Here is a 72,089-nt window from a genome sequence, read left to right as displayed (position 1 = left end):
GCATTACAAAAAGCCATCTTTCCATGACTCTTATTTGATGGTTCTGTCAGAGTCACACGGCCTCCTGGAGTCCCACCAAGGAGGTCTGACCTCTGACCTTTTACTGCCCAGAGGCGCTGCTTCAGCGCCCCTCCTCCTCCTGGCAGATTGTGTACAGTTATGAGATATTCTTAGTGCTAAGTGCCATTTATTTTATTTTTCTAGTGCTGAACAGTGACGCACAAGTTTCCTTTTACCTCCCTTTGCCAGAGTTTAGAGTGTCCACACAAAGAAATATCTAACCGAAATCAAAATAAAACATCCTTTTTTTTTTTTTTTCTTTCTTTCCTCTGCACCTTTCCTCCCCAAATCTTCCAAATCTTTCTGACTTTTCGTTTCTACCGGTTGAACTCCTCGTCGTGCACAAAGTGTGTGACAGCCCGGCATGCTCGGGCCTCCATCAGCTGACATTCTACTATAAGTGTACTTCATTGCACCTTCTTTGTCTGTACGGGTTGGAGGAAGTCGAGAACGAGGCGTTGGGGTGGTGTTATTGCATGACGTTAGTTGACATGTTCTCACATTTTCATGCAGTATTTTCAAGGCCACTCTTGTGTAATTTCGCGAGGGAAAGTTCTGACGTCTTACAGGCGCGGGACGGAGTCCCCCCGGTGGTTGAACACAGCGGCAGTGAGTTTGGTCTGGAAAGACTCGGCGGTGTTTCGCTCACGCTGTCACAGCGGGCTCCTCACAGCACAGACACGACTGTTATAGGACTACCTCCTCTCCCTCCGTCAACCTTGGTATCGATGGTGAAGCATCCAGAATGCCTTACCTGCTGACAGCTCATCTCAGCTGGGTTTTAGCTCTTTCTATTTGGACCGCGGGAGGGTTTGTAACTTCATCGTTCGAGGCAAAAAAAATAAATAAAACAAAACACAGCCAGGCTCTGTACATTGGGCACCCTGTATGTAAATCCTTTTTTTCCACTGCTGAAATGTAAGAATGTGACACTAAAGCCATATCCAGCTGTTCCCTAAACAGATGTTTTTAAAAGTACATTGAAATGAATTTTTAACATGCATCAATTTTTTTTTTTTTTTTGTCGTTTGTTTTTAAAGTGTTTTTCATGGCTTACCTGTGTCATTATTAAAAAAAAAATCAAAAGATTCATTCAGACCTTAAAAGGACAAAGTTGATTGCTGGTTTGTTCCCTGGACCGTCTGATCGTCACAGAGAATTGACAAACAATACATCGTTCAACCATTTTGTGCATAATTTTTTTTTTTATTATAACCCACTGTATAATAGCAAGGATTGTACATACAATTGAAGAGATGTAAATATTTATGTGGCTTGCTTCGAGGTTGGTATTATGAAAAGAAAAATATTCACATGGTTAAATTCTACATGCCCACCAGCAAGCTTTGTGGATAGCAGTGTAAAAATGAAAAACAAACAAAAAAAGACACTGCCTTAATGTTTAAATAAAAAGCTTATTGCCATTCATGGTCTCAGAGTCGCGTTATTTGGTTGGTTTTGAATCTTTGCTCCGATTCAAATCATCTTGCAGGTTCGGTGTAATGACGGTACCCTTCCAGCAGGGGGCGGTAAAAGCTTACGTTTAAGTTACAGATTAAATGAAAGAGAAAATCCAAAGCTTCACAACATTGAAATAAGTTTAAACAGCCTTACCAAAATTTGATAAATTGAGACAAAATCACAATTTGTTTTCTTGTAGCTATAGGTGGTAGTCTTGTGAGTTTTGCTTAAAGCTTGCCCTCCAATTGAAGGCAGTTTTTCCAGTAATAATCATCATCTTCTTCTCCACAGGTCACGATACAAAGAGTTCACCTATGGCCATTGAGTCATTCACAAAACGTTTATTTTGCAGATTAAGATCTGCATCAGGACACGTGTGTTTCCTGGAACGATTTTAAAGTGATTGTCGTTTGAAGTCTGTGGCCCAGTTTACCTAAGCTGGTGGCTTCAAAAACCAAATCAAAGCTTCCGATTGAAACGTTCAAGCTTTCGTTTCACTTTAAAGAGTTGTAGAGTTTCCGTTCAGTTGTAGCTGATTTGTTAAAACCTAACAATAATTCGCAATAACTTAAAATGCCACACTCAAAGCATGTGCTGTGAATGACTTTCAGCTACTACCACTCAGCTCGAGATTATCTGTAAAACTGACTGAGTTATAGCTGCTTTTGTGTAGGCAATCCTGGGCCTCGAGGGCCACTATCCTGCATGTTTCCCTGCTCCGACACACCTGATTCAGTGGTTAAATGACCTCTTCATGTTCTGCAGAAGCCTGTTAATCACACATTGATTCAAATCAGGTGTGTTGGAGCAGAGAAACAAGTAAAACATGCAGGATGGTGGCCCTCGAGGACCAGGGTTGCCTAACCCTGGTGTAGGCTAACTGATTAGCCGTGGCAGCCATCTTAGATTTGGTTATTCCATAAGTTGTAGATGTACATCCAATGATTCCTTTCTGAAGCTTTCATTTGAACACACTATAAAACCCAGTAGAATCTACTCTCTGTATGTATTCATGAGTTTGAGCAGCTTTAGTCGTTTTCACAGGAGACACCTCCGTCTGAGTGCCGCTCTGAGGAGAACCTGAGGCCCCCATCCAAAACTCGGCACCTACTTTGGCTGCAGGAGCTGCGCGTTCACAACTTACAGCGTGTCCTCATGGGTAGGTAAAGAGGCGGAAACAAAAGATTTACTCAACAAAGAACTTTTCTCTTTCTTGAGGGGCGTTTAGGTCCAGATTAAACAGGCTGATGTGATAACAGCTTATTTATATATTCAAAACAAAGCAACAGTTGCTCATAAATCAGCACAAGTACTTTGAATTTTTCTTAGGATTGTTTTTATTCATCAGGATATACATCTTCTTAAATAATTACCTTTAATCAGAACAGGAACAATGATCGATGTACAAAAATATAAAGAGAATTATGAAGTGCCTCGATGCCACATATACAACAGAGGAAATATCTTACAGTGACGACACATAAAACCACCAAAGTAAAGACTCGACATCCATCAACCTACTCTCCTGTCATCTTCTGACATTCCTCGGAACCGATCAAAAACTTCAACTCCAACATCCTCTCAGGAGCTTCACCTCACAACAGCCCCTTCTTCGTCCGTCGGTAACTTTATTTCTTTTTACCAAACAGCAGATCCTCTTTCTGAGCCCTTTCTAATTCCACTTCCTGTTTCCCCACATCCCCGTCATCATCAGCAGCCTCCTTGCTGTCCTGATGCGCCGTCTCAGCTCCAAAGTACAAAATAAAACAAGAGCGCTAAAAGAAAACAGGAATACACATCTGCAACCAAGTCTGCCCCCCCCCCCCAAAAAAAAAAAAAAAAAAAAACATCTGAGGTAAAGTCTGAAGTCTGAACATCACCTTTTTCAGCAATCCTAATGGATTTTCTTGTTATATAAGACAGATGTGAAGCACAGGAAAAGAGGAAATTCTTCAAAATGGAAATTTCATGTGGTTTCATGGCTTCACTTTGTACATATTTGGGATTACTGAGGGATTTGATCTGCGTTGGATCACAAACGGATCAAATCAGAATGAATGGGGCTGAACAGGAATCTGACGTTTTCTGATTCTTTTAGACTTTAATGTTGAATTAATGCCACTGTTGTTTCTGAGGTGTCTAACTCTGCGTGAGAGTTACTTTGTTTTTGTTTCTTTTTTTATTTGCAAGGTTAACATCTTCCGAAAGACTTGTTTCAGTCAACCCTGGAAAGCTGGATTCTAGCAGAGAATCAGGCCGCAGGGACTTCTGCACCGAGACTTTTATTAGAAAGGCATTGATTGCAGCCCTCCGATTGTCCCTTTCTGCTTTTTTTTTTTTTTTCTTGTGCGTGAAACTCCACCATCAGGTTTGAGGTGAATTCTGATTGGAAACAAACAAATCATCCTGCCCCCATTTCTGAGAGACTCTGTCGACGCTCGACAGGGTCTGCAACCCTTATTTTTTCTGTGTTTTAACTCACCAAACAAAATCTGAACGAAAACGCCAAACGTGCCTCACATGAAGATAACACGACTCATTAGAAGTTATAAAAATACGACAAATAAAAAGGGACGTTTGGTCTGAAATTAAGAAAAGACCAAACTCTTTTATAACATTTAAAAAACTGAACTGTGAGGGGCCCGATCCGACTTTAAAATAACAAAGTACTTACCGGCATCCTCATCATTTGTTTGAGTGAACACAACAATTAGGCCAGTTTGTTGGATATTAATTTGTGACTTACTGAGTTTCTTCTGCAGTGATAAAAACCAAAACCTTTCATTTATGTTATCAAAATGACTTGCCACGTTTTGATGTCTTGTAGTGTGTTAAAAACTGCCTTTTCTGTTTTCCCTCCAGCAGCTTGCCTCAAATTTGAATTTTGTAATATTAGTATAATTCTGTCATGTCATGGACGTATTATTCACATATTCGTATATAATTGGACGGGAAAACTGCTTAACTGGCCTTTTCTGGCTATGTATATATATATATATATATCAAAGCTGCAAAGAGCCACGTGTGGCCCCAAAGCCGCAGGTTGCAGACCCCTTTCCCAGAGCTACACAGTTCTGATGAGCACTTTTTTTTTAATTTAATAAATAAAAACCTGTTTATTAATCTCCTAAACATGAGCTTTGTGCTGAGCAGCCCAACCTTCCAGGACCTCTTGGAAACTGGTCACCCAAAAAATGAGTTCAGTTAAGTTTAATCCGACATAATTCTAAGAGTTTCACTGGCTTTTTTTTTTTTTTTTTTCAGGCAGCTGTAATCACTTCCTGATCCCTCTTCAGCCTCACTGGATCAGCTGAAACCTTCTCTCTCAGGGTGTGGAGTTGGGTGAAGGAACTAAACCGTTCAAAGGATTTTGTTTTTATTTTTGGTCCACTTTTTAAAGGCGGCACAGAGATTCCCCACTTCAGTGTCGAAGCCACCGAGAGAGCTGGGAGGTGGGAAGTAAAAAGCCCAAAGAACAAGTGCAATCAAATCAAGGCTATATTCAGATGGCTCGGCTTCGACCGACGCGCGTCGTCTTATGAACACAGAGCCCTCGGAGGTTCCGGTCCAACCTGAAGGAGAGCGGAGGGTCCAGATCCGTCAGTTCTTGTGTTAAATAAGACATTAAATCCCTCGCCATCAGTCACCAGCTTTAACTGGATCCAGGTATTTCTCCTTTTGGACATTTCTCCATCCTCTAAAGAAAATATTTTATTTTAAAGTAGAAGAAAAAAAAACCCCACACAAACCCCTCCCCCCCCATCTTTGCTGGTCAGGATGCGGGCCTCCTGCTGTCCGGGCTCTACAGGTCCTCGGTGTAGATGATGCAAGGGCTCGTGTCCTCGCTGGACTCCAGCTGCACCGTGGACACGAACCAGCGGCGGGAGCCCGCGGCGTTGTAGTTGAGCGTGGTGCGGTAAGTGTTCTTGGCGTGTTTCGGGTAGATGATGGTGGTGCTCTGGTAGCTGACGGGCTTCTGCCGGGGCTCCAGGTACACCTGCGTCTTGTAGCTCCTCCAGGTGCAGTCCTTCACCGCCACCACCGTCTCGCTGAAGGAGGTGGGCGTGGGAACGGGGGCGCAGAGCACCCGGTCTCTGTAGTGCTTGTCGGAGTCGTACCTCACCTCGGAGGAGCACCTGGGACAAAAACAATTAAAAAGGGAGTTAAAGGGACAGTCTAAGACCTTTAGCAGTCATGGAGCACAGAGTGTGGAGACAATGGCTGAAATCTTCACCCAGGCTAGGCTAATAGCTAGCCTTGAAGCCTGAAAAATGACATCTAATGGGTCTTTGTTTGGCAACTCGTTAGCCTACCCTGAACAAAGACTTCCGCCTTTTTCCTCACACTGATAAGGTACTGACTGTTGATAACTATCTGACAGAACATCACTTCACAAATCACCGGACTATCCCTTTAACGTTCAGGGTCTCTTACTTGATTTCCCGCTCTGGTTTGGGGTTGACTTCGATGCTCTCGCCGAAGAACACGGGGTGCATTCGAGTCTTCGGGTCCGCTCCGGCGCAGTTCAGCAGCAGGTAGGGCAGCTGCGTGGAGTGGGGGGGAGAGAAAAAACAGAGGCTGCTTTCAGTGCACCCTATCAAGAAAAACTAGTTTTTGAAAACAGACAGAAAGAAAAGAGAAAATGACAGCATTGTTCAGCTCCCCAAATAAAAACCCTCCCTGGTGAGAACCGGTCTTATCGACGGTCCGGCTCTCAGAGCAGCACTTCTGCCCTAATCCAAATAATTACACCCCATCGATGTTTTCAAAGTAAAAAGACCGAGCCTTTAGAGCTGCTACCTGCTACAGAGAGGTGATACAGTCACTGGTAAAGTTTAAAACGTCTCCACTCGCTGTCATTTTGCCTCACCATTTCAAGCCTCGTACTCAGAATTCTTCCATCTGCCTCACTGTTCGTGTGTTTGACCGTTTGTTAGCAAAATATCTCATCAACCACTGGGCGGATTTGGAAGACACTCAGAAAATAATCATTGGGTGAACGTCCCGATTCAAGCTTGGTGAATTGACTCCAGCAAAGACGAAAATAGCTTTAGTTCTGCTTTTTTTTGACAGATATAGAGCTAAAACTTGGTGTGGTGGTAGCTGAGTGTCATCCACATCACATACTCTGAGCCCTAACAGCTCTGCACGGCGGAGGGTGAAATGCATTACTGCGGGGATATTAAACCAGCTGTCGAACTGTCAACGAAGACAATATGCTCGTTTTAGCCGAATAAAAGCAAAAGGCCGAACGGTTGTTAGTTTACAGCAAGCTGACTTCCTCTGGGTGCCAGGTTTGTTCATTCACTGAACCCCATGTCAGGGCTGGCTCTTCTGAACCCAAACACACAAAGAAGTCTGACACTGAGCGGCCAGGTGTTTATCTCCCCACAGGTAAGAACATCGTTCCTCTCTCATCCCACGGACGGCTTTAATGTCAGTTAATCTGGGAACATTCGGGCAAAGCGCAAGTTCAACGCAGAACACGCCTGCCCCCGGTGCACTCCTGCTGAGACTGAAACACGGCTGTCAGATGGGATACTGTAACGACAACTGAAAAGATCAGCATGTTCCAAACTCACCGCAAGTCTTAGACTAAGATCACCTTGTTGAGAAATGCAAGAGCCGTAGCCGTTTTGGTCAAATCCTGAAAACGACGTTACGATAATGCACAGATCTCGTGTGATGTGTTGGTATGTGTTGGTGATGACTCCCAGCTACTCCCGCCTCTGTAAACCTGACACTTTTAGTGTCTGCTGAGATTGATCAGCTGTGGTGGCTGATCCATGTTTTGATTATTTAAAAAAAACATCTGTGAGTGTGACGTGTCTCCGCTCAGACATCCTGCTTGTCCCCGACTCTGACTGAGCACTTTCTGTCCCAGCCGTGTGAACCCAGCGGCACCTCGACCTCTCACCTTACACATGAGAGGGGGGGTGTCACATGCCCCGGCCTGGCTGCACATGCCAGCAGGAGGAGACGAGCGGATCCAAGCTCGTCTTACCCCAGCACACTTTCTGAATGGTGGCGCCGAACTCGCACAGCTGCTGGGCTTTTCATACCGCGCAGGACTGAGTGGAGTGTGTCTGCAGGCGTCTGCGGCGTGGGCCCGCTGTACGACTGCGTGGTCAACCTTTTTTTTTCTTTGTTTGTTTGGCGCCTCTGCTTCGGCTCGGAGAGCATTCCAGGTATGTCAGGGACGATTGGGAAACGCAGAAGAAGCCCACCTGGAAGCACATTTCTGCTTGGAAGAAAGCGTCTGCAGCTGATCAAAGCACACTAAGCACAGAGCACGACGCGAAACGCCAAGACAAACAGATTTCCAGCTGCTGGCTGCTCCTTGTGGCGGCGCCTCGGACTCTTTTTACATCCTGTGTTTACATGGATGTTGATGGGAGTGCATCCATGTCACACTGGGAGGCTGAATTAGACTATGCTCACCCACAATTAAAGGCCGAGCATTCCTTGAAGGACTGTGTATCATTCATCCCCTTTCGTGTCAATGTTCTACACACAGACTTTTTGCGGTCTGTTCGCGCTCAGAGTGTGTGTTGAGGGTGACTCTCAGCTACTTCCACACCAAATCCTAGCTCAATATCTGCAAAACTGACTAAGTTATTGGAATTTTTGTGTTTGCTGAGGTTGATAGGCAGACATTTTGAATCAGACTGTCTCGAAAAGTTAATCAGTTGTGCGTCCACTGATTACTTTCTGAAAGTTTCACTAAACTTCACCCAGCGGTGCATGAGGTATTTTGCTAACCGACACCCACCTTTCCGTGACTTTGCATAAACACGTGTAACGTAGACCTCTGTGCGTGTGAGAAACGCAAGTGGGAAGAGGGATTATGCTGCATTCGCACCAATCTGAACCGAGTTTGAAAACTGATCTGTTTGTCTGAGCGTTAATCCACGTTTAATTTAGAAGCTGGAGGTCATTAAACACTTATGCAACAGACTGCTGCCGCTCTAACAAGCTGCTGCTCCTCAAAATAGAGCCGGAGGATTGTTCTATGGTGGCGACAAAAACAAGTCGAAAATAGAACCAGGACAGAGCCCCGTCCACTGGAACAGCTCCTGTTAAAACTAACAGTAAACTGAAGGACTCAGGTGTGTGTGTGTGTGCGTGTGCACGTGTGTGTTCAGCAGCTGGCAGGGCACAGCTTCTCTGAGGCCTCCTTCATTCAGACACGTCCAAAGCCACGCCGTCCTGCGCAGACATGTTCTGAAGGCTTTGGAAACTGGGAGTGACCTGGATTTGGTTTTCACTCAAATCAAGCCCTGCAGTGTGTGTGTGTGTGTGCAAGACACAGGTCACAGCAGGATGTGTTATTAAAATGCATGCATCCATTTGAAAGACAAGAAAATCCACCAAATTATCATAAACCTCCCCCCCCCCCCCTGCTTTCCTTTGCAGTGGAAAATATTTAAATCCTGTTAGTTTCTCTTACAGTTCTAAGTAAAATAAATGTAGCTAACTGTTTGCATGTTTTCTTGTAAACATGCTGCAGATTTGTGCACATTCAGTAGCCTCCAGTTAGAGCTTTGCAAGATTTCAGGTAAAAAGTATATTTATTATGTTGCTTTGTGTGTGGGATGGTGAAGAACTAAATGAGTTGAACACAAACACAGTCAGGAGAATGTTTGTATTTCCTTGTTTTCCACATAATTTCCTTCATATTTCCACATATAGAGAAATATTGGATCTAGTCATATATGAGGGATATTTTGGCTATTTGAGGTGGGCACTTCCACCCATAGAATTCAATGTAAATAACTGTAATATAAACATAATGCAAAGGTCTATAAAAGTATTTACGCAAACAGCTATAATAATTTTTTTTTAAGATTAGAGGTATTTTAGGATGGCAGCATTCGGACTAGCCGTTAGCTCATCTGTCCTGTCAGCCGTCAACTCTGTTCCCCCAAACTGAGGCCGTTCAAAGATCTTTCTGCAACAGGCGAGATATTAAATGTTCAGACGTTTTCCGCAGAATCACACTTCAAAATGCTCGTAAGATCCCTTTAAGTCTTTGTGTAAAGACTTGAATTATCCCTTTAAGTCTCTAAGGTTTCACTTTGCTCATGTTTGCTGATAGAACAGGAGCCACAAAGCCCAGGACCTGGCAACTAGGAGCGCAGAGGGTGCCGCAGTACCCCCGACGGAGGCACGTCCAGCTGCATAATTAGACTGTTCACATGATTAAACTCGAATAATATGTTGATGTTATTGACGTTCGTAAAAGTGGGGTATAAGCTGTTGTTGTTTATAGGCTGAAAACGCACAAAAAAACAAGTGAGCAGATCAACTACAGGTCATATTATTTGCCTAAAATATAAAACGTGTTTTAATGTCTTTATTCACAGACTGACTGGGACTGAGTGACTTTTGTTTTGCAGCTTGGGGGGGAGAAAAAAAAATCTGCGGGCAGAAGAAAACAACAACAACAGACTTATCTGTCAGAAATTGATGGACGCGTTAAGAAGACCGTTTCACATGAACGGGTCCAACAGGTCAGGGAGGTTCAGGGATCTGATTTACAACCAATCAGATCAGCTCATCTGGGTTCAGCTTATAGCAACGTGTGTGTGCACACGTCTGTTAGCAGAATATCTTATATGCTACAGGACAAATGTTGATGAAATTTGCAGAAACTATTGATTGGATGTTCATCTACAGCTCTTTATGAGTCAACCTCATTCAAGATAGCTGCCACAGCCAGTGGACCTTGAAAACACAACAAATTGTTATGACTCAGTCAGTTTCACAGATATGGACCTAAAATTTGGCGTGGTATTAGCTGAGAGTCCTTCACAACACATACTGTAAGCATAACATGCCGAGATGTAACACAAGACTGCTCGTAATGTTGGTTTCACTGTTCCACCTTTTTGTCTTTATAAGCCGGTTGGCAGGAGACATACATTCCTGTATTTGAATCAGTGCTTCTGTCTCAGTGACAGAGGTGATGGTCTCAGACAGTTACAGAACAGGACCCGTCAGTCTACCCCACGGAGCCCTGGAAGGGACCCCTGGGAGTCCCCGGACCTCTGCTTGGAGGCCCAGCTGAGGACCCCCACCCCCCACCTCCACCCCCTTGGTACCGGCTCGCGGACCCTCCTGTGGTTCTGGAACAGCTGATGCACCGCAGTGAGAATGAAAACATGCCGTTTGAACCAGGAGCCACCCTCCTCATCCTCACCATGAGCGCAAACATCAGAGGTTTGCGTCTGAGGAATTCCGTCCAGAGAGAGAGAGAGAGACAGAAAGCTTCCAGATGTTGTGAGGAGGAGGGGGGGACTGATCCCAAATCTGGTTCTGCTCAAACACTGAAACGCTCTCAGATTTTCTCGATTTCCCATCATCTCTTACCCCCCAATCATTCACTGTGTGAGTGAAGAAAGAAAGTATGGAGAGTTGCTCACCAGTTTGCCCTCTTTGCCGTCCTTCTTGTGAAAGCAGCCGTGGTGGCTGTAGACAGGCGTGGAGCAGCTGCCGGAGCGCGGCTCCATCGGGGCCGGGGACAGGGAGCAGAAGGGCGGGCTGGGACTGGGGGGCAAGCCCGAGTCCGGACTGTCGAGCAGCCCTTCCCGGTTCTTTCCTTTCAGGCTGTCATCCATCGCTTGCAGATGAAGGTGCCCCACCATCTCTGGGATGGCTCGGGTAAAAAAAAAAAAAAAAAGAAGAAACAAAAAGGAAACAAAAAGGAGCCGCGCGCGAAGGAGACGGGGCTTCTTCTTTTCTTGAAAACCACTGAGACTTTTCCTCGAGAAGAAACGATCCCGGGAGGTTCTCAAGCTCTTATCTAGGATTTCAGCAAGCAGGAAAATAAATAAAATTCTTAGAAACTGGTGTCTAATCTGTGTCCATTTGCTGCGCACAAAAAAGTCACATGGACGGGTCTTAATGGCTCTCCAAACTGGACTGTACCTGCGCGGCTTTAATCCAGAACAATATTCCAAACTGGGCCGAGAAATCCGAACCGAACTGTGGTAATCCCTCAGACTCGGCTCCAATGTAAAGTTTTGATTTATTTTTTTTTTAAAGAAAGAAAAACGCAGGTAAAGTGCTGGAAAGCGCAGAGCGGACGGCGCGTCTGGCACCGCTGTGGATCAGGACTCCTCTCCTCTCCTCTTCTCTCCTCTCCTCCTCTCTGCCTCTGAACGTGGCTGCGCTCTGCTCTCAAACGGAGAGCTCCCTCCTGATGGGCCTGCCAGGTTTTTTTTTTTTTTTTTTTTTTTCCATATATATATATACCTGGCTCCAGTCCAGCCCCCTCATGATCTGGATCATTTCCACGCACGGCCGACAGGGGACAGCGCGTCCCCTCCTGTCCTGATGGAGATAGGAGCTCAGAGAGCCTCCAGCTTCTGATCAACCCAACTTTACCTGTGAGCTCTGAGGAGCAGGAAGATTAAACAAACAATTCAATTAACACTTAATAACCAGACAGGTACATTTTGTTTTAAATAATAAGTTGATCTCATCGGTGTGTTTGGATGAGTTGAACTAGATTTTGCAACATTACGGATGCAGTTCATTAGTTTTAGGAGGTAAAATATATGTACAAGAGTAAAAGAAGCCAAACACTAGCTAAACATAGCTAAACGCTAAAAAGGTACAATGCTAGCTAATAGCTAAAAGGTTACCAAAGCTATAAGTACCATAACTCTGGCTAAAAGTAGCCAGTAGTAGTGGCAAATAGCTCGCTAAAAGTAGCATAAGATGTCCAAAATAGAACAAATATTCAGAGTTCAATGGGAAATAAAGTTTTTAAGCAACTGAAGCAAGTATTCCTATAGAGGAAATCTTGTAAATAAAGTTGAGTTTTGAAAAGTGTAAACGTTTCAAAAACTAAAAGACTGATTACATTTTGGACTCAGCTCAGCTAATTGACCTTAGCCACCTCAAAAATGGCCACAGCTCGCACAGTGTCACAGATATTGAGCTAAAATTGGATGTGGTAGTAGCTGAGAGTCCTTCACATCTCACACTCTGAGCGTGACACCTCCTTATATCGCACATAACTTTGTTTTCAAGGTTTAATGAAACATCACTAGCTGTTGTTTTTCAACATGAGATGATCTTAGCCTAAAACGCTGACTTGAAAGGCAGCAGGAAATCTGAGTGCATTCAAGGAATGCTCGGCCTTTAATTCAATCCAGTTTTGGTCTCCATGAAACGCTGCCTCTTGAAAAGAGCAAAACACGGACAAAGTTTCCCCAGTCTGACAACAAAAGGGAGAAAATATCACAATAATCTTTGAACTAAGACTGGAACAGGTTCACACATTTTACCCACTACAGTACGGAATGGTTTACAGTTTAGTAAACAGGGTGATTTTATTGCACACAAGGTAAAGCCAAGTCTGAGTTGACCTCTGACCTTTCAGGATGCACCGCAACAAGAACTGTCCGTCCCTACAGAACCACCGGAGCACGAGATGACTCTGGGAAACCTTCATCAGTCGTTACAAACCAGAGCTACATAGAAAAGGTTGTATTTGTCCTGTTTTGGATGACCAATTCTGCAGTCTAGACAGAAATTCTAAACAAATTTATCAAAAACTGTGGTCCACTTGAGTCAAAGCCTTTCCATTATTACGCTGCAGTGTTTTCCTTTGAGGGAAAAGTAGAAACCACAGAACTTCTGATGATGAACAAGCATTAGTTTGCATTAATGTGGATGAATCTACTTTGGAGTTTTTTTTATCCATATTGATGCTCTGTTTGTAAATGCGAATGGAAACGTGAAAGTTTACAAAATACCTATTGACGTGGAATAAAAATCTTGACACTGGACTGGTTTTAAGACAGCAGCAATCCACTTTGGTCTTGGCCCTGCTCAGGCTCGCCATTAGCTAGTCAGTTCGCTTAAAATTAAACCTTTTTACCTAAAAGGGAGTTGTCTACAACAGGTCAGATATTAACATTTATGCAGAACACCACCTCAAAATGGCCAAAATATATTTTTAAAGTGTACACAGAATCCTGTCAGTCCCTGAGATTTCAGCTCCACATTTCTTTACGTCAAACTTGTGAAAATCACAAAGCAGGATCTTTCTGTCATCCTTGTTATTTCCGCAGCAACAGACATGTTAGGCAGCTGAAGGAGAACAGACAGTCATGCATAGTAGGAAAATTACTAAACAGTGACTTAAACACAAAACGGTATCATCTGCATAACACTGAACACTAATTTACACTTCAATAATTAACCTAAAGAATTCTGGATCTTATGTCCCTATTACATTGTTACAGTGTCCAAATGAAAACCAAGAACATCTTCCAGTGTGGAAACATCTCCTGGTTGGGTTCTTTGAACACACTTTGTAATGTTTTAGAAGCTTCTTTTGTGCACATTTTGTTTAATTTCAATATTAGGTCCATAAGAAGATGATTTAACGGTTGCTCTGAGTGTGCGTGTGTGTGTGTGTGTGTGTTTGTGTGCCTGTAAATATCCAGCCTGGTATATTTCAGGACTGGGTGGAGATGGGTGGGAACACTCCATCCACCAGTTCCCAGATGGGATGTGCTGCACGCTCATACACACACACACACACACACACACACACACACACACACACACACACACACACACACACACACACACACACAGATAGAGCATAGCTGAGTGAAGAAATGAGCAGACACAAGTCATAAAAGCTGGCACCGGATTCTTTGTTGCTGGTTCTGTTCACATTTTACCTGTTCTCGTTGTTTTCCCTGTGACTCACTGCTGCCCTGTCAGAAGGGAAATTAGGGAGTAAATAAAAACCAGCCAGAGCTGCAGAGAACTGGTTGATTAAACTTTTGATGGTCTACCAGCTTTCCACGGGGGATTACAACAAACTGCCTGTAAATCATGTTTTTTTTTAAAGCTCTTGTTCAAACTGAGATACATCTATGTTTCCATTCGCTGTCTGGAACGTGTGCTTTATGGCTCCCCTTCTGTTTAGTGATCATGTTTGCTAAAAATGGATTTTCCCCCCTCTCCGTGTTATTGTTCGGAGGTCGCAGCAGGAAACCGTGAAGCAACAGTTTTACAGCCATCGCCCCCACCCACCTACCCACCCCCACATCAGGTGTGTTTTTGTATCTTTGTGTCCGTCTCAAACAGCCCATCATGTTGATCCTCAGGCATTCGGTGGATTAGAGCAGAGATCTGGTACAGATTAGCTGCACCACACTGGGACGCAGATGACGAGCGCGCTCGCGGGAGTGGGCACGTTTGGGAGAGTGCCAGTGGGGCGAGTTGCTCGAACGCAGCCTCGACCAAGAACTTGTAGATCTCTGGAAGTGACCATGTTGGAGTCTTATTTTCTAATTTTACGTGTAAGTTAGTCTCTTTGTACCTTGGTTTTTTTGTTTTTACTTATGACTTTTACATCTAAACGCTTTGGATGTTTCCCTGTTGAGCGTCTCATTTTGTGAGTTTCAGATCAAGCTGGAGTCAGTTTACCTGGTCACAGAGGAGAAAATGGCGTTCCCGTGCCTGCTCAATGTTTTCTCCATTTGCTCTCATTCATCACTGGTTCGCAGAGATGGATTATTCTTTAGAAAGGCTCTGATCATTAATTTTTATGATGGCTCCCAGCATGTCTGTTTTATACTTCTCCTTCCTTCAGTAAAGTTACTCTGACACCGCATGTCAGACCTGTGACCTTTCCATTATGGATTCCAAACCCGGGGACTTCATAGGCTAGACACCTTCACCGTTTGCTGGAGTTGATTGAAGAGTTCTGCAATCAGGGTCTCTTTTGCTGAGAGCTTTCAGATCCCAGGAGACACTGAGACAGACCCAGAGGGGGGGAGCAGAGCCAAACTGTCTGCTGATGATTCATTTTTTTAGGCCTCCATCATCCTTCCCCCTCATAGAGCAGTCATTCCTCACATCCTGTCTCACACACACAAACAAAAGATGTTTATGTGCTTGGATGCAGAAATATCTGGTTTATCCTCTCTTCCCCAGGCCAGCTGTGTGAACATAGGAGCTAACACAGGTGTGATTGTGTGTGATTGTGTGTGTGTGTTTACACGCACCAGAACAAAAGACGTGCACTCCTTTAGTCCCCCAAGCCTCCAGGTTTGTGTTCGCATACTTTCTTGAGGTGTGTGCTCACCGTGCATGAAGGCGTGTGCACCTGCCGTCAAGAATAGCTCTCAGTGTAAACAAACCACAGAGAGGCCCAGTCCTGGCAGGACAGTTGTTTTTTGACCTGGCAGGAGCGGTTTCTACACACAACCTCTCTTCACGGTCTCAGTCTCCGGCCCACAGGTGGGTGACCGTTCTGCACTCAAACCTGCGCCTCTGCCTCGTGAACAACCTTTGACCAGATGATGGATGAGCCGAGCAGGGTTTTAATATGCCACCCAAACCTCAAAGTTCAGTCACGTCTCCGTAGCCTGGCAACATCTGGTTTTAATGTGTGGAGATACTGGCTGGACAGAGAAGACGATCTACAAATTGCAAATCCCTCTGTCACCACCAGAACCCCTCTCATTCTCTCATAATTAACTGCTCAGTCACTCCAGAGATAGATGCTGTCACTGTACACAGCCTCTTAAGTAACTGGCAAAGAAATATGGTTCTCAAAACATCTTGAAAATACTTATTGAAGTCAGAGTACAGTAGAAACATAATACAGCCTGGTACTTACATGGTACCTATGAGGTATATAAAAGGACCAGGCTGTGTTATTTAATGTGTCTTGTTACGGCTTCTTATATTTTTCTTTCACAGTATTAGTAAGATTGCAGTTTGGTTTTAGAAACTAACAATTATCTAAGAATTAGACCTTAAATTTACATATTTATGAATTCGGAGACAGGTTTTTGTTTCAAAGTTTCACATTAACACTTTTTTGTTTGTTTGTTTAGTTGCTTCAGTTTTATCCTTCCAAGGTAAAAGCACTGTGACTACCTATTTTATTATTTCTGCCTTAAAGAAAACTATTTTAAATCCCTATTTAGAAAAAACAAACATCTCTTATCTTAGCCTCTCATCAGAATGTGTAAAGGCTGTATTAGTTCCCTGTGGGAAAACATTTTACTGTGAAATGTGACTGTTCCATTAGTGTGTTTCCACATCACATAACCTAACTTTTTTTTGTTTTTGCAGATTGAAAAAAAAAAGACAAAGACAAAGACTCAGGAAACTTAAGTCTGTGTCCCAGTTTCTATTCAGACCTCAGTTTAATTTGCGATTAGTTTTAGGTCAGGTTTACAACCAACCACCATACAGGACAAGTTTTTGAAGGTTTCTGAAGGTATTAGAAATGAGCTAGCCTAAAAGATGTCATACCTTCCTGTTGTTCTTGTTGTTATTTGTCTTGTCAATAGGATCACTTGATTGAAATAAAAAAGGCTCACAATAGGTATGTGGGTCAAAAAGCCCTTTCACAAAACAGCTCTGATATGGCCACAAAAAAAGGCCCACTTAATGCTGCCTCTGGTCATTTGTAGATCACCAACTGAACCGGCCACATCCAACAATAATGTAAGTTTTATTTATTTATTTTATTTTTTATAAACAATGCCAATATTGTGGAACCAAAGAAGTGGAGCTCTGCTCATCATTTAAACCCCACAACCAGCTGGTTGCACTGACAGCCTGTCATCACTACATCAGACAATCAAGCCACGAAACAGGCTTACCCTTATGTGTATACTGACTGTTTCAACTCAGTGACTGCCTCGCTTTGTGGTTCAAAGGCGTAACAGCAGCAGGTTGACTTCAACCCCTTCATGCCTCCTCGGGCCTTTCAGAAATCAGACCAAGACAGGTAGAAGTTGTCTCAGGACAGGCTTGAAGTGTTTTTTTATGAAAGAGGACGAAATAAAGTCAAACAGGTTCAATAGATCCAAGTCATCAATGTCGGTTTATATGTCTTTGCTTTATTTAGGTGTTTATGGGTCAGACTTAAGAACTATTATTTACATTGATGAAGTGATGGATAAAAACTGTAGGCTTTTGTTGTCTGGACCAGACACCCTCTCCATTTATTGCTGCAGCTTTAAACAGAATGGGTGGCTTCAATTTTCACTTAAATCTCATTTACATGTGAAGGATCTCCTGGAAACATTTTCCATTTTTCCATGCAGATTGTGAAAACTTAACACATTCACACGGCGTCGCTGTGATCACAATCGTTGTTTAGACAAGACCACAAAAAAAACGTTAAATCGGCTGTAGTTTCCATGCAAGGTCACTTGCTAGGGCTGTGATTTTTTTCTGTATTTCAAATGCATGCAGGCAGACACTTCAGTCTTGAGCATGAAAACACTTACAGACCCGTTCAGTATTTGTAGAATGTGAAAAATGCGTCTCGGCCGATCCAAGAGGCGGTGTAGCACATGTATGTTACGTGTCAAAGGCTCTGATAGTGAAAAGAGTGAGCAGCTAAAACAGCGTTCTGCTATCTGCCATTTTTACTGTTGTTCATCTACTCACGCAAACACAGAAAAACTGTTGACTGCAGCCATCCACAGTGAGCATGTACGGTTTCATGCCAAACTTTTCTCTCTGAGACCTCCTGGATTCAGTGTCAGAGAAAACGTAAAAATGGCGGTGTGTAAACAGGGCTTTGTATTGACACTCACAGTGCAGCCTTGGCCCACCCCCCAGACTGTTTTACATACCATTTACATCTAAAAACACAGGACAGAAAAAACTAACTTACTCTATTAACTTGTTACCCAGAAGCTCCTGTTTCAGAACCAAAGAAGCCTTGGGATGAGATGGAATGTCTTCAAGAAACAACAAATGAAGTCCAATTACCTTCAATCCAAGCAGACTGGAACTGCTGCTCTGATAAACAACAATTTTATGAACTCCTACCTGTAGAAAAAATTCAGAAAAAACTGTGGTACTGCCTATAATCATCAGAAGAACTAAAGGTTCCTTCAGTTCAAAAGCACCTTGGATTTCAATCCACCTCATGTTTAATTTGATCTCACTTAGAAATCCCTCTCACTTCCTCTTCAGTGATTGTTAGGGTTTTTGTTGGCCTGGTCCACATTAGAGGGGTTTTAATGTCTGTTTAAAAAAAAAAGTTTTGTCACTTAAGAAACAAACCTTCTTAGGATTGCATTGAACTTTGCTCTTTATCTTTTTATAGCCAAAGACTTGCAGAAATGCATCCCATCAGTTTTTGGGCTGGGGGGATTGTTTGGTGTGCTGATGGCTGCAGTTTTTACACTCTGTGACCTCCTAACTGTGGCTCCCCTGAGGCTCTTCAGCTGTCGGCTTTGCATGCTAACAGCTCGTTCCCTCTCAGCTGTAATCAGAATGATTCACCTGCTTGCTGCTTCCTCTGAAATCTACTCTTCCGTGCGAGTTTGTGCGAACGGTCAATGGGCAAACACAACAACTGCCTTTGTTTAATGCGTGACACCGAGGTAGCTCTTTATCTGTTCATATATCGATCCGAGGGTAAACGAGGAACTGACTGATCATTTAAACACATTAAGTGCCATGAGAAATCACTTTAGCGCACAGACGGTCGATTGTCTGTCTCTGTTTTGAAGCTACGCCTGGTGCACATGAGTCATAACAGGGACTTGTGAAAATGCCAGACAAATAGGGAGCAGGTAAGCATCCGATTTAAAAAAAAAAAAAAAAAAAGGCTGTCAGTCTGTTGATCCTCTGTGTTATTTATTGACTAATGGAGGTGTGCAGTGGTCACAGACACATCCAGGCTCAACGGATGAGCAAACACAGCCAAGTGACAGGTCACAGCTGTGGTGGAGGACAGAGAGATAACAGCTGTTTGTGGTTCTTGTCCCATTTGTCGTCCATCAGAGGGATTCATCTCCACACGCCGCCTCTTCTTTGTGTTTTTGCAGCGTAAACAAGCCTCACACTGGATTCCTGACAGCAGCCCTGCCTGTTTGCTCAGTATGTTTGCACAGGCCTGAGCTCTGTGTTTGAGTGCTGAGCAGTGCACAGGTAGCTAAAGACAGTAAATCAGATGCAACCATTTGAGGCTGATGCAAACATGAGAGCGGCTCACTAATAAAAAGCATTATTTATCACCACAGTGATTTAGAGCATGTTACAGAAGTCTCAAACAGGTTGTTGCTTCCTCTTCGGCGACACAAAGTTTTAGTCTCTGCCTTATCTCTCCTCACCTCTGCTGCGTTGGAAAAAGTTCAAACTTCCACCTCAAAGTTGATTTGTGCTCCTGTCAGACTGACAGGAGTGTGCTCTGCCACCAGAGAGGGTTACATTTCCCATGGTGCTTTGTGTTTGCCTTCTTGCCTGTGGGGATGTAATGACAAGTGTGGACCACCCATGTCTGCTTTGGCCTGACTGGTGTCAAAAGAAATACCCCAGCTTCAATGTGTGTGCGCGTGTGTATGTGTGTGCACACTGGTTTATGTTTGCATGCTTGCACTTTAGCCAGCGTGATGAGCTTTTACTTTGAAAGACTGCTGTGAAAACCTTAAGCGATCACTTTATAATGACAGATAATTAGCTCTCTTTCTTTTCGGAGCACAAAACAAATATTTATTTAAAAGCCTGCGAGTTGGAGGAAGCCAAAGGGAAGCAGTCTTTCAGCGCTTTCTTTCGATTTCCTTTTAATCTTCGTGAAAGGTCTGGTTAAGCGAGCACAATTTGTTTATCAACCTGTTTGGATCCTTTTCTTTATAAGAAAGTCACTGGTTGGGAGAGGAATAACGAAAACCATATGAAGTGTGCATTTAGACAGAGTCGGGCCAAATTCTTTTCGCTTATTGGGTACAATGTTACATGCTGTGCCGAAGATCTGTAATCAGTCTCAGTGCCTCTGTCAAAAGCAATCAGGATTACCACAGCCCCCATTTTCTCTCTGAGCCCGAAGGGGAGAAAAACTTTTGCAACAAGCGCAAGAGGTTCTGTGAAAGCATGTAGCTGTGACATTCAGGTGGGGAATTACTCATCAACCAACCATTCCCCGAATGTCGGAGGACGACTTGTTACACTTTGGTCACAAACCTTCATCTTCACTGAGCTCTTCTTCTGTCTCGTTGTAGTTTTAACACTGTAAGAACATCCCATGTATCTGGAGAGGTGAGCTGTTTGTGTGGAGATGCTCTTCCTATTTACGTTCAAGCTGTAAAGGCCATTAAAGGTACAGGTTAAGTTCTATTTTCTATTCTATTCTATTTTAGTTTGATAAAAGCAACAAAAAATTATTTTTTTTTTTGTTTTGTTTTGTAAAAATATGAATTTCTGAAAAACTGTGAGGTCATTTTGCACTTTACACATTTACAGTATTTGTGGAAAACATTGCATAATTTTATCACATGCTGGTAAAGTTTATTTTCAGAGAGAAAGAAATTCAGACTCAAAACATTCGCTATCATTTGATTGCTAATTGAATTTCTTCACTATATCTTTTAAAATTTATTTGTATACACTTGCTGCTAAACAGAGCGGGATGGTTTGATAGGTTATCTTTTGTTTGTTCAGATGTCTTCCAACAACCTGAAAAAACTCCCCAAAGTTTGCGATGATCATCAGTGCAGGATAACAGTTTCTTACATCTATCATCACTTTTACGTGACGTGTTAGGTTTTGAAGCTGGGTTGAGGAGATTTTTCTGATTTCCAAGTGGGTCAGAAAGGTGTTCCCATTAAAATTTCCCACTGGGAGCTGGGAACATCTAACTTCCAGTTCCAAAAGGAATACAAGACATGTCGGAAAGTGGTGGCTGATCTGCTCCTTTACCGAAAACACGCTAAGTCGTCCCGGTTCTGGGGAACAGTATCATAATTACTGTGCGTGACAAATGAGTTGTTGAAAAGGATTTGGACGTCTTGTTTTGTAGAAAACATCTGCAAAGTCTGGTTTACCGGGACAAATTACTGGAGGGGTTAAAAGATAAGAAACACACACACACACACACACACACACACACACACACACACACACACACACACACACACACACACACACACACACACACACACACACACACGTTCATCAGGCTGTAACTTTTAGATCCTCTTTTGAAGTTTGTTTTACAGAAAGAGAAACTTTACGGTGAATACCGCAGACACAGACATGTATGTGTCACCTGTCTCCAACTTTACTGTCACTGTTTCACTCATTTACTCATAAACTGTCATTCTGTCTCACTCCAGACAGATTCTTCAACCTGACATCACATCTTTAACAAAGTTTTGCCCTTTTCACTCTCAGATGGGAAATGCTTTCTGCTTACGCTTTCCTCCACTTTCTTCCCTCCTGGTGAAGCGCGTGGCCATGCCAGGAGACGTCTGGGATGTCTGTCTGTCTGGGAGCTTCAGTACATCTTAAACATCATATATATCTGTGTAAACAAACAACGGGTGAAGAAAGAAACCGCTTACTGCTGCAGTTTACAGTCTAATGTTGCACTGTCAACATAAAAAGAGCAAATGACCAAACATTTTTAGCTCAACAATTAGGACTTTTAACCCAATCAACCCATCTGAAACCACTTCCATCTGGTCCTGGACATCTCCTGAAAAGTCAGACACAGGCTGTAAAATGATTAGTAAGTTTCAGAGCACTGCCAGAGTCTTGTTGATGGAGACCTGTGAGTCAGAGCCGTCTGCAGTGACACATACTGACAGAGGCTCTTGTTTTCTGTCTGGCCTTGGGCTCTAGAGGGGATACTTCTCTGAGCTGTTGCTCAACACAGCTGTGGGTAAACAGGCTGTGTTTAGATGCCCGTGTCTCAACCTGTACACGCACCCACGGAGAAGGAGAGAGTAAAAAACTATCCAGAGAAGCAACAAGCTAGGCTGCATGGAGTGGGTGTATCCGCAGTGCCACACCCAGAACTCCTGCCACAACTTGTTGGAGTGAACGAAGTGGCTCGCTTGCACACGTCTTCAGCCTAATAACATGCAGGCAGCTTGGCTCTCAGCTCGCACATGTATGGAAACTAACAAGTGCTTTGGCTGCTTTGCATAAAATCTTGTTACCAAAAACAAGTTTTAGTTGGAAAGAAAAGAAGACGATGGGTCCAGTTTGTACAAGAAAAAAGGTTTAAGTGGTGCTTAGGAGTTTAAAGAGGAGACAAAAAGCCTAACTCAGTTTTTTTTAATATGTATTAACATCATATTTTTCTTTTGCTTTTTTTTTTTACAGCTGCTAGACATGTTGGTGTCTCCTTTGGTCATTAAAAGTGCTGAACTTTGTCAGGAGAAAGAACAAAGATGAGGTGAAACCTCTGCAGCAGGTAATCAGTATACTAGGTTATTTCCTCCCAAAACAGGTCAACCCGTGCAGCCAGACACAAACTGATTTAATCAGAGTGCAGCACACACTCTGACTCACTGGAGCAATGATGCATTTATCTTTGATCTTTAATGGGTTGTAAACAGGTACCTGTTTCAGCAGAATGTTTGACACCTGCGCTGAATAAAACTATACCATTATATCGACACTTTAACATGCCATCCAGTGACAAAACACCAAACAGCTACCAAGACAGCTTTAACATCCAGCCTGCAGCAAAGGAGTTCTTTGCTCCTGCAAAGTTGGATTGTGAGTAAAAGTTACTAACAATTAATATCTTACCTGTTTTAGTTTTTTGTCTGAATGCACAGTGTCAAAGTGGATCACTGACATCCTGAAACAAAACCTTCAGTGGTTTATGCTAATGCTATTTTATAAACCTTTACACCATTGACAGTTTTGCATTGCACAGTTATTTTCATAAAAATGCACTGTATATTAGCAAACGCAGAGAGTGGTAGCAGCAGCTGGCTGTAGCACTTCCCGTCATGACCGTAGAAAGCTGAATAACAATTAGGAAACCCTAATCTGAGGAGTCCGAAGGCTGCAACGAGGAGCACAGAAAATCCAGTTGGTGATCACATGAGGAAAACACAAGAAAATGATACTTTAGATTAACTCGAGGAAATCTTGCAAAGAACACTGAGACCAAAGATCACCGGGTGACGTTCAATGGTCCAGTTAAGAATGACGTCTCAGCTCAGCCTTAAATTGTACAACATCGGCTGTGACTGATTGCAGCTGAGACCAATTGCTCATCCAGAATAAACCAACAGGAAGCACCAAGAGCTGCATGCTCACCCCTCTCAGTCTAACAGGTAAGAACGGGGAAAAGGAGAAAGGAACTCTCAGACAGCCTGGAACGCTGATCTGGTGCAGCCTGGGGCACTTGCTGCATCAATATCACAATATTTCTGTCTAAATGACTGTGTAATGTGAAATTGAAGATGGTTTAAAGGCTTCTAATATAGCGTTTGTATGAACTGCTCTGAATTGTTTGAGATTTGAGTTGTTTCAAGGAGGCAGCAGTCCACTTTTATCTTGCTCAGATTAGCTGTTAGCTCGTCAGTCTGGCCAGAATAAACTGTATTTCTCCAAACTGAGAATGTTGAAAGAGCTTACCTGCAACAGGGAAGACATTAAATTTGACACCCTTTCCATCAAACCATACTAAAAAAAAACAAAAACCTGAACTATTGTTTTAGCCGTAGCCATTGGCCTCTGAGCTTCCAAACAGGAAACTCATGGTAAGACTTTTGCCTCTGAGCTACAAAAATCCTTGCATGTTGTGGTAAGTGCAGTTCTGCTGCTCGATCAGGAGCCATGTTTGAGTTGGAGAGAAGTAACTTGGAGCTCCTGCTCCTCTGAGCCGTGAGCCAACTGCCCCATTTCCCTCCAATCCCCTTTCACAATCTGCTTTTATCCTTCACAAAGCCCAAATACCACAAAGAAAAAGGGAAGGGGCGGCGTTCAAAGGACAGCTCGAAAGCTTTATGTTCAGTCGAATTAGAAATGACTTTTTAAATACCACTCTGTACACGCTGCCCTACTGTAAGAGCTTGGCTAATGAATTTAACGTGCAGCTTTTGGCATGGGGCGTTCAGTTTTTCTCCACGGCTGATTAAAAAGTAGAAGAGACTTAAAGCTGCAGTGGGAGTCTGGCTTGTTTAGCCATGTGGGCATCTTATTATTATTTCACTTTCTGTCATCTGCGTCACATCTGCCTCTGAATGTGTTTAGCGTTTTGTCAATCGTGCGGCGCAGTCAGTGGAGCGTTGTATTTCAGCTGTAACTCGAAGCTGGCGCAACTCCTGCCCTCCAGGAGGCTGACTGACTGCTGACAGATTGAGAGTCATCATGGCAGAGCATGCGGTTTAAGATGAGAGATATATGCGCGCCTCGTGCTCCTTATTGCACTCACCTGTGAATATTCAGCATTTTTCCTTCACAGAAGTTGGTGGGAACCCACCATTTTACTTTAGCACTCTCTCTTTACGTTTGTTTCAAAACTGGGTGTTTTCCTAAGAAGTAAGCATAAAATACTCACTCCTAGTTTCACTAAAACCTGCTTTGAGCATTTGATGCCTGCTTTGCATCTTCTGTGTAATTTGAAGTCCTTATAAACATTTTTGTGGACAGGAGCAGAGGATGTGGTGCTACTTATCTCCAGCGGTGGTCCTACCTCAGGCCCAGGACCTCATTAGCTAGAAAAGCTTAAAAAGCTTGAACAAGTTGCTCCAGATTCTAAAAATATTTCTGCAGCTCAAAAGTCTAATGCTCCAATCAGCTTTTCCAGCAAATTTCAGCCTAGGCATTCAGCAATTAGTATATTCACAGAAAATACAATTTCTCTGGTTCTTTTTGATTTCAAACTTCCTATAAACTTGTATTTGTGTGAACAGGATGGACTGAGTGAGACTACAGCGTGTATCTGGTGAGTCAAGTGATATGAAAAGAGAAATTCTTGCTCCTGTACTCTTTCAGCACTGAGAGGCAATAAAACACGAGGATTTACAGCTGATGCTGCAGATATGTTTACAACCATCACCCTTCCATTTACAAGTCGCTGAAGTTGAGTCCTTGTGGGTGTGGCTGAGTGGGGTTAGGGTTGTGTTTTCTTCTGTGATTCATCGGAAACGGAGCTGAAGATGTGATGATTGACGAGTCCAGCAGAGTCCAGCAGAGCTGCTGTCGCAGGTTGTTGTCATCTTGGCCTTCTTTAGAGATACCACGCAGCACATACCAGCACTTGAATACATACAGTACATGAAGAATACTGGGCACAAAAGTCACCAACAAACTGTTACAAAAAACAATGATGATCCTTTCAACACCAGCTTTTCACACTTGTTGATAGTAAAGCAGCATCTATAAAGATAATAGAAGTTAGTCAGACCTTCATGAATGGTTTCTCTTATTGTTGTGTTTGTTTGTTTCATTTTTCAGAATCAAAACCTGTATGACTGAAACAGACCTTTACCGAAATGCTGTAGACTGTGGAGCAGCTTCAGCCTCCTCCACTGCCCCCCACACACGGTGGTGGATGGATCATGGTTTGGGATGGTGTTGCAGTGAAAGGTACGAGAAACATCTCACCAATCAAAATAAAAAAAAAATATAAATATATATTTTCAAATTTCACTTTCAAAAAGTGCTTACCATTTCCAGTCAAAAAGAAAATTGTGCAATGTTTCTTTCTTTATATGTTGGTTTATGGTGACAGTATTCGTATCTTTGCATCTTCCTTCTTATTTAATAGACTGGATTCAAACAACTGTAAAGAAAATGGATGAAAGAATTTATAAAACCCCATTTGTTTTGTTTCATTAGTTTTATATAAATCTGGGCCAGGACTGTATCTCAAAGGGACCTTCTATGTTAAATGAAGGTTGAACAAAACAAAATTAATGTTAGATATTTTTATCATTCCCATTCTCATATGCCAGCGTACTGGATACAAATGTTGTTGTTTATTTTTATTTTTCATCTGCTTCCTTCTGCAGGGGTTGCCACAGCAGATTTGGTAACCGTTTCACGTTGAATGCCCTTTCCTCATGCAACCTGGTCTCAGACCTGCAGCAGGATTACAAGACTGCACTTATCCCCGAGCTACCGCATCCCTCTCTGGATACAAACATTACACTTAGGAAATCTACATACAAAGGACAACGTCTTCCCATGGCCTTCTTGTTAAAACACATGTGAATATAAAAAATGAGCAGGACTGATTAAAAACCTCTCAAACAAAGGTAAGAATAAAAGCTCTTAGCTGGCACCAAATGTGTTTGTGTGAAGCAATACTTTGACCAAAGTGATGCTCCTTAACATTTATTCGATTCAAATGTCCTCAACCTTTTGTCTTAGGTGCATGTTTTAAACCATATTATTATTTTTATTATATTGTTTTAAGACCATAAAAAAGAAAAATGCACAATACAATAAAGACATGACATTTACAGGTTCTGCTCTTCAGATATCCGGTTGTTGATTTAATTTTTTTCTAGCTGATGCTTTAACCAGTGGAGCCCATTACCTATATTGTATGTCACTGAATCCTTTTTTAACCAAAAGCCTTGCTAACCAGACATTTCCACAAAATGTTTTACCTAATTTACGCATGATTTCACATTTATGTTGCAAAAACTTTTGACAGCAGTTGTTTAGAAAGGACTTGCTTGGCTTTGGAGCCAAAAATGTGTCAAGATAAAAGGTTTGAACGTGTCTCTTTTATGATTGTACTGTTGGAGGGTTTTCTCCCTGCAGAAATTTGTTGGTCGTTCAGTGCGCACGCTTCAACGTGCCAGCACAAGTACAGAGAGAGCGTGTGGTAGCTGAGCAGGCGTAATGCCTCTGATGGGTGCTAGTCACAAGACGAACACATCATCGAGCCGCTCGGTTGGTGTGTCTGCGTGGAAAATGATGCAGACTGTGACTCACACCACGGTCCTGACACCTGCACCGTCCAGTCCGCCACATGTCACCAAGGTACGCCCTGTTTGCGTGAAAAACTCTGCTCCTGACGTCAGAACAGCAAATGAGTCGCGCCTCTGAACCCCTGAAGGCCCTGACAGACCTTTTAGGCTAACAAGGTTTGCAGGATCTGATGGCTGCAGTGGCGCGGCCCACGTTTCCATTGATTCACTTATCGATTCGCCTGGCCCTGAGCCGATCTAATTGGGCCCAGCCTTTCCTAGGTTGAATATTTTCTTCACATGCGTACAAGTCTATTGATAGCATGTGGCTCTGTTTAATGCAGACACATAAAACAACAAGCAGGAAGCATTAAAACCATGTGAGGCAGCTTTTGGTGCTCTGCAAGGGACTCAGTTCTCAATTCAGCCTGTGTACTCACAGGTACACACACATACACACACGCTCGCACACACACATAGCTGTTGAAGCAATTAGACACGCCTGCTCTCCATATTGGAATGATAAATACAGACTGAGGGGTACTGCAGTGCTGTACCCCGGTAATGGTGCTCTGTTAGTTCTCTGTTCCTTATTAGAATAAACAGAAGGAGATTGAAGGTTTGGGAAAGTTGAAGAGTGGCAAACAGGCCCGAGAGTCTGAGCACTGAACATACACTTTGTGTGGTTTGTTTAATGTAGCCATTGTGGGAATTTATACAGTTTGGGAAATAGAATCAGTGTGTTTCGAGTTTTTAAGGTCATATAAACTTAAATGATTAATCATGCTGTCTGAAATGTGCTCTCTTTAGGAAGTTAATATTAAACAATCTTTAGGTGACAGCAGTGCAGTCAGAGCAGTATTCTTAGACCTAAAAAATAAGGATTTAGCAAAAATATGTGTTAGGAATGACTCTCAGCTACTACCACACCCAATTTTAGCTATAGCCAATTCTATATTTGCTTAGGTTGATTAGCTGTGGCAGCCATTTTGCAGGCTGACTCCAAGCATTAATCATTTGTAGTTACATTCAGTGATTACTTCCTGAAAGTTTTGTTAAAATTCATCCCGAAGTTGATGAAATATTTTGCTAAAAAACAAACAAATGACCACACACACAATTACAGTATTACAGGAGTGTTACAGTGATTTTTTTTTTTTATCTTTGAGACGCAATTAAACTCTCTCAGTGTGCTTTACTATCAGATGTAAAGTTTGTAATGATTTTACTGTTCTTAGAGGTCAAAGGGAAGTCAAAAAAAGAAGTTGAGTTTAGAGATTTGAATATTATTTTGAACCCTCATTGTGAATTTTAGGCTTATATTAGCTATGTGTCTAAAGCTAATAGTAGCTGCTTTCGCTGTTAGGATCATGTTTTCCTGTAAAGGTTGCCTATTTATAAATTATATGATCAGCTATGCTAATTAAAATGTGTTCTCTTTTTGAGGAATAGAAAGAGATATAATGAGTTATTGTTTGAAACAGCTTTGGAAGTAAGTATCTTTTATTTGTGACATTCAGTGAAATGAACAGCTCTTACCAAAAGGCCCTTCATGGTTAACCATCATAAAACGCCATGGCTTTAGTTGCACAAACAGTTGTCTATTCATAGCACTGAGCGCTGCCACAGACACCAAACTGCTCTGTCTCTGTCTGCAGAGCCATGGTTCAGTGCAGAAACCATGGCTCGGGGTTTATAACCCCCCCTTTTTTTTTCTTTATCACACCTTTTTCTTTCTGCTCTTCTCTCGTTCACAAAAAGATGCACTCTTCCTTTTCTCCCTCAGTTTTTATTACCCATCCAGAATTTTACCCTCGGACAAACCTTCACACCATCCATCAGCACTGCCAGCTCCATATGGAGGCGTTTTCTTTGTGACAAAGACGTAGCGCTGCGTTATTTCTGGTTCTCGATCGTACATACAGTGATATGGCCTTACATAACCTTGTCAAGTGAGTCATGTGCCACATTGGATTCTGGGGGGCTGAGAGTCTCCCCGACAGCCACAAGCTCCATTCTGGGTATGACATTAACTTACCTTTGCCCCCTGCTACAAACCACAACGCAGGCGTGTGTAATTTAGCTGCGTGCTGATTGATTGGTGTGTTTATTTTTTTCGTTTTGGCTGACAGAAATTTTAGACTTTGGCTTTCCAACTCCTTGCAGATGGCCAACCAGGCCTTTGAATTCCCACTGTAATTAACCTTTGGAGGAGAATAACAAACTGCTGCACAGGGGCACTGCGGCCCAGCTCAGCTGCTTTCATGTGGTTTTTGGGTTTAAAGTTGAAGGGGGGGGGGGGCTCCGTTGACCCATCCAGTGCTGCTAGAGGGGGTGTCACACCTGAGAGGGTGGAGGGCCTGTCACAGCACTGGCAGCACGGGAAGGGGCTGTTCTTGCCTTTCAGATAATTTGGCGCTCAGCCACTGTTTTAATAGGACATATCATACCCTGCTGTTAACTGAGCCCGTTGCCTGAAATGACCTGCAGGACAGAGGATTCCTCTGGAGCTCAGTGATGCGTTCACTGACTGCATGCTTTACCAACAAAACAAAACAAATCCTACCAGCTGTTGTCTGCTGAGATCACTGGTAATCACCTTTTAACCTTTACCTCAAAAGGTAAGAAACACAAGCAGGCAAAGCTGTGGCTCGGCTGTGTTTCTCTAAACGTCTAATTTTTGATTTTACTGGTTAAGGTAATATATTTTATTAGCACTATTTGTCAGAGTATTAGTGAGGGGCAAAAAGAAATATGTTGATCAAACCTGGCAGCCTGAGTACTGAGTACTCTGACTGAGTACACCTGACATGTTTTCAACAGATCATTTCTAGTAATGAATGCAGACGGTAAATGGCCATAACCTCTATTTAACTAACTTTCTAATACAAAATCATTTGTTTCTCCAGGTTGAGGTCATTCAAAGTGTTACCTACATCAGGTAAGATGCTTACTGTTCCCAACCTTTGCACAGAACACCATTTTAAAAACCTACAACTAATAAATGTAATGACAGGGTCTTTAAAATTCTACATGTTAGCTCCAGACTCTAGAGTTCTGAAACAAAAATAGCATTTCTTTTTGAACTTGAACATCTTTCAACTGTTTCAACTTCATGACATCAAAACTTTCACCAACAGTCCTCCTGAGAGGATGGGGTTGAGAAGAGTTGGACTCCTCTCTTGCTGAACCAGCAGTGCTGCTTTTTACTCAGCAGACTGGCTATTCAGACAGCCCGTTTGAAATCCTTGTCATCCATTTCAAATGCCTTTCACTGACTAGTTTGATAAACTGCTTCAGTGGCATAAGGGCACTCAATCATTCCTGTTTCCCATAAAAAACATTTTGCATTTCGCAAAGAGTGAAAGCCGAACGGCGCATTGATGTGTAACTGCGGTGTCCTCCCCCCGGGCTGGATTGCTGGTTGCACAATTCTTTGCATTAAGCTGAGCAACATGTCAATTCTTGCAAGCTGCTCACGTTGTTGTTTTAGAGTAATTGCCGCTGGTTAAAAACTTAATGGCTTTAATTATTTTCTGCACATTGTTTTTTTTCAGTTCAGTGTTTCCTTTTTCACAATGTCTGAAACACAATGCTACTCTGATTGCACACCAGTCACGCCTCTTAAATGAAATGGTACTTTTGTTCACCCACTTCCCTGAAATCTGAAATCTCACACAGTGATTCCCCCACCCCTCCAACAATGGCTCTGTGTGCATTTCAACACGGGCAGCCTGGGGAACAATGCTGGCCTTGTGAGAGCTTTTCATGTAATTCTGTTAAGGAAATGGCATTTCAGAGGAACAGATTCCTTTGAATGTGTCACAATCTCAAAAATACTTTTTTCTGTGTGTGTGTGTGAACATTTTGAGGGAATTAAACACATTTCAGATGCATATCTGTGCTGACAATATTTGGCTGCTTCCTTCCACCGTGCAGAATGTGCTTCTTTTTTTTTTCTGTGCACGCATGTTGAATGTGCAGTGAGAAGTTTTCCAATGACTCCAAGCTGTCAGTGGGTGGGAAGTGGAGAATAGCTGAACAGCAGCTCATGACTGTGCACAGACTGCTGCTCTGTACTATCTGCTCTTTGTAACTGATATTCAAACACAACAGGCCACTTTCATCCTCAAGAACTGCAAGCAAAGCTGTGCCGAACTGCAAACACAAAAGACATGATAACATGTTCAAAAACGGTAATTGTAAACCATAATCTTTTTTTCTCTTATGTCTTCTAAAAAAAATAAGTTATCAAGAGCTCCTGATTCAGGGATTCTGGACAAATTTCATTGCATAAGCCCAGAAACCACATAGAAGGTCTCCTCAGACAGCTCTAAATGAAAGACCATCCTCAGCTCAGGACTCTGGAGTGTATTTAAGTGTATTGTTATTTAAAACAGAAATGTAACTTTAAACTGTATTCTACAAAGAGACAGCAACATATCCACTTTACTCAAATGGACTCAAAGACAGCGAACAAATGTGCTGCGGTCAGATGGCTTATTGTTTCAGCTTTTTTTAGGGACAAAAATAAATGTCTGGTTGTACACGTCACAAATGTAATTGATCAAATATTACACTGTGTGATCGAGCATCTGTGGCCCCTTTCGGTGCGACCACAAAGGCTGGCCCCTCTTCAGTTCAGCTCTGGCTGTTCATAAATCACCAATCGAGCCAACCGCCTCTCGCAATGATGTGAGGTTTCATAAATGAAGCCGGCATTGTGGAACCAAAGGAGACATGGGGTGTAACTCAGCTGTGTTGACATGAAGCTATATGCATAAAATGTGAGTTGGACAGCTCCTGTTCTAAATCCCATGATCAGCTGGTGGCACTGACTGTCTCTCATCTCCACATCCCACCCTGAAGCTGCGAAGTCGGCTACCCCTTTAATGTATTGATCGTTATGGCTTTGTCATTACTTCACTTGGTGATTTACAAGCACAACAGCAGCAGGTTGACTTCAAATCCCCAACCTGTCTAAGTCCTTTCAGAACTCACACCGAGACAGCCAGAAGGCCCGACTTGAAGTGTTTTGTGAAGGAGGCTTGTGCATTGATGACTTGCTAATGATGTAGAGCTGTACATTGACATTCAGAGAGACTCATTAAGGTATTATTTCTTTCCTGGGAGGACCTGGTTCCAGGACACACTTATAGAAGAGATCTTAACCCTCCTGAAGCCCTCAAAAGAGAGAGAGACGAAGTGAAGTAGAGAAGGCCTTGTAACTTTGGGTCCATTTGACCCCAAGGCCATGAGAGGGTTAAATCTCTTGATTTATTAATGTTTAAATAAATTAATGAAGGAATTCTGCAAGACTGAGAGCTGTTTTGCTTTGTAGATCATGTGTGCTTAAATTTCACGCTTGCTATTTAATTTTTTTTCTTTTATTGAAAATGTATGAAGAGATCATGAGGAGAAAAATCAGATGACTTCAGCTGCTTAAAAGTCTGTCAGCAGCTGCAAAAGCCTGTCCCTCATACAAATCTGCAACTTTTAGTGTATTAAGAAACAGATTGTGTTATAGATTTGTTGCATTTCATTAAACAATACAAGTTTTTTGAAGGTGGCATTGTGTGGGATTGGTAAACCATTGCTGACTGGTACAAATAAGACCTGATGGAGGTTTTGGGCAGACAGAAGTAAAGAACCAGAAGTAGTGCTCTTTATTGCTTCTCTGGGCTTGTACACGTGGGCTCCAGTGTGGCAACAAGAATCTCATGTATGCAGGTTTTCATCAGGAACCACTGGCTGCAAAAATAGATCTGTAGGCAGTCTGATGTAGTGATAGCGTGTGTTTACTTTACTGCAAAGACTTTAGGGCACAGAGTTATGTGGTGTACTACCACTAGCTGTGCACAGTAAGAGTTTACAGTGTGGTGTGCTTATATTTCTGTCCCAATAAGCTGTAAACATTAATCTCCCATAAACAATAACAGGACAAATGCATTAGAAAACATAGCTATGCACACGTTAAACACACACAGAACAACAGAAACTTTTGTCTAAATTTTTGTTTCGGAGTCTTTATGAATTCATCTCTAGTGTTCAGTCTTGTTTTGGTCTCCTTCAGCTCCTGGGAAATATTTAATTCCCAGTTCACCCCGTACCTCTGCTCCTATGTTTTGCACCTGAAGGCAAGTGTTTCAATTTTATTTGAGATGTGGGAGGCTAAAGAGTCGGTTTTTTTTGCTCTTCAAACAGATTTATTTAGGGAAACACTTCAAGTTAAGGGGTGCCAGATAACAAGTTAAGTTCAATGTTTAATTTTAATGTGTTTCAGTGTATTAGTAGTAGCTGAGAGTTGTTCCCAACACATACCCTGAGTGCTAACAGATCAAGCAAGATCTTTGTTTAAAATTTTGATTTTATGTATGCTTTTTCCTCTGCAGCAGTGCAATAAGCCTGTGTAATAGGTCGCGTTTATTCCTCTCAATCTCGCTTACACAGACCCACGCACAGAGTTTGAGACGCAGAGAAAAACCCTTCAGTCTGCTTCTTAAAACGATGCTTCTCTAACACTTTCCATAAATGTGCATTTTAATCAAACTCATTTGTTTTTTTTCAGCACTTGCAACTTATCTGGATGCAACAACTTCTGTCTTATTCAGGCTGTAATCTTCACTTTTCAGCCACTGTGTTGCCACTAAAGTGTTGCAAACAGTTTTCCACCATGTTCATGTAATAGTTTGGGAAACTGACTTGCATGGATCTTTTGAAAATTCTGATCAGAAATGGAAAGATTTGGCAAATTTTTCATTAATGGTTTTCAGTTCCAACATTGCGACTGGAGGGACCGATTCAAGCATCTACCTCTGCTTGCAAACATGACACAGCACTGGAAACACTTAGCATTTAGCTGCTTGAAATCTAAAATATGGTAAAAAATGTTCAAAACCAGCCTGTCTAAAGTTAAGCTGCATTTATCCTAGCCCCACTCAGCAAACAGTGTGCTGGTCTTACTTCTACCAGCCATGAAAAGACAGTTATTTGGTTCGCTGATACTGGTAATCACAGCTTTTCCTAAAGTTAGCGAGTCATTTTGTCTGCATCTCCACGTGCAGCTCACCTCTGGATCTGCCTCCAGTCAGACACACAAACACCACTTTACGTAAACACCTACAACCAGAAAAGGCGCCAACCGTTCTGTTTGTCTGTTGCTTTCACAGCCACCTCATTTCTCTGTTTATGTTTTTATACCTCCTCCTTTTCAGTTTCTCTCAGTCCTTCAGTGCACCCGTTCCTTTCCTCTCTCTCTCTCTCTCTCTCTCTCTGCTTTTCTAATGTGCCTCTGTGTGTATGACAGCAATCAACTGCACAGCTCTGTTGAAACTGAATCCTCGGACTGGGAGTGAAATAGGGAGTTTGGGGTTGGGGGATCATGTAGGTTTATGGAAGGTCATGGCAGAGTCCACCTGACAGTCTGACCCCTCTACAGATCAAACACACGTAGGTGGGATTTCACTGAGTGCCTTGAGGTGAATCCCCAAAGCTCTCCTTCAATTTCTAAAGTTATGCAATCATCAGCAGTGGGGGGTCCACCTCTTGGCCCGAAGCAACAGCTCCGCCTTCGATCCTGACCTCCTGTCCCATCCCAGTCTTGTGACTGCAGGGCACAAAGATGGTGGTGGACATTTGAGTCACGAGGAAAGTGACTCTTGGTGCCAGTGTTGGCTTTCAGACACGACCTAAAAAGTCAGAAGCAGAGACTCTGCTCTGCCTCTGCCATGGCAGCAAGATAGAATTGTGAGAGAGGGAAAAGGAAAAAAAAAGTGGAAGAGGGAAGAGTGTAAAAGAGAAAAGATAAAGAAAGAGGAACATTAGCTTCATAAACATCCTCACTGCCGCTGCGTAGTATGAACAGAGCTGGAGTCCTGACCACCACTGACAGCCCACAAACCCAAACACTGAGGGAACACTTCATTTTGGGACCATGATGGTTTCTGGCACTAAATTCTGAAATTTTATTTATTTCCAGTTTGTGCATAGCTTGTTATTAAACACTGGCTCTGAGCAAACACATTTTCACCCCATGAGCTTGGGTTAGGCTGCTGTAGGGATAAAATCTTAACAGTTTGCACGTGATTGAACGACTGGCGCCTCAGCCACCAGCAATTACACTCTGCCACTTAATGTGAAGGTTTGGTACAGTGCAAATGCAAATTTCTGATCAGCTGCTAGATCCTTTAATTACAACTGATGCAATATATATATATATATATATATCAGTGGTGGGCCATCAGGGCCAGCAAGGCCTTCTCTGCTGGCCTAACATAACCAAGAATCATCATAATTATGATAAAGGTTAATTTAATTTTTTATTTACTTTCCCAGATATCTAAAAGTATTTATATTATCTTCATGTCCTATTATGCTCCTTCCAGTGCTGTTGTTTTTAGGTTAAAGTTTTTATTCAATCAGAATTCAGCTATCTTATGTTGCCAGAGGCTGTATGAAATCTGCCCGGGCCTTCAGAATCAGCAATGAAGGCGTCTGTGCGCTGTAAGTTAACGGGCAAATACAGTTGATAGCTAATCAGATCACGAGTTGTGTCAGTAAGGCCCTCTAGCTAGCCTCACGTTGAACTTGACATTTACGCGTCCTGTGATTGGACATGGATACTTACTAGTTTGATCCACAGCAGTGCTATGCAGATCCACAGAGTCACACCCGGGACTGCTAACGGTTAAAAACTTTTTTAACCCACAATGGCCGAGGGAGAGCAACACGTTGGTTTGGTTGCTGATATACTGGCAAGGCTGTTTTCAAGACGAACTTTCCAAGAGAAGCTAGATCTCGTTAGAGGAGAACGGCCGACCCCCAAGCTAGCTAATCTGTCCCAGAATGGATTTTGTGTTGAAATAAGTGTTTTGGGGACACAGCCGTTTTGGTGAGTGCAAACATTTTATTTATTTTATTCTATTTTTTTTTTTTTTTTGCTGTTTTCACAGTAGCATACCAGATATGTTTTAATTGCTGATGCGGGTTTGTTGATTTTTAAAATGCCTCAGATAATAGCCCATTTTGTACACAACTGAGGTGATGCAATGCCAAGTAGTGTTTAAGTGTGTTTCTGATTACTCTCCAATCCTGGTGTTATAAATGCTGGCATAATGAAAGGTATTTATTGACTAAGTTGGACATCACTGAAGGCCTAAGTGTGAAATGCACCGCCCGCCACTTATATATATATATATATATATATATATATATATATATATATATATATATATATATATATATATATATGTACATGTACATGTATACTGCACTGAATTAGAGAGAAAGTGACTGTGTGCCAGGTTTAATGTTTCATTGAAAGTTTTAGAAAGCTGAAATCTAATACCTCCTCTTTAAAGTTATTTTTTCTCATTTGATGTAAATGGCTTCCTTCACCTTCTCTAACCATCTCTTTTCTGTCCAAAATCTCCACTTTTTGGTCCTCCAAAGTGGACCAAAAGGAGGTGTACGTGCACAGCTGAGTCTTGTCCTAAAGAGCTGTCTCTTCTGGGTCGAGCCGCACATCTGCGGAAAGTTGTGAAAAATTTTGCATGAGGAAATACAAATCTGTAAGCATCAAACTCACTGTTGAAACTCTGTTGATCAGGACTGCATACAAGGTTTAAAAATAAAATACCCCGTCCTCCTTTACCACCATGAATGTACATACATGGCTCAGTTTTCCTGTATTTTCAATTCATAAAAATGTGAGTATCAAATGAGTAAAATCTTTGTTAGTTGTTTGAAATGCACAGTATTCTGAAAAAAATCTGCTTTTCTGCTTTTGATCTTAGTGGCAAAGCTTGGATTGGTGTGTCTGCTCTCAGAACAGCGCTGATTACCAACAAAAGATTTCACTTACCATGCTCATATTTTTATTGCATTATTTTTTCATTGCTGAAGCTTTTACAGGACAACGTTGTAAGTAAAATGTATTTTTTGGTTATCTTAGGTAATTTCATTAGTACTTCACCTGATAACTGGTAGATTTGGGATTTTAATACCATCTGATTTTCACAGTGTAGATGCTGAATGTTCTGAAATTTGTTTCGTTTTTTTTCCCCACATTTCGTAAGTCTTATCAGCACCACAAGAGCTGAACCAGGTGTTATACAAGTCAGGTTAAAGCAGAAGAAGTAGCTGACATATAAGCTAAAACTAATTTCCCAACTGCAACTGTTGGAGACTTGTTGGATACAAGTTTTTAAGGAAATAAGCAAATTTTCACTTTAAATCACACTAAATGCCATGTTAGCCCAAACTCTCTGAGAAATTTGGGCAAAGATTTGCTGAAACTTGGCATAGACAAAAACAAATAAATACACAAAAATACAGCTCTAGCACTCTCAAATTACAGAAACTAAACTGAGAAGAGTTTGAAGCGGGCTCCAGACACCCAGGGACTATTTTGAGAGAAAATTTGTCTCACAGGGTTTTTGAACTCGTTCAAAATTCTCCGGACACAAGAGTCTGTGTACTTCGCTTGAGTAAAAGTTCATGTATATTCTGCTTTATGATGTGTACTGAACACTCCCTTAAACAAGCTGATTGAATTAAGTTTGTTCTTTAATCCTCCTGAAGCCCTCAATAGAGAGACACATAGAGAGAGATAGAGAAGCTCTTGTGACTTCTGGTCAATTTGACCCAAAGGCCAATGGAGGGTTAAAAGAAAAACAAACACAGATCATCTATCACTGATGTGCACAGATAATAAAAGTAATAATTTGTCACATCTGACATTTATACACAGCAAAAACAAAGAGACCCAGTGACATATTAGTGTGATACAACACTGTTGTTGAGTTTCATTTGAAAACATCCTTTCCTGGCTCACCCTATCACATTCATTTCTCTCTGTGTGTTTGTTGCTGGGCCTCCATTTGTAGTTGCCAGCTGAAGTGAGCTAAAATTAACTCCCAGCCTACCGTGGATTTTTGGACTTTTATTACCACACCCATCTGCTTTTCTTTGCGCGCAGCCAAACCAAAAGCAACGGTCACTAAAGAGACGAACCGACTGCTGCAGAGGCACGAGGAGCGAAGAGACAAAAAGCAAAACGCTGAGGGAGAATTTACATAAAGAGATCCCGCAAATGCATCAGCTATAGGTTCACAAGCGCCGTCCAAAAATACATCCCACTTTATGAGCGGAGACAGCAGGTCTCTGAGTGTTTGGGTGGGGAGGAACATGAGCAGACAGGGATTCTCCTCTGTGAGAACAAGTTCAGTAAATCGACCAGGCTAACTGTTAGTCCTGAGCAAACAGGGAAATCTGCCATTTACGCAGAAGATAAAACAAGCTTTACAACATTTACACAGCTCCTAAAATGAGAAGGAACTGTGGTACCTATTGTAGTGTGTGTGTGTGTGTGTGTGTGTGTGTGTGTGTGTGTGTGTGTGTGTGTTTCTTTGTGAGAAACATAAAAAAGGTGAGGCTGGGAATGAAACTGTGTTTACACATCCCAGAGTTCTTATCAACAGTATCAACTCAGAGGGAAACCTAATCTCACCCTGACCTTGAACATGTGTGTGTGACAAAGCTAATACACCCCCCCCACACACACACACACACACACACACATATTTTCTGTTAATAATTAAAGGCCTAGCATTCCTTGAAGGAAGGCTTATCAGATGCAGTTTTTCATGGCAGAGTTTTAAAATAAAATCAGTTTTTTTTCTGAGAAATATCTAAGTCATTACAGTAAGACATGGGTAAGTCTGAGACAAAGTCATGACAGTAATGAGAACTTAAACCAAAATTTTTCCCAAAATGTCATTTTATTCAGAACAAATTATTGTAAACAAGTTTATATTTTGATTTACTGTAACAGCTTTTACAATTCAATTTTAGTCTACGTGATTTTATCTCCTCTTATTTATGAGTGCATTGCAGAGGTTTAGTTTGAGACGAAGATGAACTGCTGAATGTTTTCAGCAGTAAGAAATCAACTGCTGCTGACAGCCTTGTAGTCAACCACGACTTAGTGCTTCTCAGGGAATTTGATCCTTTTTTTAGGCTGGTGTGAAAAAAACAGATTATTTTCAGAGAGTACGTCCTCATATTTCTTTGTCAACACCAGCTTGTCTGGTGCAACCGTGACAGCAAGCGTTTGGTTGGTCGGTCAGATCGTGGGCTTTCAGGAGCTTGGTAACTCTTTCTTTTCCACCGCTGAGGGCAGGCTGCAGTACCTGCATGAGACTGCTGTGCTATTTTTTTGTATTAGGAGAGAAGGGAATGGTTTGTACTGTGGTGAGAGCAAGACAAAAAGAACCAGCTGTGAAAACCTTTGCAGCCTGCAGTTTGTGGGGTTGGATTTTTTACAGGTCTCCTAAGAGAAATGGGGATAAAGGCTTTGCTACCTGATGCTTGATAATCTGCTGGTCTTTTGCTTCTCTAGACTTTAGTCATTGATATAATCTATAATTCCCAGTATGCAATCAAAGATATCCTCCTGCTATGGTAAAAAAAAAAAAATAAATAACAAAAGAATGGCTACAAATCGTTTTAACAGAAAAAGAATCCAGTGGTTTGTTTACAGATGTTGGTTTCTGCAATTCTGCCTGCCTCATTTGATTGTTGAAATATATATATATATAAGAAAGACAGAGAAAAGTTAGTGTGGCTCTGGCAATTAGAGGACGGAGAGATGCATTAAATTACCTACTGTCACATATATACACATATATATATATATATATATATATATATATATATATATATATATATATATATATATATATAAGGTCAAAAGAAAGGAAAAGCATATTCACTGTAAAATCACCAGGACAAGCCCAGGTGCAAGAAAACTGTTGGGCAAAGAAAATCAAGACGTCCTCATTCTCCTGCTGATTGCCAGAACAACTGTGACCACCACCGAGCATTTTTTTTCCTTTAATCATTTCCATGCATCTAGCAGGGATTGAGAAAATTACTGTCATAAGTGGCACACAAACATATGCTGTTCTTTCCATGCTAAAATAAACATGGAGGAAACTCTCCCTCCGTGTTTACACTGCTTTTCCAGTCACCAAACAAAGACAGCAAGCTCATCCTAATCCAAACATTGTGAAAAGTGCAAATGGTTTCTGAAGGCAGCCGTGCGGTCTCATTTGGGCAGTAATTCCATTTGAAACATGTGACAGTAGGTAATTTAATGCATCTCTCAGTCCTCTAATTGCCCGAGCCGCACTAACGTTTCTCCGTCTTCCTGTTTCTCTGCCTCTCATCTGCTCAGCCTCTCATTTCTTCCCACATATAGTCAATAATTAGCACCATCTTATAGGAAACAGATGAGCTGAAATAAATTAGGATCATGTTTTGAATAGCTTTAATGCTTCCATTACAGCTCCTAAGCAGCAGCGTGGAGGCTTTCAAATATCAGTTTAAGTCAACAGCTGTGTTAGAACCTCTGTCTTGGTCAAACACAAGGCCCGAGGGCCAGAAGTGGCCCTTGGACAATCTCGATTTGGCCTTTGACACCTTCAAACAAATGGAAAATAAACTAAAATACACTATATGGACAGATGTGTTTGGAAATGGTGTTTCCTGATGAACTCAGATGTTTCAGTCAGAATTCGGGCTTCTTATCTCCAGTGATGAACACTCTCAGTGCTTCAGCATACCAAGACATTTTGGACAATGTTATGCTTCCAGTGTTGTTGCAACACTTCGGGGACTTCCTTTTCGATTTCAACATGACTTTACCCCAGTACACAAAGCAAGGATTGTAAAGACTTGGTTTGATGAGTTCTGTGTGGAAGTACTTTACTGGGCCGCACAGAGCCCTGACCTCAACCTCATCGAGGGCCTTTGGGATGAACTTGAGCAAAGATGGAGAAAGAGGGGGTAAACTCTGAAGATGTTTGGCTTGAGTTCAGGGCAGTTTTCCAAGTGGACTGGACTGAAACAAGCCCCCCCCCCAGGTAAGCCTAAAAGACAGGTCCTTGAGTTGAAATGGGAGAAGGATTCAACAAGTCAGAGATATGGAAAAAAGTGTTTTTGTACTATTGAGTAGGGTTTAACTGGAAGGGGTGAATTCAGGATCTTTTCCCCAAAATTTAATTATTACACAGTTCCACTATGTTCAATTAATATGCTAAGAATGTGATGTTTTATTTTGACTAAACATGACAACAATGCTTTGCAGTTATCAATGGGAAACAAAAAGCTTTGAAAAGCTTCTCTGACATAAAACATTCAGCTTTTGACAAATATGCAACAAATGTTATTACATGTTGCCATGCAAAGGAGAGCAAGCCTTTCCTTGTGCATTTTTGTAGATGATGTTATTCCAAACAGCTGCAGGAAGTACACTGTGCCAATGATTCAGTTCAATTTGTGGCCCTTCAACCCCATTACTTAAGTCAAAATGGCGCTCTGGAAAAAGAAAAGTGCCCACTCTTGCTCTAAGTTATCCTTTTACACCATCACTCAACATATTTTACTTTTTCCCAGGAGCAGAATCTTTAGATAGCCACAAAGACTGCTTCATCAGTCTCCAGAATGTATACTTACAACAGTCATTGCTTTTATCTTGAGCAGTCCATCACAAGCATTTCTGCTCTCTGGATTAAGCCAGAGCTTAATTGCCATATTATACTTTACCCCCGAAGTCAACTCCATCAAGACAGTTTGTGGTTTCATCTCGAGTTCTCCAGTTCAGGGAGATTTTCCTGATTAGTGTCACAGTAAGGAGTGGTTTTCCTGCCTCTTCTGAGTCAGACCTTTAGCTCCTCTGCAGCTGAATCTGTCACCTTCATTTATAGGGTTTGTCAAGCACGGCTCGCCTGGATGTGGTCCTCATCAAGACGGTGCAACTCCAATCCTCCAGTGAAGAGTCACCGTTGAGAGTTCACTCGGCATTCTTAAAGTTTGATTGCGCTGGTGTTGTGTGGCCCCTCTGTGATTTCTTTTTCTTCCTCCCCAGCATGCACAAGCATGAAACTCTTAGTCAAATCTGATTTGGAGAGCAGCCCGATCCCATCTGAAGGATTTATGGGATTTATTTCCCTTCAATGCGAAACAAAACACACATTTTACACCAGAATGCTGCTGAATATTTACTTTTCGCCTCCTAAATTCATTACGTCTTCTATTCCACTTAATAAAAAGATAATAAATGCCTTACAGAGTCATTAAGCTGTTGTTTTTATGAGTAATTCACTTAATTTTAGCAGGTAGGATTTCCTCGCGACTGTCCAGCTCTCTTTTGGCTGCTCACGTTGTAACTAATCTGGGCACGGCTGGTGTTTCACTTCCAGGCTCTGCAGCTCCTGCTCTGTTTGCATTTTTTTTTTTTTTTTCAGGACGACAAACGGCTTTAATTTCAGGGGAGAGAAGCAGAGCAACAGAGGAGCTCTGAGTTTTTTTCTCTGTACTCGGTCACTAATAACACTGACTGGAGCCTTTTTGGGGGCTTAATGGGACAGATAATTTCTTGGCTCCCGCTGAATATGGCCACTTTTTGGGCATCGTGGGCTTTATGCTTTTGCTATTTTATAAAACCACAAAACCATGGGAATTAACTTTAACTGCATAAGCCATTGACACTGATTTGGTTTACAAAGCACTTTTGAAGTTTTCCTGTTATTTTTTTGTTTTAATTTTCTGACTCTAAAACTGCCGAACTAAAGCTGCGTGTTTAGGATTTGGGCAAAGTTTCACGCCACCTGGCTGTAGTAAAAGCTGTATGGTGTCACTTCAATCTTCAAGTGAGCCAGTCCTGTGAAATTTTACAAAACTCCCTGAGACAGAGTGATCAAAGCAACAGAGAAAGGCAAATGAGTGAATTTTAAAAAGTCTAAATATTACAGTGGATCAAAGCATGGTGGGTAATGTGAGATATGTTGCTCACCCACAGAGATTTGTCACCCAACACCGCAGCTCCCTTCAGCTCCACACAGACTCTTAGCATCACTCATTTTTATTACCCCCTGCTATGAAAGGCAAGTGATCATGTAAAGTTATCTCTTGTTTGTTTGTCTGTTAGCAAACGTCTTGTGAACCAATGGACAGATTTTAATGAAACTCTCAGAAAGTAATCCATGGATGTACATCTACAACAACCTAACTTGTGGAGTTGACTTGATTCAAGATGGCCGTCAGAACTAATCAACCTTTGCAAACATAAAGATGGCTCTAATTCAGTCAGTTCTGAAAATGTTGAGGTAAAATTTGGTGCTGTAGTTGTTGAGCATCGTCCCCAACACAGCACCATCCAAGCACCAATAGAGCGTGTAAAATCTTTGGTAGTCATTCCTTTGCAGAATATTAGTTATTTTTTTTCATAAATGAGCATCTTTTTTTGATGTAGCAGAGTGAAACCAATCCAAACCTAAGGAACTCTGGTGAAGCAAGTTTGACTGCAATTCCTCACAAAGCAAAAAGGACAGAAACTTTGCAAATAGTTAGTGAGCAGGTAAACCAGCTGATTTATTTAGCCACCGAGAAACTTCCCTCCCATATTTAGTGACAACATAAAGTGAATGCTAAACTTATATCAGGCGGGGTCAGGATTCTTTTAAGTCTGAGGATGCTGAAAGTTATGCATTCATAGACCTTGACACAGGCCTCAGGAGATAAACGAATCTTTGAAATAATGTTAGGTATTTGGGATTTAGTGCAGAGACCAATCGTGATTGTGCAGATTTGTGAAAATTTTTGTGGCATTTAAAAGTATTTTTTTTAAAAAGATGGGAGAGAAGGGGGAGAAATTACTTTTTAGATGGACTCTTAGAAGTGCTGACATCAATTTTCTTTTACACTACTGGACAGATGCACAAATTCTATTGAATAATTAGGAAATGTGCAACAGAAGCAGAGCTGTATGACACATTATACCTGCAGGAATAAAGCTGTATGCACACAGCTTTTATGGTTAGGTAGAACGATATTTCAGTCTAATTCATTTTAGTTACTTGTATTAGTTTAGGGTGTATAAATACCTAAGTGTGGCATTAAAGGGAGAGTTCAGATCTTTTGAAGAGGGGTTGTGTAAAAAAATTAACAACTATAACCTTACCTGTTATAGATAGCTCTTTGAATGATCCCAGTTTGGGGAATCAGAGTTTGATTCTGACCAGATTGAAAAATAGATGACTTTTTTCTTCAAGCAACTCCAATCTCAGTGCTATTTTATGAACCTTTACATTGCCCTCAGTTTTACATTACACAAATATTCTGGCAGAAATATTCTGGTATTACTGCTAGAAGTAACTCCTGCCTGCCCCTGAAGTGCTACAGCAGCTGCTGTTGTTTACGCTAGCAAAGGACTATGAAGTTGTATGTGAACTTTTTGAGATGGCAGAAATGCATCTTAGCCTTGGCTATTCAGACTACCCTTAGTTTGTCAATTTATTCATCATTAAATTTTGTTTCTTAAAACTGAAGTTGTTCAAAAAGTTATCTACAACAGGTGAGATCCTAATTGTTCATAACCTTTGAACAAAGCTTTACTTGAAAAGGAAGTCTTTGGTTTTTAAAAAGGCATGTGAATAGATCTATTTTTAGTCTATCCTTGGCTAGATTCTTTCCCAATAGCTGTATTTTTTTTCTTGCCTGTGTGTGTGAACAGAGCACATTCCTGCAACGTCCTGTTTCCCGCTGCTGTGAAGCAAGAAAACTTTAACTGCTCTGCAAGACATTTCACTGAGGAGGTACACACGCTCTCACTCACTCATTAACCTCCCCTTTTACTGCCCAGGTAGCGAGGCAGAGACCGCGCCATGTGCAGGCTGTTTCAGGCTGCGTGTCCACCGACTACTTCACACATATGGTGAAGTGATTCAGAGAACTCGGGATTGAGTGAGGAAATGATTTTATCATGAGTGGAGGAGACAGAGGAACGCCTGCACCCAATCCTGCTCGAACCAGATAATTTCTAAATTGCTAAAAGGAAGTCAGTGAAGGCAGAAGCGTAATGAGGAGCACAGGCATGATTGGAGGACAATCACTCCACCGGAATCCACCTTCTCTTCTCCCTCCTGATCATCTCGCTCAGCAGTCTCCCATCCCACACTAAACAAATATACAACCCAGTCTGGTTCTGTTTTGCTTCCTCTGTCCCCCCTCCCCTCCCCTGCAGACTCCTAAACTCTGATGCCCTTGACTTTGTACTCAGTGTCTACAATGCTAATTCTCTGCGGTTAGGACAATAAACACCACTGTGATGGGTTAAGCCCAGAGGAGACCACACTTCCTGTCAGACCAGAACTGCTCTCTGGGAGAAAGCCCAGAAAGGATTGGCAGGAAAGAGTGTCACAGAGATAAAAAGAGTGGTGAAGAAAAACTTTCATGGGTTTAATGTGTGGGGGATTGTCTTTTTTTTTTACTTCAATAGAGCCTGTTGTGGTTAAAGAGACCAAATCTCTCAAAAATGGTTCAAATTTTTATATTTCTAATGTCCTTTTGAGTAAGATGAACTTATAATGGTTTCAGTTAGGTTAAGTTTAGGCTGTAAACCTGGGTAAAGGTCAATGCAATTTCTGTCAGGGTTCGTGTGGGTGCTTAAGAGGCAACTGTGTTTATTAAAGCAACATAAGCAGTTAAGAAAGTTGCAGAAGAGAAGAATATGTTGCAAAACAAACACAGTATGTCATTTTTACACATAATTATGATAAAAGATGACATTTGAGTTCTTGCATTAAATAGATTCAACATCAGCAAACATGTAGGACTTTTTTTCTCTTGACACACACATGCACATGAACAACTGGGAGTACAACAACTGTAAATGTATTGATATTGTGGTAGAAAAGGAAATCCTAGCAGCATGGTGTCTTTGTGCCTGTTGTTGAAACAGGCAATTTTTTTTTGACCAGGTTGATCCCAATGAAATATGTTTTAAAATGAGCAATACTGCTTTAAGTAGTGGGTTTATGCAACACATTAGACTCATGTGCCAATACAAACAAAAGCAACAAACTGCTCATTTGGCATACTACCTGCTTGATTCAAGAGTGACAAATCCTGCCACATGTGCAAACACTCCTGTCAAAAAGTAGGAATTTGTTCACCCAGAAGAGAACATAAGTCTGATTAATTTGGAGTAAATGCCCCCTTGACACTGAATAATGACCCCACTTTAATGTTAAAAAGTCAGCAAGATAGTTATATTTAATATTAGAAACTCACTGGAGTCCTCATCACATGTGGTAGTGTGTGAGCATAAAGCTTCTGTAAGAAGGTCATGTTGGTTTATCATTTTGGTGGCAGTGTATCAGAGTCCTGGGTGGAGAGTGGGGGGTGATGTAAAGAGGTGGCAGCAGATCCATGACTTGGAACCCTCACTCGCCCACCTGCTTGGCTTGGCTATTGAGAATTTGAAGCTGAACTGGCTATTCTGACCTCATCGTACCAGGGCTATGGAAACAGCCTAGCCCAGACATGATGCCCGTGGCTGTAGCATCGTGCTAGCTTGATGTAGTCTGAGAGAACTGTGCCAAGGCGGGGCATTTAAAGGTCAGTGAGGGCACAGGAGAGCATCTTGACGACATTGAAAATAGCTGGGTGAGTACTAACAGCAGTCTCATAATTGCCTTTGCACCGAAAAAGTTTTTCCAAATTTACCACATTCCAGCCATGTCTCAATAGGTCAAGTATATCATAGTAAATTATATCAAATATGCTGATAAAATGCTGGTTTTCATCAACCTGTTTTAGATGGCTTTGCTTATTTGAAGACCATATTTTGCCTTGTGCTAGAAAAATCAGATGTTTTTATTAATTTAGCTTGAACAGATTTCAAGTAATAATTTCACATTTAAGTTACCCCTTTATTCTTTGTTGTAATATAAAAGTCTAGATGGACTTGGACTTGTTTTTTGATCCCTGAAGATCAGAACACATGCTTCTCAGCTTTGCAAGACTAAAGAGAGCTCAAGCATGCTGAAGGCCCTGTGTGAGGCTGCAGACTGCATCGTTCTCTCTTTTCTTTCTTTGTGTCTTTGAGACATCTGGCTCTGAGCATCTTTAGGATTCCATCAATACCACAGCAAGGGGGAAAACCCCACAGCTGAAAAAAGCAGCCTCAGCAGTCTGAGTCCAGGCCAGCTTAAATCAACTCCAACAGCCTCTCAGTCTCCATGCAGAGCGCTCTGAGCTCCAGAGTCGGCCTTTAAACAGTCAAACTACCAGAGCAAATGAGGGATGAGGTGCAAAGAGGGAGACAAGGTTTGTAAATGTGAAAAACAGGAGGTGTGCAAGAGGGTTTGTGTCTTTGACTGACAGCTTTGCAGTTCCTGTTGTTGTGCTTTATTTAGGTGACTAGCTGTAGTGAGCCCTCTGCGCTCTTTGGGTGTTCTGCAACACTTTCACACGGGGGCACCGGACATGTCTCATCACCGCAGCACTCACACACTCTTACAGCCATGAGTGTGCGTTGAGTAACACCTGTAAACCAGAGTTATTGTGTGGCTCTTTAACAGAACGAACAGAGTGAACAAGATTCCGGTTGTTTGTGTGAGCGTATATGAGCGATGTTTGGTGGTTGTTTGTAGCCAACTCTGTGTGGGCCTCTCCAGCCCGTGGCTCTCGCTTTGTGCGAGCTTCACCATGTGTTGCACACATGTTCCTGTTGGGCCTGTGAAGAAGTCTTTGTGTCCCTGAGCTGCATCCTTGACAGCGGTTGCCGTGTTTCCTCTTGAGACAATAACTGACCTTGTCTGCCTTTCCACCTGAGTGAAAACATCTTCATCTTCCACAAGATGGACAGAGTGGGGCATGTACACCTGTGGGAATCTAAATAATACACTAAAGAGATGATTTTCTCAAAAAAAAACCATAACTGTTATTCCAGTTCTGCTGAGCCTGATCCATGTGTGTCACCAAGCGATCCAACAGGACAGTTCAGCGAGCTCTCTGAGCCACTTGTCCTCCTCACAGTGTGTGGGCTGAGCTGGACTGTGGAGGCACCACAGACAGGGACGGCTGCTGCTCTGGGCAACAGCTGCTAAATAAAATGGAGCCTGAAAATTCCACTCCCAGTTCCCATAAACAGGACTAAGATGTTACATTCTGCAAAGAAAACGTGTCCACCTCGCTGCAGGGCAACTGCGTTACAGATGCACCTGGATGTACTCGCAGAATGATTTCAGCATTTTAATTCACAACGGGCCCAGTGATGGGCTGGTGACCTTTTCAGGGTGCCTCCGGCCCAGGGACAGCTGGAAAAGGCTCCACACGCCTGCTGACCAGAACAGAATGAACAGGTCTCAAAGGTTTAAAAACGGAGAGTCAAAATTCCTTCATGGGAAGTTATTTAGGTTATAATGGTTTTAAGCAGCATAGATGCTAATAAACATTGCAACATGAAACTGGCCACATTTCTGGAGGGTAAGAAACTGAAAACTGTTACAGTATTGTAATAAACTGGAACTGACTCTACGGTTAGCCAGTTACCGCCTGAACTCTCTTAACGTTCTGGTCCAGCTGACTCATCACAAACCCCACAGGTTAGATTCCCACAGATAGAAACACATTCATGAACTCAAGGACTTCAAACACACACACCTCTGAGCAACCACCCCCCACCCCCAGAGTGGAGCTCAACACATTCCTGTCGGGCATGTTGACACCCTGTCAGGATCCAGGAGCACAAGGAGCATTTTGTTATTCCAAAGTTTTAGCTGTTGTGAATATTCTCCCATCTCAGAGCCGCAGGAATAATGACAACTCTGCCAAGTATTCCACTCACACCATATGACATTAGTGGATCTTGGAACAGGACATGAAAAGACTTGTATTATTACTTGGTATTTTACTTTGGCATAGTCCACTTTACCCGGCACCGTATTTTTTAATATTTATACAAAAACTTTTTGACTGTGGATCAAATCTCTGCAGAATACAGTCACTCATGCACTTCTTTCTTATTTCACCTTTTTTATAAATCACACATTTTCAAGTTATGGTTCATGATGGTTTCACTGGAAAATAATTATGTTATGACTTATATAATCACTTGGCTTATGTCTTCATTTAGAAAATACAAGCTCCTGCCACAGTTTATTTAACAGTAGCAATGCATTCACACAATGGCACTGCAATGTAAAAAAAGTAGTTATTTATTTGCCTAAATATCTGAAATTATATATAAATTATCAATATATACAGGGAGTTATGTTTTTGGAAAGAGAGGAATCTAAATAAGGGATTTCTGGTTAGTTGCTCTTAAAATGATTATTATCAGTATCTTCAATCCACACAAGACTATTGAATATCATAGAGAAGACTAAACAGAATTGTAGCTTTATTCAGGTTACTGTTTTCTACTTTGAACTTGCCTGTTTTGATTTTTGAAAAGTCTAAAAGGCCAAAGGTTTTTTAAAACTCTGCTGACATGAATCAAACATGAGATGGAGTTAGAGACAACACTTTTACTCAAACATTTTGTTACATCCTGGTTGGCTTCAGGCAACAACAATCCTGGGTTAGGGCAAGAACCGATACTGGACGGAGCTTAAATGAATTAAAATTACAACATCACCCATATGTTAATGTACGGTGTTTTGTTGGTTGCCATGGAGGCCTGTCAACAAACAAACATAGTGAGCACTTTTGTCGTCTCTTGGCTGAGTTGGATCAAATGCAACTACAACTGAACTTGGTTAGGATTAGAAAAGAAAACCGCAGATCTTTTGAAGTGGAACTCTGTGGAAAAGCTCACAAACAGTTAATATCCTACCTGCTGTAGATAGATATTTGAACGGCTTCAGTTTGGGGAAAGAGCGTTTTAACTAACGTGGATTGCTGCAGTTTTAAAACAAATTCGTCTCCAAGGTTTTATTGCAGTTCATGCTGACCCAATTCTATATGCCTTTACATTACTTTCAGTTTTGCATGACACTGTTACTTATGGGTTTTTTGTAAGCACAAATAGTGGCAGAAGCAGCTAGTGGTAGAATTTCCAGTACTTCCTAGAGCCTTTTATGCAGCATATTATGAAATTTCTACCAAACTAACTGTGAAATGCAAAAGTGACAATGATTAAAATGTTTATAGGATACTGTTTGCATGAACCAGTCTGAAAAGTTTGAAAAGGGACTTGTTTAACACAGCAACAATATTATTTGGTCTTTGCTCCACTTAGAGTAGCCATTAGCTCATTGATGTACTCGTAATTAAACTCTGTTTTTTTCAGTCTGAGGCCGTTCAAAGAGCAATCTACAACAGGTAAGATATTAACTGTTATTACCTTTGCACAGAACCACACTTCTAAAGATCTGATCTAGTCCTTTCAGTCTTTTTAGTCCTTCCTTGTCTAATGTTTCATTTAACACTTCAAATATACTTACTCTAATGAACCAGAAATTTATTTTCAGTTGTAAATCTTTGGATGAACACATGAGTGGCTGGTTTATTTTTGGGGGAGAACACCATCTCCTTCTCTAATGTTTCACTGTGCTGCCCCCTCCATAATGAACCTGACTGATCAGCAACAGCCTGTTGTGATCTTGGTCTATAAATAGGTTTTCTGCTGCCTCCGGCCTCCATAGTGGACTGTCTTAACCAATGTGGGGAACAGGGTGGCTAATGTCAAACACATGTGGACAGGAAAAGGTTTTACAACAAAATACTAGCAGCCACGTTTCACCTTCAAAGTGACAATTACTGCAGCGCTTCTCACAGAAATACACTTTGATCCTGTGCAAGAAAGCATAAAATACAGTTTAAAATGCAACCATCATAAAATCTTTTGTTTCCTTCTTTATTTTGTCTCTATTAGTGCATTTCCTATTTTTTTGCCGTGTGTGTGTTTTTGTGTCCCCCTCACACATTCGCTGTGGACTGTAGCGTGACTCAGATGCCAGTGGAACAGGGTGCGTCTCCCACAGCCAACTGCACATACTTCTCAAGTCAAGATTTGACTTGACGCAGCCCCCTCACTTGTAAACAGAACAAGGGTCCATAGGAAGGCAAGCGAACCCACTCGAGAGCATTGTGGGGCTCATAGCAGCTTTCGGTACAGTAAAGTGTTGCAAACTGTGCTCACGGAATATCTAAAATGTCAAAGTTTGCTTTCGGCTCTATACGCTGGGCTGCAAAATCAAAACATTTCTGTGAAAAATTATTCTTTGTGATTTCTATAAAGTCTATACTATGTGGTTTTGTTTTGAAATGTGCAAACTTTAAGGCCATTTGTTGCTGCAGAGCTTGTCCCCCCTATCCTCCCTCCTGTCCTGTCCTACTTCAGTCCATCCCATCACTGCTTCCTCTTCCATTTGAAGCCCAGAACCCTCATCTGCAGCTGCCAGACAGAATACCCTACATCCTGTGAGAGACAGAAAGAAGCCCCAGACACCAGATTTAGCAGCTGTGAGGAATTTATTTGCACTCCTATAACACTTTCAGGAACAACGTGTTACTTTATTGTACTGCAGAGAGGGTGGGGAACACATCATGTTATATGACTAACAAACAAGTCAATCTCAACCTTCAAACTATGTAAGGTTCGCAGCAGCTGCCATCAATTTTCTAGAGATTTTTTGGGTCCCCCTTGCTTCAGTGAATGTCTCCATCTGCTGCAGCACCAGCTCTGATAAATGACACGTAGACCATGAGTTTGGTTACCAAATTTCTCAAACTCAAATTAATGCAAAGAATCAGCTGAGACAAGGAGTATTTGCCTGTGGCGGTCAGTGTCTGGGCTGCAAAAGGAGTTCTACGAGACGAAATCAGGTTCGAGTAAAATGCATTATTCTGAATGTCAAAGAGCTGCTCGCAAGGGTGGAAACAGTGTCCCTCATTCAGCTCCAACAGACCCCTTCCCCACCAACCCAATAAGGCAAACTTCCTGTGTGTTTGACTTGGAAAACGTACCATCTGTTGAAAGTCAAAACAGAGGTGACGGGTTATTTTAAACTAAGCTTGGGAGACTATTTTACAAGTTGACATGTGTTTGAATTTTACAGCAAAATCACATCATTGTTAGCCTCAGTTCTTGCCACCACCCAGTGTCACTGGTGCACAATGAATTTGTCTGTCTAGTCCTTAAGTCGAATCCTGCCTACTTAAGTGCAGATGTTTTTAGGTCAAAGGGCGTCGAGCCAGAACCCACAGCTCCACTAATCATTTTCTGAGCCCATCCCTAACTTTATTTCAGACAGGCATGCCAGAATGCAAGAATACTGCTATTTAGTACACTATTCTGCAGGCACACACCCAAAAAGCTTGGCCTTGTCCCAGAAAGTATAGGGGGGTGGGGGGAGAGGGGGTCAGTGGTGACTGTGGTCTTGAATAAAATAACCCCACAACAATAAACGACTGTTTCCTTGTCCAGCTGTCGCAGTTACCCCTCTGCCAGGAGCAATCAACCTCATCGCCCCGTCAGCTTTCAGGTGTGGGACACACACACACACACACACACACACTCCTGCCAGGCAGCCATGAAGTGCAGCGCTGTAATTTTTGACCATTAAGATGCAGCAGAGGTCTCAGAGCCGCTGTGCAGGAAGCTGGCAGGGGGACAGGTTCACACACCGCTCCCAGGCCTCAGACGGCCAAGAAGAATGGGGGAGGTTTGATTTCTTAGTTTAAAATTTAATGCACTTTTTCGTATCGTAGTCGGGACACTGTGTCAGATGAATTTACCTCTGAGCGCCAAAGTAATAATATAAAGTAACACTCTGGAACAATCTGATTTGGCCGGACACAGACTGATCTGTGAAATTACTCTCTCCTTATGACTTTGTTTAAACTTGGACGTACAATGAGGGGAAGGCTTGTTGTAATTTAACCAAGCAGTTTATTTCATATGAATGAGCAAATTGCAAACAAAGGGAACTCATAGCAGAAGGAGGGTGAAGAGATACAGTTCATGTATTTTAATGGACAAACGTAGTGATGATGTACACAAAGCAGGCTGAATATATGAACAAAAGTATGACTATACAGGATCCTAACTAGGTAAGACAAAATGATAGTGAGGATGACTGGATACAAAAGCACTTGCAACCAAATGAAACTAGTCATAGGATCTATTTGTGTTTATTTACATAAGATTTGGTCACATTAACCATTCCTGTCAGCTTGTGTGCTTCTTTTGCCTTTAGAAAGCTGATTCTGTGTGACTGCAGCTGTGATACTTGAGTATCTTCCTTGATTGATCACTGTTTGTATTTGTGAAAACTTATTTCACTTCTGGCCAGTAATATATCGTGTGTACCTTGATAAAAAAAAACTACGACTCACCAGAGCAGAAGTCTGCAGCTCAGTGTGGTTGTCAGCAGTAACAGAGACACCTAGTGGCCTGTTGGGATTTAATACTAACATACTGACACTTTGGGCCACAAAATCACATAAAAAGCTGCAAAGACATGGTCTGCTCTCTAAACGAAAGTGTGAGTTTCCTCACCTCTCACCTGTTCTCCTCCCCCAGACCTGTTTGAGACAGACATTAATCTGGCAGGCACAGTATATTTTGTAAAACAGGATATTGCACCCTTTGCCAATCTCAGTAAAAAATCACACCCCTACTTGCTGTTAATGCCTGTTTTAAAATATGCAAATGTCAATATTATCTTTTTCATTTTTAAGATGTGTCAACCTTCTCAGACAGAAAATCGATTTGCAGCAAGGAAAAAAAAAAACCAGCAGGAGAGCACTGCACAGAATACTGATGCTGAGCAATTAACGAATGTGGAAAGGCACAGGGGTTCCAATAAGATACACCCTTCATGTAGGCATTTTTGTGCTCCTGACAGGCTATTCTGCTTACCTTTTCCTATCAGACCCACTCAATCTGAAGGCTAGAACCCTGATCGGTAGGATTTTTTTTTTTTTTTTTTGTCAAAAGTTGCTAAAAGTATTGCCTATCAAGGCAGACCTTCTGTAGAACTTTTACATGATACACATGTTCCACATTTCAGATAATTAAAAGTATGGCTTCTCCACAGCGACTGAGGTCTGTTTGTCATTCAGCGTCCTGGTTTCTTTGCTCGGGACAGAGGCAGCAGTGCCACCGTGCCAAACGCTGGAACTGGGTCAGCAGTGCTCAGTCACACAGGGGCTTTAAAACATACATGTGCACCTGTAAAAACATGCAGTACAGGGGGGAGAGAAAGCGGCGAGGGAACCATAATGGCACCAACCCCCAAATCTGAATTCGGGCTCAAATAGTCAGTTACTTCTTAAGCTACTATTAAAAGATGCATTTACAAAACAAACTAAAACAGCTGTAGCAGCATGATTTCTAAATTGCTGTGGATTATCTTTGGAAATGTAACTATTCTTATTTGTCTGACTCAGTCTTCCTTGAAAGACATATTGCTGATGTCGCTTTTCATGGCAGAGTTTTAGACTGAGATCATCTTACTGTGTGTTGAGAAATGGCAAAAAATATACCCATTTTGGTCAAACCTTGAAAGAAACGCCATGCACAATATCATGTGATATCACGAGACATCATGCTCAGACAATGTGCTGCAAATTTATTTGTCTTAAAACACACACATGGATGACTGCAAACATGTCTGCTGATCACAGCTTTCTCTGTGTGAATGTGTCGGCATGTTTAGATGATCCAACTGATACTAAAACAGTTTTCTGGTTCTTTGAAGGAAAACTGGGAACAACTTCTAATAAAACTTAAGAAAATGCAAACAGAAAGGAATTGTGAGAACTTGCTCAGAAGAGCAATTAAAAGTTGGCAGACATGATAACATTTGTGAGGCTACAATTGAATTTGGTGATATCTTGTTTTTGCCATCCCAATTCAGCATGTTAACCAACTAACATTTGAAGTGAGGTTCTATGGAAAGGTTATAAACAAATATTATCTTACCTGTTGTAGATAGCTCCGAACAGCTATCTACAACTACAGAGCAGCCAAGACAAAAGTGATTTGTTGCCATCTGAAAACAACTGATGTGAATGCTATTTTATAAACCTTTACAGTGTTGTCACTTTTGCATTACGCTGTCATTTACATTTGAAAGCCCATGTAGCAGCAGCAGCTAGCTGTAGCTCTTCCAATACAGCCTGGGGCACTTTTGACAGAATTATTTTAATGGTTTGCCACAATAACTATGTGATGGGAAGTGTAAAGATTTATGAAATAGCATCAGCATGAACTGCTATAAGTTTGTTTTAGACAAATGAATACCACTGTGGTCTTATTTCTCCAAACTGAGGCTGTTCAAGAAGCAATGTGATTAGGAACAATACTATTTGGTAAAATATCATTTACATGTCTAATTATTTGTGACGATAGATCCAACTGCACAGATGCAGCTCTGACAAAGACTGATCTTGTGTTTTTGATAAAAAAAAACAAAAAAAAAACTGTGATTGGTATAAAAGCTTTCTTCTACTATTTTAAGACAGACATATTCTGCCACTCAGAATTATCTCAGTTACTATGTTTTACATATGCTGACATTTCTTTATAATAAGCTGAGAAAAATTTACAAATTGGGTCTTTCTATCTCCTTTGTTATTTCTGCCATTACACTATCTACAACATGTAAGATATTATTTGTTCATAACCATTCCACAGAGCCCCACTTTAAAGATTTGCACTGTCCCTTTGATTTATGAAGAAATAATGATGGTAGAAATAAAAACAAATTAGACCCCCTTGTACCACAAAAAACTTCACTTTCCTTGTGGTGTCTCACAGATGTAGATGATGGACTAAGCAGGACAATCCTTGATGGCTCTCAGGCCCCTGAAGGTAATAAAACTAATGGTGCACAGCAGTGGGGGTGTAGCTGTTAAGTCTGTGAGTCTGGACAAGATCAAATGAAAGGAGGGAGGGGGGTAAGGGGCAGCACGTTTGTATCTGGGGTCAGCCGACAGCATCTCTCAGCATCAGTCCTGCAATAGCAGAGTGGATGGAAACATCCTGTGAGCAGCACATACTGGTTTGACATGAACAGCCCCAATTCTGAAAAAGTTGTGGCAATGTGTAAAATGTAAATGAAAACAGAATGCAATAGTCTGCAAATCTCATAAATCCATATTTTATTCACAATAGAACGTAGTAAACATATGAAATGTTTAAACTGAGACGTACCATTTTAGACTAATTTAGAATTTTATGGCAGCAACACACCTCAAACAAGCGGGAACAAGGGCAGCAGAAGGCTGTAAAATTAAGTGGTACAAATAAAAAAGCAGGAGGAGCATTTTGCAACTAATTGGGTTAAATGGCAGCAGGTCAGTGAGAGGACTGGGTGTAAAAACAGCATTTTATGGAGACTGAATCTCTCAGAAGTGAAGATGGGCAGTCTGCAAAAAACTGTATAAAAAAGTGGAACAATTTTAGAATGATTTTCCTCAAAGCAAAATTGGAAAGACTTTGAATAGCCCATCATCTACAGTTCAAAATATTCTCAAATGAAATCAAGAATCTGGAGAAATATCTATGCAAGAAGGACAAGGCAGAAAATTACTATTGGATGATCTTCAGGCCCTCAGCCACAGTTCGCCATGCCATAAATGTTGGTTAAAGATCTATCAGGCAAAGAAGAAGCCATATATGAATATGCTTTAGAAACACTGCCGTCTTCTCGGGGCAAAGCTCATTTAAAATAGACTGTTCTGTGGTCAGATGAATCAAAATTGGAAATTATTTTTGGAAATCCCAAGTCCTCCGTAATAAAAGAAGAGAGGGACCATCCAGCCTGGTATCTTCAAAAGCCTGCCTGTCTGATTCCTCTCTGTCTTGGGCAGCTTACACATCTGGAAAGGCACCATCAATACAGTAAAGTATCTACAGGTTTTAGAACAACATCTGCTCCCATGCAGACAACATTTTTTTCAGGGAAGGCCTTACATTTTTCAGCAAGACAATGTTAAACCACAGACGCATCCATTACAACAACATGGCTTCGTAGTAGAAGAGTCCAGGTGTTGAACTGATCTGCCTGCAATCCAAACATTTGGTGCATTGTTAAACTAAAAATCCATCAAAGAAGAGCCAGGTCTGATGAACAGCTAGAATCCTCCATCAGACCAGAATGGGACAACATTCCCTCTAAAACCTTCATCAGCTGCTCTCCTCAGGTCCTGGATGTTTACAGACTGTTGATAAAAGAAGAGGAGAGACTTCACAGAGGGAAACATGGACCTGTTCCAACTTTTTTGAGATGTGTTGCAGCCACAAAATTCAAAATTATTATTTTTTTTATAAATAAGAAGGTACAATTTAGCCCCGTATAGTTTCAATATTTCATATGTTTACTATGTTCCATTGAGAATAAAATATGTGTTTATGAGCTCTGCAAATCATCTGTTTTTATTCACATTTTACACAACGTCCCAACTCTTTCGAAACTGGAGTTGTAGATTATTTCAATGCTGGCTTGATTTTCCTTTACAGTTTTTGCCTTGTACTAAAAGAACCAATGGGACAGAAACTAAATCACTCTGTAAGATTGTTTGCCAGCGTCTTGATTGGCACCGGTTTGTTGGGATTTTAACAACTTTACCTTGCAGTGTAAATGTTTTTACAAGTTTACGCTCATTCTCTGAACTTTTGCGTGTCTCATATATGAAAAGATGGTTTTGCTTTCGTCTGTCTCCTTCGCCAACATGGCAGCATGTCCTGCACGACCCCGAGTTCAAAGCCTCCTCGGCGTTTTTATCATTTCATATATGAATAACTTGCTGTAAACTTTACCAGCCGTTTTTGATGCTCATTGCAGTTTTCCTGCGTTGGGTGGAAAATGTCCCTGACAGCTTGTCTGTTGAGACTCTGCTTGTTCTCATAAAAGACGTCTTTATTTCGGCTGGATTTTTCCAGGGCCTGGACGGGGTAGGCCCGTCTCGACTTTTCTCCTCTCCGAGGGAAGCTTGTAAAGGGGAACTGCTGTAAAGTGGTTCGTTAAAAGTGTTTATAACTGCGGGCTGATTGGAGAGCTCTTATTCTGAAAACACAAATCATTATGTGGAATCAAGAAAGGACTCCAGAGATGCACCTATTAATCCTGCCAGGACTGCCAGTCGACTGCTCATTAAATTTCTCACGTGCGCAGCTCATGGAGAGTTTCATTCTCGGTTATAAACAGTAATTCACAGCTTTTAAATGCTCTGAGCTCTGAGCAGCCTGAAAAGGACTTAATTAGAGCTTGCTCACCTGATTAAACAGGCTACTGAACAAACAGCCTGGTGCTGGATTTCAGTTTCCCTCTCTCTGATTTGGAAGTGAAAGGTAAATGCCCCCGCTTTAGCACGCTGGCTGTGTTTGAAACACTCCAGAGCTCTCACCCTTCAGTCCGAGAGCTGCTCACTGCAAAGCGAAATTTGTCAAGCGCAGAGACGTAAATATGCTTAAAAGCGCCAGCTGTGCACACAAACAATATTACCCCCAATTTCACAGTTTATGTACTTCCACAGAGGTTTAACTATGCCGACCTGCTGAAACATTTATACATTGTTTATCAAATAAACGTGCAGACTGCGCCTTGCTGAAACGTCGTTGTCCCTGCTGGCAGCTGCACTCCCTCATTTTCAGTGCAGTAATAAGCGAGTTTACCTGCAGTAATCATCGACTACGTGTCTGCATGACTGCAGCAGATGTGTCCTCTCCGCCCCAGCTACTTCAGAGGCCCAGTGTGGGAAAATGTGCCTGAAGACAAGAATTCAGTCTTCTGGATCTTGTACTGCATCCAATGAGCAATATTTAGGACATTGATTATGTATTTATTATCACACCTGTTTCTTAGATATCCAGCTCATGTTTGGGGTGTTGTACATAAGGAAACATATCATTTATCCAAAAAGACTTGTATTTATCCTGGCATATCTTGACTTTAAATTTTCATTAACTTCAATCCCAGTGATGAGTTGGAAAGTCTGGATAAGCAAATCCAGACTAGAAAGTCTGCCATCACGGCAACTTATCAAAATTCCATCAGTATTACAAGATAATCTAAGGTAAAATAAAAGAAACAAAACAAAACAAACGTTAAAGCTGCTAACAGTTGCTCCTTATGGTCGCTATGGTAACCACACATTTATGTCTGTCACTCCCTGACAGCAAATTTAAGTACAACGGAAAGAAACAGACTGGAAAGTAAGCCTCAAATGTACAGTCACTGTGCAAAAACTATAAGATGGATCTTACAAATTCTTGAGCCGTGAGGGGCAGAAGATTCTGATGGTCATACATGTGAACTTTTATGTTTCTACGGTGTTTTATGCAGGAGATATGACAAGTTAAAATACCCTTCAGTTCCAGTTTTGAAGAGAAATTTGGAGCTAAAAAATTACAAAGGTAAGCCTGAATGTGATCTCTCTGCATTCTGTGGGAAATTTAATGAAAAGTATAAACCCCATAGCAGTGAGAAATGCACTGAGTGAAGGAAAACAAAAATGCCTACATATTGAAGTAAAACTGAACATGAAACAAAAAGACTTGTGGGAGTTAGAAGAGTTTGTCTGCAAACAAAAGAAAAATTTTAGACAATTGACATCATCAGCTGTCAGCTAAACGCTCCATTGAAAAATCTGCAAAAATCATAACACTTAAACTTTGATTGCGTCAAAACCTTCAAAGTTACCAAAACACCAGCTGTCTGTGACCTGTTTAAACTTTGAGTGATGGTTCAGCTGTTAAATCTGTCTGAGCTGTAGAGCTTCAAACGACGGATAGGTTTTCTCATCTGTTTTGCCAAAATCCCATTGATAACCATCATTTTTTGGTTTCTGTTCTTGTTGTTTGTCTGCAGAGTTTTGGCTGATTTTGTCTACATTGTGTGACACACCACTACCAAATGTCATAGCACACTACTTCTGTTTAAGCCACACGTTTGGATGTATAATTTGCACGTTTTATTTGGAAGCCGTGCGACAAGATACAGGACTAAAATCTTTTTAATGGAATAGTAATAGGGGGATTTTGATGCTTATGAATTGGCATCCCTAATAAGTCTTCAATGCCTTATTTCAAGTTGTAAAATCCCTGTTGGTATAGCTTAAAAGATGGTTTTTGCTATACATCTCATTCATTCAAACATACTGCCTTGTAAATAAAACAGAAGCAAACCTCAATCAGAAATTAAGCTACAAGCATGTTTAATCATAATTTTTTTTAATGATTGTGACTTTCTACAGTACAATTAATTGCATACATAATGCAAACCATCACTAATGGTTATAGGTTAATGACTATTTCACTTGACTGACACTGTACATGTTAAAATGGGCTTTAAAAAACTCTTCATCATTATTGGATTTTAGAGAAACTCTGAGAATGTGATGAATGGACGTACATCTAAAACTGATTAACGTTTGGAGAAAACCTCGGCCAACACAAAAATGTCTATAACTCCATTAGTTTTACAGATATTGAGCTCGGGTTTGTACGTGTCTCCATTACACATGATCCAGAATTCCTTCCTGCAGCCACGTTTGAATGAAATACGTTCTGCATCGTTATGATCTGATATTGCAGCTGCGACCTTGTCAGTGCTCAAACATTATCCACTTTGCTTGCCAGGAATCTGACATTCCTCCTGATGACTGAGGTAAAAACTGGCTGAAATTCCCTCCTCTTTTATCTCTGCTCTGCTTCTGCTCTTTGTGCAACAAGAAATGCAGCATTTTAGTTCAATTCTTAGGGTATTAGCTTTTTTAATATAATGTATATCTTTTATAACAAACATTACACAAGCTGCTTGTACACGTGGATGTGGTTACACACCATATCAGATTTTATAAAGTGCCAAACATACAAGAAGAAATCACTCAGTCTGTGTAGGAAACCAGTGTGTTTCAAAAAAGCTGAAAAAAGAAGAGAAAAGTTCACTAGGTAAACAGAAAAATGTGTCGCTTGTGGCACTATTTTAGGTTTTTATAAATAAAACGTGAATCATTTAAATGTTCTAATGATACTGTAATGACATGTTTCCTTATTGTACACCTCATCACATCATCCACAGCAGAGGTTGGTTTCATTCTGGCAATTATGTGGTTTTTGTTAGTTTACATTGTTGGTATGTCCTGCATCCCCAGGAGCTTTGTGGCTTCGCATTACGACTCAATTCCCAGACATGAGGCACGGAATAGATCTACTAATCTACGTCTCATTTAAAGACCGAACTCCTTTGAGTTTATTTACTCTCTATAAGCTGAAACCATCAGAACAGAGTGACATATTAAACTGTGAGGTTGTGTAGGTTTCACCTTTGCCACCACGCTGCGGCCAGACTCTGCAGTTTCTGTTTATTTATGTGTGAAAAATGCAGGAATATACCTCAGCTGAATTAGAGGCCCAGAAAAACCAAACAGGTCTAAGGTGAACCCTGCTTCATGCCACAGCTTTATTTTTAGCCCCAATTTTTAAACCCAACAAAGAAATAATTGAAATTCATCCTGGAGCAAATATTTCTCAGAGGGTTATGGAAATAAATCATGTCACTTATTTGTTTTTATGCTTCAGTCCTACAGTCCTTCGAGGTGTGCGTTACTGTAGGGTACAATTAGTCAATCCCTAAATGAGTTTGTGTTCATTATCTGCAGGATTAGAAGAACAAAGAGGATTAGCCTCTGCATGTGAGGTATCAGCTGAAAAAAGAAAGGGGAAAAAAAAAGTGATCCTGCTCATTGACTATGACCGCTCCGCTGCTTCAACAACATTAGGAAATTCCTTAGTGGCATTAGAAAATATTTGGACAGGGAGGGAGAAGGAGAGAAATCCAAGATATAAACATGTGAAGCTGGGAGGGCTAACAGGCACGAGAGGACAACCTGCCAACGGGAGCTGTGGCTTCCAGGAATGTGAACAAACACACGGAGCGAGCGAGCGCCTCTCTGCTGCCCCAAATATCATCTGTGCTCCCGTTTTCTGTTGCTCTCCGCCTCACCTGCAAACTGCAGACATCTGAAAGAAGATACTAATGCATCTGAGCTGAAAATTACTCTGTGTTGATATTTTAGACCCAAAATTTTAAAGGAACAGTCAGACATTCAGAGAAATAATGCATACTACCTTCAGCATGCAGACTTAGTTAAAAACACTGGGAACAAATAAAGTTTTATATTAATTTGTTGAAGTTGGTTAGAATGGTTTACCATATCATTTTGTAAGGAGGTGGCTCAGGCCGCAGCTGCTCTAAATAAGGAAATCAAGATAGTTTATGGTCCTATAGCCAAACAGTCATCTGAAACACAGTTCACTGGAACAAAAAACTGGGATTTTTCACATCAAGTAACAAACATACATGTTGCATCTACAAAAGCAACTTAAAGCTCAAGTTTTTAAAGGCTTGAAGCGTTTATTTGTCCTCTATTTGACAAAATGGGACAGAAGAAGAGCAAAAAGGAGCCAAAGTCTGCCCAAACTTTTAAAAATACTTCAGAAATCCTAGGGAACAGTAATCTTTAAGAGATTACAAAACAGTCTGACTACTTGGAAGCAGGGTAAAGATAAACTAAGGATGGTTCCATTCTTTTGTAGAGTACTGCATATATAAATCTTCTAGAAAACCCTTCATCTTGTCTGGGTCAGAGCTTATAAAAAGATAGCTGTGTTATTAATACTTTGAAACAGCTACTCTCTCAGTTCCAGTAGGCATCAGTCACAGCACTTTCTTCGTAGAATCAGGAAATGAAAAAAAATCCTCTGTGGAGACAAAACAGATTTTCTGCTTCACTTGTTTTTGATGCTTGATACTTTTACCGTTAGACAAATGTATAAATCACCATCTGATGCATGAACATTGCAGTGCAAAAAAAAAAATCCTCATTTTAGCATCCCCAAAACCTTCAAACTTACAGAGTACTTACCTCTGCAAGTAAGACAGTAGTTGTTTATTAGGATTATTTAAAAATCTATATACAATATTTCTTTAGAATGGATGGAGGTGAAGAAGAAATCCGTCTTACAGTCTAAGTGATCAAACTGGTCATTCTTTTTGAAGTAAAGGACATTTTGTCCCTTGAGCTACAGTAAAGAGGTAAAACGACCATCTAGCACCAGTTTTAAAGTTGTATCAGTGAAGGCATGGAGATCTTTTAAAGTGCATAATAAAGCTAACTTGCATGAGGACAAGTTAGCCAAGTTACCACAGTAAGTGGTTTCCTCAGAAGTCATACAGAATTACAACAATTATTCTCCAATTTCAATTTTGCTCAAACAAGTTCTTGATCTCAAACTAGAGCTGTTTTTTTTTGTTGTTTAAATATTGTAAATGTTGTTTGGTGAACTTGATATCTTCTATGTTTTTTACACAATTGTAGTTTGAGTTTTATGATTTTTGAAGATTGGCTAAAGAATGAAGAATGTTCGTCTGAGACGTTGTCTAAACTTTCCAAAATTTGGTGGGGGGAAAAGAAAACATTTCTCATTTCCAAAAAGGCTATCCTTCTTATAAACCTTGTAAATCAAAATGTTGGCATTTTTTGTCACCTTTCACCCAGTGTGTCTCTCATTGCTAAAGGACTTTTCTTTTTCTCTCAAATCCCTCTTAAAAGTGCAGCAAGTGCACACCCAAACTTCCATTGACTTCCATTGTATCGGAGCTCAGAAATGTTTTTTCAACACTGGAACTGCTGTCTCTTTTTAAGTTGTCATATCTCCTACATAAAACACTGCGTGTCCACAGTGTTTTATGTAAAATTTACAAGTACGATGACCACATGTTTCTGCTGCTTACAACTTTTGACTTCTTAGATTACTACAAAATAAAGTCCCAAATTACAACTGGGCTTCATAAAAGAAAGTCAGTGTTGGAGTTTGAGGCAGTAGCTGCAGTGACACTCCTCAGTATTTCTTCAGAAATGTTTTTAGTTCATCTAGTCATCTTTGTCAGTGAAGTTTCCTTCACCAAACAGATGTGTGGTCACAGTTGATCACAGTTCTGCACCTGATGGAGTGATTTGAACTGTTTCACATCACCTGCTTCAAACCAAACGTCGGTCCTCGCTGCCGTTGCACCAAGTGTCTCCAGACTGTGCATCAGTGTTTCCGACGTTCACGCCTTGCAACCACCAGTAATGTAAGGTATTTGGAGGTGCAAGTTAGAACAGAGTCGATTCAGCATCATTCCTGTTAACTCGTGGAGATGCTGCCAGGTCGTTAGGAGCTCTGTTCCTCCCAAAGGAAAAACAGAAGTGAGTCATGAGAAGATGTGTTCATCTGAGGAAAATAAAGGGAATTTTAAAATTACTGTCTGTAACGATGAGCTGCATGGTCCGCCTGAATTAAAAATACAGCTGATTACACACAGAAAAAACATCTTCGTACAGTTAAACATATAAAGGTATTTAATCACTCAAGAAGATGGAAACACCCTGTTTAAACTGTTGATGATTATTGCCACCAACAGGCAAAGGCAGAATGATAATGTTTTTGACTCTGTGTGTGTGAGTATGTGTGTGTGTGTGTGTGTTGCATTTGCAAAAATATCTCATATACCATTGCACGGATTTTAATGAAAGTATTAGAAGTAAATCAAATGGTCTTAATCTCCTGATTAACGTTTGGAGTCAGTCTGATTCCAAATGGCTGCCATAGCTAAGTGACTTTATCATTTTTACAGATATTGAGCTAATGTGGTAGTAGCTGTGGTAGTTAATGCCCATTAACTGAACTTTTAAAACTTTTCCATTAACTATTAGAGTCAACATTGTTTATCTGTTAGCAAAATATCTCATCACACATTAGAGGAACTTTATTGAAACTTTCATAATGTAATTGATGGATGATTACATATGATTAACTTCTCAAGTCAACTCAATTAAAAATGACCACCACATTCCACTCAACTTAGAAAGCATATAAATGGCTATTGGTATCAAACAGACAAACAAGCAAAAATAGATGTTTTTGCTTGTTAGCAAAATATCTCATGACTCACTGGACAAATTTTATGAAACTCTCAGAAAGTAATCACTGAATGTACCTCTACAACTGATTATCTTTTGGAGTCAATCAGATTCAAGATGGCCGCCACAGCCAACTAACCTTACCATACACAAAAATGTCTCCAATTCAGTGAGTTTCACTGATATTGGCTCAAAACTTGGTTTGATAGTAGCTGAGAGTCATCTCCAACACATATTTTGAGTGCTGACTGATCAAGTAAGATCTTTATCATTATTATTATTTTGTCGTTAATGATTCGGCGTAAACTCTCTATGTCTATGAGCAAAATATCTTATAAGCCATTTGACACACTTCAACGAAACTCTCAGAAAAAAATCATTGACTTTGCTTGTACAACTGATGGACATTTGGAGTCAACCCAATTCAAGATGGCCACCATAGCCAATCAACTTTTACCAACACAAAACTAGTGACGACTTACTCAAGTGTACAGATAATAAGGTAAAGTTTCTGTGGTAATAGCTGAGAGTCATCCTCAACACATACTCTGAGCATTAACATGTCTCCCAAGATGTGGCTGTGGTGGGTTTTTGCAGCAGCCATCTTGAATTAAAACTCTGCTGTGAAAGACAATGGGCGATATGAATTCCTTCAAGGATTGCTAAGTCTTTAATTTGCTGTTCGTTCTCGGTGCGCTGTGGTTTGTAGTAATGAGTCAGCGTGAGCGGCAGATAAAGACTCTTTTCATTGCTCGCACACACGGAGCGCAGAAGCAGGGCAGTCAAGACTTTTATGAGCTTCAAGCCAGAGCCATGCCCCTGCCTGAATGAAAATACAGCATGGAAAGAATTTTCTGAAATGAAACTCAATCACATTAGCCTCTAAACAGCCGAATATGCATGGGAAGATTCCTCCTTCTGCAAAGCCCTGGGTTTGAGTGGCTGTTAAAACACTTCTGGAAAAAAACAACAATAGCCAATAAGAAGATTTGAGAAGAAAAAGCACATTACAAGAGAGGTCCTAGTGATCAGTGATGTTTTTGTCTTTAACCATGTCCCTCAATCGGAGACACTTCAAGGTTTAGCAGAGGGGAAGTGGACTGACAGCCAAGGACGACGGCGGTGTTACTGATGATAGGGAGGCGGTGTAGGCTGTAATCCGTGGCTTTCCTGTTCTGACTGGTCTCTCCGAACTCAGCTGGTGTTGGGTTTCTATCCAAGCAGCTGGGCAAAGGTTGTTCTGTGGTCCTCTTCTGTCCTCTTTGAAAGCAGATGGTCGATTTCTGTCCCTCCATAAGGCCCCAAGGAACCTGCCATCGGCCTCTCTGGGAGGGAGATGTCCCTGTTGCTGCCGTCTGAAAAATCATTCCTGCCGAGAGCAGTGAACGTCTACAGGGAGATACTGGCCGCGGGTCAATGCAGCAACAGAGCGAAGGAGAAAGTCTGGCGAGTGACTCGGAAGGTCCTGAACCTACGTGGGAACACAGGATGTTGTCAGTGTGGGGGAAATATGTCTGACTGAAATAGTGGGAAAAATCAAAGGCACAAGTTGAAATGCAAATGTTTTCAGTTCAGACGGGTTGTTCTGACACACCCTGTCGGCTCTGAGCTCTTGAAGCAGCTTTCCAGCTTGGAGAGGGCTAAGGCTAGGTGAAGCTTTTCACTTTCCCCCACAGAGGAAGTGGGGAACCTTAGGAAGGGCCCTGACATTGTGTTGATTGGACCTTTTCGTCAGTCTTCACTGATCTGGTGTTTCTTGATCTGGGAAGGCTGGGGTAAATGGTTTCCCTGTATTTTGTCTGGCCACACAGATGCTGGAAAATAGCTCTGTAGTGGGTTTTGTTTGGCTGAGCAGCGCTGTTTAATTTGGAGTTCTCCTCCAAAGGATGAGTAGTGCAGCTTGACTGGAGTCGGCAAAAGACCATCAGAGAACGCACAGGGACTAAAGTCCATATGTAGGATGCATAAACAGTAGCTGGTGTTTACTCGGGGCTATTAATCTTCCAGATTGGATCAAGAAGGGTTAAACACATTATATATGCAGCATTGTTAAAGAGATAGTTCAGATATGTTAAGGTGGAGTATGCCTTTTTCCATCTTTGAAGTATCTCTAAAATCAGGAGCTTCTTTTGCCAAAGTGATGCTGAAAAAACAATAATGCATTTTAACATATAAGCTTGATTATTGCAAAGCCATTTTAGCAAGTTGTTCAAATAATGTACCTCTATTAAACTCCTCCTGGTGATCCACAACGCTCTGAGAGTTCTGACAGGTGCAGCAGAAAGGGAACACATTTTCTCTTTTTATTTTTCAGGCCCTTCTGCTCTGGAATCAGCTTCCTGTTTGTGTGTGAGATGCTGACACACTCTCACTAAACTCAAAACTTACCTCGTTGAAAGAGCTTACACTGTGAGGCACGTTCCTCTTCTCTTTTCCCCTAGGTGAAGAGGTGAGCTGGCAGTTTCTTGGTCTTGAACTTCCTAATGCCACCTCACTTCCTGATCCAGCGGTTTCGTCGCAATCACTCATCAGCCCACCTGCTATAAAAGACCTGCTAAAACGCTAATGCAAAGCTGGATTTTACTGTCTCACCAGTGATCAGTATGGCCAACTCTTGTAAATAACCAAAGACCTTTCATGACATTGAAATGATTTTTGTTGTTGTTGTTGTTGCATTTACCTTCACTCATGCATTTTGTGTGTAGAACCAATTCTGATTTCTTTATGGACTGCTGCAGAGGAAGAAAAAACCTTTCAACTCCTTGGATACTCTCTCCTACTCGAACAAGCTGGTAATTCTCATAAAAACAAATCTTCACTGCGCCACTTACCTGCCTGGCCCACTCTCTGGAGTCATCTGGAGCCTCATACTCAACAGAATCAAGAAAGAATTATCATCATATTTGTCATTGTGTAATAATTTGTCACTAAGCTTTCTGTAGATTCTTGTTTTTTTTCCGTTTATGTATCAGTATGTTTCTGTACAAGGTATTTCTGCCTTTAAAGTTTATTAGCCATGCATAGTCATTGTGTTTTCCTGTTTAGCCTGGCATTCTTAGCTTTTTTTTGTCCTCCTAGTTTCCCTCAGCTACTCTGTTTTGCCTTGTCACACTCACCTGTCCGCAATTTGTAATCTACTCACCTGCCTTTTACTTGCTAATCAACTCTTCCAGCAGATAAAAGTTCCATGTTGTATTTATGCTCCATCAGATCTTTGTACGTGTCCTGTCTCTGTCTTGGATTTATCGTCTGGGCTTTTGGTCATGATTGAACACCTTTTGCAACCGTATGTACTTCCCTGTCACCTGTTTTGTGCATCTTTGGGTTCTCAAACAACATCAACCCGTTGCACATCGTTGTCAAAACGTTCGCAAAATCTTCCACAGTGAAGATGTCCTCGGAACAACCTGCAAAATGAATTTCTCAATACTTTTTTAGTAAGAATAAAGTAAAATCTTCATGTGCATTATTTAGATTAGCTTGTGACAAATATCCAGTGCATTCTATTTCAATGAATATGCTCTCTGAAATGCTCTGGGAGACTCTTTATTTTTCCTGCAGACTCCACCAGTGGTTTGAGGGAAGATAAAAGTGGGCATGAGAAATGAACAAGTCAGCAAAACTCTCAACCTTTCTGTGACTTGACACCAAGATTAAATATTTCTACTGAAAACAGGAAAACCTGCAGCCAATTTCCTCTGTGTGAGGAAAAACAGTCTTTGAGCAGTGATGGAGGTGGTGGTGCAGAGGGAACGGCTGAGGTGGCTGAAACACGAACCCGGAGGTTTTTTACGACCGTTCTGAATCCAGAAGAGGAACGTCTGCTTTAATTTCTCTCCAGGCTGACAACCAAGCCATGATCACATGACCTGAGCGTGCCCACCACAAACAAAGAAATACCAGATAAGTTTGGCACACAAGTTAGACAAGATTAGTCACGTTTGTTCACTTTAATACCAAGTTTCAGGAGTTCTTATTATTGCTGCTGCCAAAAGATAAAATGCAGGTGATAAAGGTTTTGCTTGTGTTCATGTGCATGTCTGCATCTGTCTGTTTTATAGTAAAATATCTCACAAACCACTGAATGGATTTTAATTAAACTTAACATAACCACTGGATTCAAAACTGATAAGCTTTTGCAGTCAATCCAATTCATGATGGCCACTACAGCTAATTGAGCTTGAAATTTAGGTTAAATTCTGTGTTTTTCTCTTTTTTGACATGTCAGATTTATGAGTTTTACAGAACAATTTCTCTATGGGCCATATTTTAGGACTTACACTTACAGAATTATTTCAAACCAGCCACCAGGGAGCACAAGCCAGTGTATCTCTCACGCCAGTCCCAAGCTCGGATAAATGGTGAGGGTTGTGTCAAGAAGGGCATCCGGCATAAAACACTTTTGCCAGAGCTAACATGCGAGCTCATGCAAGTGACATCATATTGGATCGGTCGAGGCCTGGGTTAACAAGGGCCGCCACTGGTGCTGTTGACAAATAGGATGCAGGCGGAAACTGTGCTACTGTTAGTCAAAGACCACGAGGAGGGAAACATGCCAGGAGACAAAAGGAGATGAGGAAAGGCAAGAGTGTAGGACTGAGAGTAGCTACTCTAAATGCAGAGACAATGACAAGCAGAGATCTGGCTGACATGATGCAGCGGAGTTTTAAGAACAAAAGTGATGCACAAAGTTGTAGCAACTACAGGGGAAATAAGTTGATAAGCCACATGATGAAGACAAGAGGTGACTATTTGTGAGCAGCAGTATGGTTTTATGCCAAGAAAGAGCACCACAGATGCCATCTTTGCTTTGAGGATGCTGATGGAGAAGAACAGAGAGGGTCAGGAAGAACTTTATTTTTTATTCCTCCACAAAACAAACACAAAAAACAACAGAAAGATGTGTTTCTTTATATTCCATGTTGCAAATATCTTTGTTAAAGATGATGCCTTGAGATACAACCACTTCCACGTCTGGTGTCAGGGCTTCATTAACAGTTAATAATTACAGTATCAAATTTAAATGAAAAGTCCACTGCTCTCCCTGAACTGTTGGTAAAATAAATAAATAACAGCAGAGAAAACTGGGTTTCCTGCAGTTCTGCCTCATTAGAGTGAATACAGGGACATTTTTGGCAGCGGCTGTGTAATTACTCCAGTCAGGATTTCAGTTTGTGACATGTTGACACTAATTTCCTCCATGTTTTGTCAGCTAGTAAATTCCTTATATTTATTTGATGGGTACAAAGCTGTGCAGAGTGGTTGATTGCTGTTGAAATGACCTTTAATTTAAGAGCTCATTTCACAAATGTTGTCTTCTTATTTTCCATTGGCCTTGCATATTATAAAACCCAGCCCTCAGGCCTTAAACAAGCTTTTCATAGAAAGAAAATGCAGTATCATATTTGTACTAAATATATATATGTATTAAAAGGGCTTGAAATAATGCTTTAAGTGTCTTCTTTTTCTTCTTCTTCTTTTTTCTGCTGTTCTATCTTCAGGGGTCCCAACAGCCAGTCATCCTCCTGCATCTAACTCTGTCTTCTGTGTCCTCTGTCCTCAGTCTAACTCCCTCCATGTCTTCTCTAACTCCATCCATATATTTCCTCTTTGTCTTTTTCCTGGCAGCTGCATCTCTAACATCCTTCTAACAATATACCCACTGTCCCTCCTCTGCACATGTCCAAACCATCTCAGTCTGGCCTCTCTAACTTTATCTCCCAGTCGTTCAACCTGTGCTGCACCTCTGATGACCTCATTCCTAATCCTGTCCATCCTTGTCCCTCCCAAGGAGAACCTCATCATCTGCAGCTCTGCCACTTTCAGTTCTGTCTCCTGTCTTTTTGTCTCCAAACCATACAATATGGCTGCTCTCACCACTGTCTTGTAAACCTTTCCTTTGACCTTTGCTGCCACCCTTTTGTCTCAATTTTCTCCTGAAACTTTTCTCCATCCTGCCTGGACTCTCTTCTTCACCTCAAACTAGCTGTTAGTTTGTCAGTCCCGTCAGACTTAAACCCTTTTCCTTCAAACTGCGGTCATTCAAAGAGCTGCAGGTAAGATATTAATTGTTTATACCTTTCCACAGAACACCACTTCATAATGATCAAAATATTCATTGAAGGCCTAAAACCTGGTTTTGATTGTGGTAAATTATTGAAAAAATAACAAAGGTTAGGCCTAAAACATTGATCAGTTGCACTACAATAATTATGTTTTAAACGTTCCAATATTAGTTAGACTGAGCCATCTTTAAATAAAGTTGGGACTTTTTATGACTGCAGTCAGAAAAGTTATGTTTAAGAAGAAATTTGTGTTAAATTTTGGCCTAAACTATTAAACTCCCCTTCAACTGTTAGCAGGGGGGCGTAGAATAATAATGGTTTGGGCTGATGTTGCACCCAGTGACTCAGGTAAGATTTCACTAAGTTTTGGAGGTGAGCCATCTTTAAGAACCTGAAAATGAAAAGAGATTGACCTTCCCAACAGGACAATCATGCTGTTGGGAGTCATACATTCAGACAATCATTTCATATCCATGACTTAAATTAAAGAAAGTAACATGCCCTGAACTATTAAAGAAACTGGACATATTTAGCTTTTTCTCATCTGGAAATCCAACCATCAGACTCGCCTAACAATTCGCAGTAGCAGGAAGGTTAACCCGACTATTGCAGGCCACTGTAAGTGATACTCTGATGACTGTTTTTCTTTGGTCACACAAATAAAAAAAGGGAGTCTTGGAAAATGAAATTAGGTTTTCAGAGTTTTAGAGCCATTTGCCTTGCCAATCTCAATATAACAACTGTAAAACTGTTACAACCTGAGAAGTGTTTGTGCTGGCAGCTTGACAGAGGAGGGCGCAGTAAAACGCTGCCATGTGCCGACATTTCATCTGTGATTCTATCTGTTCGCAATCCAGCAGCTGGACCAACGAGACACATTCAGGAATGACATAAATTCATTTTTTTTTTATCTCGCTGATATGTGACGGATGCCAAGAAGTTGTAAGAAAAGCTTCATGGCTCACTCTTATTGCTTTTCCATCAGTTTTTGGGCCCACGTCCAGAGCCGTTGCCACCATCTGTATGGCATCACTTATTTCTGCCTGTG

The 72,089-nt window shown here is 41.3% G+C and overlaps 2 protein-coding genes and 1 long non-coding RNA gene across 6 annotated transcripts in view; 2 read left to right on the top strand and 1 right to left on the bottom strand.

Moving 5' to 3' along the window:
* Nucleotides 1-1,486, top strand: part of ncor2 (nuclear receptor corepressor 2) — a 98,758-nt gene extending 97,272 nt beyond the window's left edge. For all 4 annotated transcript variants that reach the window (XM_025010378.2, XM_037976649.1, XM_017435312.3 and 1 more), the window contains exon 46: nucleotides 1-1,486. This exon is cut by the window's left edge and continues 1,441 nt beyond it. The gene's annotated coding sequence lies outside the window, so the exon portion shown is untranslated.
* A 2,352-nt stretch (nucleotides 1,487-3,838) lies between these two features.
* Nucleotides 3,839-11,699, bottom strand: rflna (refilin A). The gene is made up of 3 exons (XM_017435303.3): nucleotides 10,947-11,699; nucleotides 5,956-6,065; nucleotides 3,839-5,657 (listed from the first exon to the last, which is right to left on the bottom strand). Exons 1-3 carry the CDS (start codon nucleotides 11,166-11,168, stop codon nucleotides 5,324-5,326), a joined length of 666 nt encoding a protein of 221 aa, XP_017290792.1. The 5' UTR covers nucleotides 11,169-11,699; the 3' UTR covers nucleotides 3,839-5,323.
* An 8,739-nt stretch (nucleotides 11,700-20,438) lies between these two features.
* Nucleotides 20,439-42,343, top strand: LOC112451359. Its single transcript, XR_005232951.1, has 6 exons — nucleotides 20,439-20,635; nucleotides 22,645-25,491; nucleotides 25,741-25,872; nucleotides 26,298-26,543; nucleotides 30,116-30,147; nucleotides 41,975-42,343. It is a non-coding gene; the product is annotated as an uncharacterized LOC112451359 (long non-coding RNA).
* The last annotated feature ends 29,746 nt before the right edge of the window (nucleotides 42,344-72,089 follow it).

Source organism: Kryptolebias marmoratus, linkage group LG1 (assembly GCF_001649575.2).
Source record: "Kryptolebias marmoratus isolate JLee-2015 linkage group LG1, ASM164957v2, whole genome shotgun sequence".
In the NCBI taxonomy this organism is placed as follows: Eukaryota; Metazoa; Chordata; class Actinopteri; order Cyprinodontiformes; family Rivulidae; genus Kryptolebias; species Kryptolebias marmoratus.
The sequence above is the reverse complement of the archived record's forward strand: the minus strand, read 5'-3'. Positions and strand labels throughout refer to the sequence as shown.

Coding starts and splice junctions, on each gene's coding strand:
- rflna (XM_017435303.3), bottom strand. CDS start 11,168: ATGGTGGGGCACCTTCATCTGCAAGCGATGGATGACAGCCTGAAAGGA. Junction 6,066..10,946: donor ACGGCAAAGAGGGCAAACTG/GTGAGCAACTCT, acceptor CACTCCACGCAG/CTGCCCTACCTGCTGCTGAA. Junction 5,658..5,955: donor AAACCAGAGCGGGAAATCAA/GTAAGAGACCCT, acceptor TTTTTGTCCCAG/GTGCTCCTCCGAGGTGAGGT.